The 72,089-nt window shown below is 39.4% G+C and overlaps 1 protein-coding gene, 1 long non-coding RNA gene and 1 other non-coding gene across 3 annotated transcripts; all 3 read left to right on the top strand.

The window, feature by feature from the left end:
* Positions 1-14,419: 14,419 nt before the first annotated feature.
* On the top strand, positions 14,420-44,345 carry LOC114669905 (uncharacterized). Its single transcript, XR_013397963.1, has 3 exons — positions 14,420-19,815; positions 40,172-40,304; positions 42,034-44,345. It is a non-coding gene; the product is annotated as an uncharacterized LOC114669905 (long non-coding RNA).
* On the top strand, positions 43,572-43,645 carry TRNAN-GUU (transfer RNA asparagine (anticodon GUU)). Its single transcript has one exon. It is a non-coding gene; the product is annotated as a tRNA-Asn (tRNA).
* A 19,045-nt stretch (positions 44,346-63,390) lies between the features above and the next one.
* EBLN1 (endogenous Bornavirus like nucleoprotein 1) lies at positions 63,391-64,854 on the top strand (the record flags this gene model as incomplete). The annotated part of the gene is given in 4 exon segments (XM_015146574.3): positions 63,391-64,043; positions 64,367-64,386; positions 64,389-64,459; positions 64,462-64,854. Coding segments are annotated over 4 exon segments (1,137 nt in total), but the record flags the coding sequence as incomplete, so codon positions are not given.
* Positions 64,855-72,089: the final 7,235 nt, after the last annotated feature.

Genomic DNA, 72,089 nt, shown 5'->3' with positions numbered 1-72,089 from the left:
TTATTTTATTTTATTTTATTTTTAGCAAGACTCTGTTGCCCAGGCTAGAGTGCAGTGGCACAATCTTGACTCGCTACAACCTCTGCCTCCAGGTTCAAGTGATTCGCCTGCCTCAGCCTCCCAAGTAGCTGGGATTACAGGCGTGTGCCACCATGCCCGGCTAATTTTTGTATTTTTAGTAGAGATGGGGTTTCACCATGTGGCCAGGTTGGTCTCCAACTCTTGACCTCGCCTTGGCCTCCCAAAGTGCTGGGATTACAGGCATCAGCCACCGTGCCTGGCTCTAATCTAATTTTTAAATCATTTGATTAAAGTGAAAAAGCCAATAAATGGGAACCTAGAACTTAGCAGTGAAACTAAGACTTTCCTCTCTTCTTAGCATATTAAAGCATGTGGGGGGCCAGGTACAGTGGCTCATGTCTGTAATCCCAGCACTTTGGGAGGCTGAGGCAAGAGGATCGCTTGAGCCCAGGAGTTGGAAGCTGCAGTGAGTGAGCTACGATTGAGCCACCGCACCCCAGCTTGGGTGACAGAAGGAGACCCTGTTTCAATAAAAAGAGCATGTGTGGTAGGCAACCTCTAGGATGACTCCCTGTAACCCTCATCTTCCCGTAGTCATGCCTTTGCATAATCCCCTGAGTCAGGGCAGGACTTTGTGACTCAGTTCTAACGACTGAAACAGAATAGAAGCCATGAAGCATCCCTTCAGAGACTGGTTTACAAGACTGCTGCTTCCTTCTCTTTTGGCTGCCCAGTCTCTGGCTGCCTCAAGGATCACTCAGAGGAAAACCAGCCTCCATGCTGTGAGCTGCCCTATGGAGAGGACTGTGCTGTAAGGAACTCAGGGAAGTCTTCCTCTTTGATTAGTTTGGACCCCAATCCAACATCCCATAAGGAATGGAGGCCTCCCAACATCTGCATGAGGGAGTCATTGAGCACCAGTAGACCCTTGAAATAGACTTGACCATCAGCTTGACTGTAACCTCACAGAAGATTCTGGGCCAGAACTACCCTCCTGGTTATGCGGCCCCCAGAGTCCCCAGTTTCAAAAGCTGGGAGATAAAGAATGTCGTTTTAAGCTGCTACATTTTGGAGGTAACTTGCTTTGCAGCAGTAGATAAACAATATAGAACACAATTTCTAATACTTTCATAACTAAAACCCATTGAATGGAAGCCAGAAAACCCAATTTTAGACCACGTTCTACTCAATAACTGGTAGTGTTATATAATGTACAGAGTAGGAGTTCACCAAAATTCAGACGTAGCTTTTTTTTTTTTTTTTTTTTTGGAGACAGGGTCTTACCCTGTCATCCAGGCAGGAGTGCAGTGGCACAATCAGGGTTCACTGCAGCCTCTAACTCCTGGGCTCAAGTGATCCTCCTGCCTCAGTCTCTCAAGTATTTGGGGCTACAGGAGTGTGCATACTGCCATGCTTGGCTAACGTTTTTATTTTTATTTTTGGTAAAGATGGGGTTTCGCTATGTTGCCCAGGCTGGTTTCAAACTCCTGGACTCAAACAATCCTCCCACCTTGGTCTCTCAAAGTGTTAGAATTACAGGCACTGCACCAGGCCAGCATCTTATGTTTCTTAATGTGAAATTTCATTTTCTAGAAGTCAGTAAAGATCTAAGCTCTAATGTCAGACTGCCTGGGCTTCAATCTTAAGTCTACTAGCTATTGAGTGTGCACAGGTGCATGAATCTTTTCTCCAAAACTTATTTTTTTGTCTTTAAATGAAGGTAATCGTAGTACTGTTGTAAGAACTGAATGAAGTAATTCAGTAATTTAAAGTGCTTGGTATCTAGTACACATTTAACAATGATAAATTATTATCATCATCATTATTATTACCGTCAGGTCAGATAAGAGACTGACAGCTTTGATTCTTGATATTTTTCTTCCCAGCTTGCAAAAGAGCCCTTCATTCTTTAGAAAATAAAAATACAACTAGTTTGCTTTTTTTCTTTTGAGATGGAGTCTTGCTCTGTTGCCCAGGCTGGAGTGAAGTGGTGTGAATTCAGCTCACTGCAACTTCCACCTCCCAGGTTCAAGTGATTCTCCTGCCTCCACCTCCCGAGTAGCTGGAATTACAGAAGTGTGCCACCACGCCCCACTAATTTTTGTATTTTTAGTAGAAATGGGGTTTCACCATATTGGCCAAGCTGGTCTTGAACTCCTGACCTCAAGAGATCTGGCTGCCTTGGCCTCCCAAAGTGCTGGGATTACAGTTGTGAGCCACTGCACCTGGCTAGTCTCCTATTCTACAGGAAACTATGACTAAGAGTTGTTTCAAGTTTTAACTTAATAGCGAGCTCTATTTAGAAAGTATTTTTATTCTTTAAAAGAATATTTTGATTTATACATTTCTCATTTAAGCTATGATGAAGTTTTCATAAATTTAACATGGGACAAAAATGCAAGTAGTAGGATTACCAACTTGCATGATACTTTTTAGGTACTTATTAGGAAACCTGAATATTGATAAGACATAAATTGTGTCCATAAATTAATGCTTTCTTCCCTGAATACTGCAAAACTATTCATGCAATTATAATGTTTCCTTCAGAATAATAGCTTTCATTCATTCAACAAATACGTATTTAGCACCTCCTGTGTTCCAGGGACTCTTTTGGGTGCTAGAGATGTAGTGATAAACATAACACAATCCTTGCTTTTAAGGAACTTACAGCTGGAGCCAGAAGTACACAGACAACTTTAGGACAGCTTAAGGAATACAACTGAGTATGGGATACAATGAGGTACCAAAAAAAATAGGGGTGAAAGGAGGTTCCCTGGTGGAGGTGAAGATCATGGGCCTCAGTCATCAGGCAAGAAAAGTGGACAGAGGAGTTGGGCTACAGTTCTGGGGTTACTGTGTAGATACCTAGAGGCCAAAGAGTGTGTGGCATATTTATGGAGCCACATGTAATTCAGGATGGTCCCATCTTGTAGGGCAGTGGGGAGTGACCAGAGATGCAGCTAGGGAGAAGAACAGGGTTCAGATAATAAAAAATCATGTATACCATACCAAGGGTTTTGGATTTTATTTTATTGCTATAATTTTTGAGAAGGAGTCTTGCTCTGTCGTGCAGGCTGGAGTGCAGTGGCGTGATCTCGGCTCACTGCAACCAAAACCTTCTGGGTTCAAATGACTCTCCTGTCTCAGCGTTCCAAGTAGCTGGGATTACAGGCATGCCCGGCTAATTTTTGTAGTTTTAGTAGAGATGGGGTTTCACCATGTTGGCCAGGCTGGTCTCGAACTGGCTGGTGTCGAACTCCTGACCTCGTGATCTGCCTGCCTCAGCCTCCCAAAGTGTTAGGATTACAGGCGTGAGCCACCATGCCCGGCCGGGTTTTGGAATTTATTGTGAATGCATTGGTGAAGCAAGGACTGGTTTTAAGGAGGGAAGACTCCAACAGGTTACTCCCTTATTCAATAATGTTCCTTTACTCAAAACTTAGATTTTCTCAATTTAAGAGATTGCCTCTTAAATTGCCTTCAGCTCACTCTTTTGAATGGACTCAATGCTAATAAATGCATTTGAGAGTGAGCTTGAACTGAGAGTGGAATGGGAAACAGAAACCTTGTAGAGGAACTGTGTTTAATAAACAAACTTGATGATGAAGCAGGTTAATTATTATTTGGGGTAAAAATTTTGCTCTGATTATAAAGCCATGAGGCTGAATCATTGCATCTTATTACATTTCATAAAACAGACATTTGTATGCGTCTGAATTTGTTAATTGGATGGCCAATCACGTTTTTAACTGGCTTGATAACAGCAGAATACCTCAAAACTAGAATCTCTTCTAGTATCTCTTCTAGTTTTAAGAAAATGGCAGCCTGGGAAGCTTTTGGTTGGGGCCAGGATGCTGCAGTCAGAGCAGGGCTGTGAGCAACCACTGCCTGCTTCCCACACATCGCTCCGCAATCTAGGTTGTGGTCCCACTCTCAATCATCTCAGATGTCACCACCGTCATTTGGGTGTGGGTTTCTCACCTGGCAGTGCTGTCTACCAGTGTTCGGAACATTGCTATATGCATTTGTCTTCTTTAAAGTGTTGGTACAAACACGTCCAGTTAAATTCCGTGATGTGTGGAGTCTTTCTCACTATAGTAAGATGGTTTAAGGCCAATACTGACCATCTTTTACACTCATCCTGTTCATAGTTTATGGCAAGCATATGGAGGAAAGTCTGTATTTTTTTTTTTTTTTTGAGAAACAAAGCAGAGATTCATGTTTGAGACCAACTTAAAATATTCTACTAACATTATTTTATAGCCATAAAGTGTTTATTCCCCAATTTTTACTTATGATATGTAGCATTAATGACAGTTTTTCTAATTTGGGAGATCAGATGTCTTCACTTTTTTGCGGTTTTATAACTTTATTTCATGTATTCGACAATCAGTGCTTAGTTCTCATCCATATTGATTGTAGATTATTATTATCATTTTTTCTTGAGACAGGATGTGGCTCTGTTGCCCAGGCTGGAGTGCAGTGGTGCCACCTCGGCTCACTGCAGGCTTGACTTCCCAGTCTCAAACAATTCTCTCACTTCAGAATCCAGAGTAGCTGGGACCACAGGCATGTGCCACCATGCCCAGCTAATTTGTGTGTGTGTGTCTGTGTGTTTTGTTTTGTTTTGTTTTTTTGAGATGGAGTCTTGCTCTGTCACCCAGGCTGGAGTGCAGTGGTATGATCTCGGCTCACTACAACTTCCATCTCCTGGGTTAAAGCGATTCTTCTGCCTCAGCCTTCCAAGTAGCTGGGGTTACAGATGCGTGCCACCACACCCGGCTAATTTTTGTATTTTTGGTAGAGATGGGGTTTCACCATGTTGGCCAGGCTGGTCTTGAACCGCTGACCTCAGGTGATCCACATGCCTTGGCCTCCCAAAGTGCTGGGATAACAGGCGTGAGCCACCACACCCAGCATTTTTTTTTTTCTTTTTTTTGAGATGGAGTCTCACTCTATTGCCCAGGCTGGAGTGCAGTGGCGCAATCTCGGCTCACTGCAGCCTCCGCCTCCCAGGTTCAAGCAACTCTCCTGCCTCAACCTCCCAGGTAGCTGAGATTAAAGGTGTGTACCACCACGCCCAACTAATTTTTCTGTATTTTTAGTAGAGATGGGGTTTCACCACGCCCGGCATTTTTTGTATTTTTTTTTTTTTTGTAGAGGCGCGGTTTCACCAGGTTGCCCAGGCTGGTCTCAAACTCTTGAGCTCAAGTGATCCACCTTCCTCGACCTCCCAAAGTGCCGGGATTACAGGCATGACCATCGTATCCTGCCTGTCTGTAGATTTCTGAAAGTGGCAACAGGTGCATAGGTAACCAAAGTATAGAGCTCATTTGGTGAATCCTCATCCTCATTACGTTTTCTGGATAACCACACATGGATGGGTATGGAACACCCTTATTCCTTTAGCCTAGACAGCTTTGTCAAGCCTGGTATCAACAAGCACATCTGGAGTTCCCACCTCCTTCACAGCAAATTTCCAGATCTCTTTGAATGCCCGAGGGACATACTTCTTGAAGCCTACTCCATGGATGCATTTCTGAATGCTGATGGTGTATTCTTGGGTCACCACCTTGCTGATGGCAGAACAGCCTTTCTTCTTGCCACCCTTCTTTGCAGGAGCCATTCTGCCAGGCCCAAGTTGGAAAGGAAGCCAGATGTCTTTACTTAATAGTTTTTCTCCTTTAGCAGACATAGTCTTATAATCCTATTTATTTCCAGAAAGAGTTTCTGCCAGGTGGAAAAAACATATGCAACAAAGTGAAATAAAAATAAGTAAGGAAACCAAGAAAAAGGGAAATACGAGTAGAAAAGACAGAATGAGAAGAGAGGTTATCACACAAAATATATACAAAGAAGACTATGCTTTCAGGAAGAAAGCCATGCATTTGCCTTAAAACTTCTTAAGGGTCAAGAGGGAGAAAAAAAACACCATTAGTTGTAATTCCCAGTGCCCAGGTGATTTAGAGAAATCACATACCACCACCACCATTACCATCAGCAGCAGCAACTGTGCCCTTGGAGAAGCCTGGTAATTTGTGGTTCTGAGACCAAAGAAATTTTTCTTGCTCCAGGCGCCACTCATCAACCATATATGCTATGAAGTGCTCTATTGTGGGTTACTTAATTTCACAACACTTTTTATTGAAATAGCAGGAAACAAAAGCCAAAATGTGACAAACTTAATGGAGTTGATAATGACTCAAATCATTTTACAAAGAAGAGGCAAAGAAGCACCTATTTAATTGCTCCAGTACCACTCTACCTCTGCTAATTGACATCAACAAAATAGTCAGGTGTACCCTACCTTTCTCCCCACTCCGCTCCATTCCCTAGCTGCAGGGGAGCCTGGGAAAGGTAATTTTTAGCTTCTCAGTACAGGAAGGCACAGTAGAAGAAGGCTGGGGGAGATATTGTGTAACGAGTCTACTATATCCACTTGTATTAGTCTGTTCTTATGCTGCTGATAAAGACATACCCAAGACTAGGTAATTTATAAAGGAAAGAGGTTTAATGGACTCACAGTTCAGCATGGGTGGGGAGACCTCACAATCATGGCAGAAGGCAAGGAGGAGCAAGTCACATCTTACATGGATGGCAACAGGCAAAGAGAGAGAACTTTTGCTGGGGAACTCCTCTTTATAAATAAACCATCAGATCTCAGAAGATGTATTCACTATCATGAGAACAGCATGATAAAGACCTGACCCTATGATTCAATTACCTTCCACTGGGTACCTCCGACGACATGTGGGAATTGTGGGAGCTACAATTCAAGATGAGATTTGGGTGGGGACACAGCCAAACTATGTCACCACCCCAGTAATTTTAGTCCTTTGGATATTGGTTGGTCTAAGAATTGGTTTGGACCCCACTTCTGGCTGATAAGATGTGAGGTGGTATCTTCTGGCAAGGGCTTCCCTTCCTGAATAGACAGAAAAAAACTTCTGAAGGAAATCATTCTCTGCCCTTACCCTTCTTCCTCTCTGGAGCCCAAATGCAATGCCTGGCTATGTAGCAGCCACATGGAGACAAGTATGAGAACAAAAGTCAACACATTAAGGATAATAGGAAAGATAGAGCTGGGTCCCTCATAGCATTGTTGAGCCATTGCTCCAGACCTGTATTGACTTCCCTTGGACTATTTTTATTTGAGACAAATAAACATTCATTTGTTAAAACAACCAGAGTTGAACTTTCTGTTTGCTGCTGGATGCATTCCTAATCTAGAGTCTGTTGCAGCAGCCAGGCTCGGACAGACAGCTGTGAAGATGCAGAGACATGGTCAGACTCAGGATATATTTTGGAAGTAGAACCATCAGGACTTGATGACAGGTTGGCTGAAAACAGGAGAGAAGGGGATGGAAAAAATCAAAGATGTCATCTATGTTTTTTGCTAGATATGACTGATGGAAATGTGTAATCTTGTTTTAATTCAGAAGGTGGGAAAGTTCCTACTCTCACTGCTGCAGAAATACCTAAGGAAGATAAAAACACTTTTGTTGCTCCCTTGAAACCTGTTTTCCATTGAGGCAAACAAAAAGTTGGGTTAGATTAATGTTAAATAATGCAGAAGACAGTTGGAAATTCCTAACATCTATTCTGGACACTGTAGCTGGAACATATTGCAGCCTCTCCATGCCTTCTCATCTCCCAAGCCTCTTTTCCATCAAAGTCCAGGTGTACAAAACAAAATCCTTACATCAACTATTATGTTCTGGTTTTTATTGCTTGCAGGAATAGACTATTAGAATACTAATACTTCTAAAGAATATATTAACTTCTCGAGTCAGTAAATAATGCTCCACAGCTGGATCAAATAAGCATTTCAAATCAGAGCTATTTTTTTAAAAAGAATATTTTCTTTTTTTAATGAAAAATTTTTTTTAGAGATAAGGTCTCACTTGTAGCCCAGGCTGGAGTGCAGTGGTGCAATCATAGCTCACTGCAGCCTCGACCTCCTGGGCTGAAGCACTCCTCCTGCCTCAGCCTCCTGAGTAGTTGGGACTACAGCTGTGCCTCGCCATGCTTGGTATTTTATTTTATTTTTGTAGAGATGGTGGTGGGGGCGGGGGCCTCACTGTGTTGCCCAGGATGGTCTAGAACTCCTGGCCTCAAGCAATCTTCCCTCCTTGGTCTCCCAAAGTGCTCAAATTATAGGCATGAGCCACTGCATCTAGACCATATCTTTCTTTCTTTCTTTCTTTCTATCTATCTATCTATCTATCTATCTATCTATCTATCTATCTATCATCTATCTATCATCATCTATCTATCTATATCTATATATTCTATAATCCTAGCACTTTGATATTTAAAAATTTCAAGTAAAACAGTTACATGATGTGTATATTTTGTATCTATTCTTACATTGCTAAGGCTTTACTTTTGTTGATGAGAATGAACTAGGAATGTCAAATACATTTCCTGCTATAACCACAGTTACTTTTAAAGAAGATGCATCACCCCCCTATACCTCCTGAAAGGGCAGCCTTTAGGTACACATATTGCATGACCTCGTCATCCCCTGTCCCAACCCCAGCTGGAAGGATAACACATTCATAAGTTGGCATGAGTAGGCTTGGAAGGGTAAATGGGTCATTGAAATCCCCCTCCTCACCTCCTGTCAGAAAATTGATATAAAAAACTTAAGTGAATGAAGCAGTCTTCAGCAGAAGGTGAAACTTGAAAGATATGAGGTAAGCCTGGCATGGTGGCACACACCTATAATCCCAGCTACTCAGAAGGCTGAGGCAGGCAGATCGCTTGAGCCCAGGAGTTCGAGACCAGGCTAGCAACATAGTGAGACCCTGTCTCTACAAAAAATTTAAAAAGCAGCCCAGGTGTGGTGGTGCACCTGTGGTCCCAGTGACTCAGGAGGCAGAAGTGGGAAGATAGTGTGAGCTCAGGGGATCAAGGGTGCAGTGAGCCGTGATTGCACCCCTTCACTCCAGCCTGGAGTAAAGAAATGCCATGAGAGCCTCCAGGTAGGTCCTGAGTGGGGAATGGCAAACCAAGTAACTGGCTTGAGCACAGAGAGCCAGGTCACAGTCTGTGATGGTAGAATATTCCCTCCATGTGCCTCTTCTCCTGCCTAGCACTGGGTGGCAGGAGGAGGAAGCCCGGGTTGCAGCAGTGGCAAGATGAGCCTCAATAGCCAAAACCAGTGATAGCCAGGAAGTCAGCGAATTCGTCTGAAAGACCTTCGAGGACAGACAAAGCCAACGTGGCCTCTGTCTCCTGTAAACTCATACCTCAGTGAACTGAGGGAACTAGAGCCAGGCTCTGCCTTTTACAACAAAAACAGCCCAACCAAAGCAGCCCAACCAAAACCCCAAACAGAAACAAATTCTACTATCTTTTATACTGTAAATACAAATAATTACACTTTTGTGTTCTCTCCAAGCTTATGCTACATGAGAGCAAGCCTTTGGGGCTCATGGAATACTTTCATATGAATAATCCCAGACATTACATTATGATCTAGCTTCCTTCCTTCCTTCTTTCCTTCTTTCCTTCCTTCCTTTCTTCCTTCCTTCCTTCCCTCCTTCCCTCTCTCCCTCTCTCCCTCCCTCCATCTCTCCTTCCTTCCTTTCCTCCTTCCTCCCTTCCCTCCTTCCTTTTCTCCTTCCTTCCTTCCTCCCTCCCTCCCTCCCTTCCTTTCCTTCCTTCCTTCCTTCCTTCCTTCCTTCCTTCCTTCCTTCCTTCCTTCCTTCCTTCCATCCTCCCTTCCTTCCTTCCTTCCTTCCTTCAACAGGATTTGTTCTGTTGCCCAGGCTTGAATGCAGTAGTGCAATCATGGCTCACTGCAGCCTCAACTTCCCAGGTTCAAATGATCCTCCCACCTTAACCTCCCAAGTAGCTGGGACTACAGGTGCATACCACCATTCTCAGCTAATTTTTAAAATTTTGTATAGAGATGGTGTCTCACTGTGTTGCCCAGGCTGGTCCCAAACTCCTGATCTCAAGTGATCCTCCCTCCTTGGCCTCCCAAAGTGTTGGGATTACAGGTGTGAGCCACCACCCTACACCTCAGACATTATTTTCTCTAAAGGAAAACCTAAATTGTACATGAGGCATTTCATTCAAAAATCCCACTGAAACTGAAACATTCTGTGAAACTAAAGAAGGAGTTCTAAGGAAGATACTTTTGCAGCCTTCCTCCCCAGTCACCTGGCCCATGTTGTGTGAGGTGGAGGAGAGTAAACCAGGACCCAGGACTTCCAACAGCACATCTCTCTCTCTCTCTCTCTTTTTTTTTTGAGATGGAGTCTTTGCTCTGTCACCCAGGCTGGAGTGCAGTGGCACGATCTCCGCTCACTGCAAGCTCCCTGCCTCCCGGGTTCACACCATTCTCCTGCCTCCGCCTCCCAAGTAGCTGGGACTACATGCATGCACCCACCATACCTGGCTATTTTTTAAAAAACTTTTTGTAGAGATGAGGTGTTGCTATGTTGCCCAGGCTGGTCTTGAACTCCTGGTCTCAAGCCATCCTCCCACCTTGGCCTCCCAAAGTGCTGGGATTACAGGTGTGAGCCATTGAAGCTGGTCTCTGTTTGACATCTCTTTTCTAATTCTTCCACTTTTCTTGTTAACCAAATTTAGCCAAATCAAATACCCCCACAAATTGTGTGTGTGCACAGTGGCTAAAACCTTCTTGTGACTCTTGTTTGCCAAGCTACAAAAGACACTGAACCATCCCTGATACACAGAAGCCATGTCCAATGACAGGAGGGTGGGATAAGTACATGGGATATGATGACTGTGGAAAGCTCTCTGGGGCAGTAATGTTTAAGGTGAGAATTTCAGGAGAAGAAGAAACCAGCTATGCTGGAACTAGCATTGTAGCAGAGGAAACAGCATATGCAAAGGCCCTATGTCAAGGCATTTGGCTATTTCTTGGCATATCCAAGGAATAAAAGAAGACTGAGATGCCTGTAATCCTAGCACTTTGGGAGGGCGAGGTGGGTGGATCACCTGAGGTCAGGAGTTCGAGACCAGCCTGGCCAATATGGTGAAACCCCCGTCTCTATTAAAGATACAAAAATTAGCCTGGCATGGTGGTGGGCGCCTGTAATCCCAGCTACTTGAGAGGCTGAGATAGGAGAATTGCTTGAACCCAGGAGGCGGAGGTTGCAGTGACCCGAGATCACACCATTGCACTCTAGCCTGGGCAACAGAGGGAGACAAAAAAAAAAAAAAAAAAAAAAGACCAAGTGAGCTGGAGTATATTGAGAAAATGGGAGAAATGACAGGACATGAGCCTAAGGAAGTATGTAGAGGACAGATAGTATTGGGACTACAGTAACATGTTTGCATTTTACTATCAGTGTAAAGAAAGCCTTTGAGAGGTTTAGGCAGTAAAAGTGTCATAATCTGTATTTCAAAACTGTTGACACCAGTTATACAATGTTCACAAATGGGCAAAACTGATGGCAATAGAAGGTAGAAGAGGGGTTACCTTTGGGGGTGATGACTGGGAGGGAGAAGGAGGGAGTGCTTTTGAGGTGCTGATCTATTTCTTGATCCAGGTGTTGGGTATACAGGGATGTCCAGGTTATAAAACAGCACTAAGCTGCATATTTATGATTTATGCACTTTTCTGTAAAATGTATTCTGTAATATTTTGGTAAAAATTTAGCTAAAAAATGGAATACATGCTTACAATAGTTTGAGGAAGAACAGATTTCAGGGACAAGGCAGAGGGGAGACTCCTTCAGAAAAGGATGTTGGCTTGAACTAATATGGCAGCTGTCAGGCCAGGTGCGGTGCTTCGCACCTGTAATTCCAGCATCTTGGGAGGCCGAGGTGGGAGGATCACTTGAGTCCAGGAATTCAAGATCAACCTGGGCAACATAGTGGGTCCCTGTCTCAACAAAAAATTTAAAAATTAGCCAGGCATGGTGATGCATGCCTGTAGTCCCAGCTTCTTGGGAGGCTGAGGTGGGAGGATGGCTTGAGCCCAGGAGGTCAAGGCTGCAGTGAGCTATGATCATGATCATGCCATTGCACTCCACCCTGGGCGACAGACTGAGATCCTGTCTCAAAAAAAAAAAAATCCAGTAAATTTTTTTAAAAGGTACAGTTGTTGTCAAGATAGAGAAAATTAGACAGATAGGAGATATTTTGGAATGAAATTGCTGGAACTTGCTGATGGATCAGATACTGGCATCTTAAAGAGAAGAATGACTTCTAGGTTTCTGACTTGCACAGCCAGGTGAAGGGCGATGCCATGCCATTCAGTGCATTGTAGGCAGAAGGTCAAGGATTCAGCTTTGGAGATATTATGTGATTTTTAGACACTCCCGAAGCATCTACCAGGTGGTTGTAGCTTCAGGTAGATTGTTGGATCCCTAACTGATGCTCAGAGAAGAGATCTGTGAAAGAGGCATAAGTGTTGTTATTGTAGGCATACAGATTGTCATAGAAGCTGTGAGAATGTTTGCGGTCATCCATGGAAAGAGGGTGGAGAACACAGAGAAGAAGACCAGGACTATCTTAAAGAGCTGCTTCCTTTAGAGTTGGTTAAAAAAAAAGAGAGAGAGAGAGAGACAGAAAAGAAGATCAAGGAGATAGGAAAAAAGCAAGCAATTGCGGTGTCAGTCAGAGGGTTGCCTGGTGCTAGGTGGTTAAGTAAGATCATGATAGGGAAGAATCCTTTGGATTTGACAACATGGAGACCACCAGTAACATCTCAAAGTATCTGTCACTTTATTAATGATCCCAAGCTTGTCTTCCTCTGTGAAATGCCCTAATAATTTACCTACTTCCCAGAGTTTTTGTGTTTAAAGCACTTTGCACACTTTGTGCAAGACCTGGCTAAATATGAGTTGTTAGTTTAGCTGAGAACAAATGCTTGCATTGGTATAAAATAAGGTTTGATAACACCCTCCTAATAAACTTGTTAAAGGAATACAGAAGTAATGTTACATTTTAGAAAAGTAGATTTTAAAAACAGGTATAGGAAGTAGGTCTTCCTCATACCTCCATCTGAATCGATTACAGCTGGTAAATCTGAGAATAAGAGGACCAAACCACATCTTCAAGGAAGTGGAATACTCAGCGGCAAGGTTAGGCCCTGCCACCCATTTATTTAATTAAGAATCCTTTAGAGAGGTAGTTTGAGTATTGGTAAAAACAGAGAGATCTGTGTGGCAGAAAACATGATGATAAATTAAATCACCAACATATATTTCAGTTTCTATACAAAACAGTCTAGAATCGGCTCACTATAATTGTATGGCTGGTAGAGATGCTTCAAAGACATGCTGCAATTCAGCAAAAGCTGCCACAGGGCCAAACAAAGCCAGTGGCCCAGGATTAGGGGACCTAATACTAGTAAAGATAGAGTCACAGTGCTCCCTACAGTTTTTAAGCCTGAAGGCCAAGACGAGGCCAAGGATGCTGATGCCTTTCTCCAGGTCTTTCTAGTGTTCATATTCTACCACCCAGAAATCTAGTCCTAAGAAGGGAAGTTACCAGTCATTGCCAGGGCTAGCACAGCACTGGGACAATGGGAATATGCAGGAGATAGTTCCTCTATTGCCTTTCAACTGCAGATGGACCAGGCTGGGTGCAGTGGCTTATGCCTGCAATCACAGCTCTTTTGGAGGCAGACAGAGATAGGAGGATTCCTTGAAGCCAGGAGTTCAAGACCAGCCTAGGCAACATAGCGAGACCTCCCCCCAACCCACTGCCCCCGCATCTCTACAAAAAATTTGAAACAAAAAACAATTAGCCAGGTGTGGTGGCAAGCACTGTTAGTCCCAACTATTCGGGAGGCTCATGTGGGAGGACCTCTTGAGCCCAGGAGTTCCAGACTACGGTGAGCTATGATTGCACCACTGTACTCCAGCCTGGGTGACAGAGCTGTCTCCAAAACAAAAAAGATGGACTAATTGGCCAGGTTCTCAGATAAACCTGGTGGTGGAAGGTAATCTTTGGCAACCAACAAACTGGAAAACATATTACTCATTTTTAATCTAGTTAATAAGAGAAATTGAGAGAAGTTCTAGCACAACTGTCAGGTACTGCAAAGGCACTATTTTTCCTGGTCTGTTCTGCTGGAACTCCCATTCCTAGACAGCCTGGCATCAGGCACAGCTGAGGGGGAAACCCTGTCAACAGAGGACAGGTCCCTATTCTTACTGAGGGGCAGGTGATCAGGTCGCCATGCTACCAGAAGAAATAGCATTGACTGTTGGCTGAGCCACTGGGTTTTCACGCACTGGGATCGGGAGGCTGTGATCAGAGAAACAGATGAGAATCTTTTCGAAAACAGACAAATATTAAAATGCAGGAGGTCTATTTACTTGTCAAGTCAACGTTCAGTAATAAGGGAGAACAAAGTTTACCCTGCTATCAGAAAATAAGAAATCAGAATCCAGTCATATGGGATGGGAGAAGCTCGCAAGCTACTAAAACTGAACTCAGGAAGCAGATAACCAGCTAGGAAAGAGGTACCCTTAAATGCCTGGCTGTATCTGAGAGTGTATCTCCCTTCTTCAGAGCCCAGAGAACAAGCTAAACAATTCCTTCATAAATCAGCACACATCAGCTTCTAAAATCAGCAAGATGTCTCCAAACATCTTGAACTGACATTAAGAAATGCTGCACCATTGAGAAAATGGTTTCCAAGCATTTGAACTTAAAGAATTAACTTGTTGAAACACATCTTTGATCATTGATAAGTTATTGAATTCAAAGAGAAGTAATCAATAATGAATGGTAAACCAATTAACTAGGAATCATATTTCAATTTTTTTTTGTTTTGGCAAACTTGATGATTAGTTGATATTTTTCAAATATTTAGGAACAAGGAACACATATAAATTTCACATTTGTGTCATTAGCATTTTGACCAGCAATTCATTTTTCAATTTCATGTGTGAAGCTAAACTTTCTGATGATCTGTTAATCTTCATTTGTTTGGAATTAGCCTGAAAAGTACTAAATACTGCTTTTTGGATAAAATCTTGAGTGGATCAGAACCAGTTTGTTAAGAAAAAATAAATCTGAGTCCTCTTCATGTTTGAAGTAACTGAACTATTACTTCAACTATTGCTTGGCTATCTTAACAGTTGATCTTGATTTCCACACAATGTGAAAACTTATTATTAATATAACCAAAGGGGAAAAAACCCTTAAATCTATTACAAAATGCTTTAAGAGATAGTATTTGGTCATGATATTTATTAACACAGTTCATAGTGAAGCTGAAATATGGCAATAATCTGGTTAGTTTGATTTATGTGGATAGACAAATTATCTGGTTGTCAAATACATTACAAAACTCATATTTTGCTTTCTATTTTATAGACTTGATTTTAATGATCTGTATATTTTACATTCATGTCACGTTTGTACCTGAAATCTCTAATTAATTCATGTTTTCCATTACACCTTGGAGTAATCATTGCCCAGCTATAGGGAACAGTATGAAATGAAGTGTGTTATGCATCATTAAATGTTAATGATAAAATAAGGTATTATCTAGTTAGTTAATTTAGACCAGGTAAAACTGTACACAAAAACGTTTCTCTCTGTTGCTCAGCAATTCAGCCGTTTCTCTGCACATCCTTCCCTCAAGTTCTCCTCTCCCATTCATATTAATTATTCGAGGTCCCGAAACTTTTTCTTCCAGCAACGTTTGCTCTGATACTCATTCAAAGGTATAAATAATTGATAACAACTTAGAATGTGAGTTTTCTCAGTAGCATTTGGATTTTACCGAGGTTCAAACTTTTAAGCTACAAAAATGTTGAATGCATCAGTAAATGGGTGATGGAAATATTTGGGGAGGATGCACTCTTTACAGTTGTCCTTGAAATTGTATCAAGTAGCCACTTGCCTACTCTGTCTGCTAGGAAGGCAGACAAGAATTCTGCACCTTCCTCTTCCACCCCTTAAAACTCTCCTTTGTTTTACATAACCAGAAAATGTTTATTTTAATTATCTAGATCTTCATTTCTAATTTTCCTTTTTTACTGTAAGAAATGGCATGGTAAAAGGTTCAATAAAACTATAGTATTTTATGCTCAATATTCTAAATTAAGAATTAAAGTCCTACTATCCAGATGCCATTCCAAATGATTAATTTTGTTTCACACTGTTCATAAAAATAATACATTACTTTAGCTGTTGTTTTTTCCCACCAAGTTGCTTAGTTAAAAAAAAAAAAAAAACCATTAGTAATTGCTAGTTCCTATTATGTAAGTAGATAAAATATAATTAGAAAAACAACTGGATAGTTTCACTCTATGTTGTTCTCAGTGCAATGTCCAGTTTGCAAATGCTTTATTTATTTGTTAATTTTAGAGGACAGCATTTCAGTGCAATAACTGAAAATAGCTCATAGCCTTTTCTGTGAAGAAACAAAACATTGTTTGTGTTGGTGTCAAGTAAGTTAATTATGCTTTATCATCTTCAAATGAAGCATATAATTGATTTATGAAATTCTGTTATCACTGTGTTGAGACCATTGTTAGTAATCAAGAATTCCAATAGTTTCTTCTTATTCTTCATGTACAAAATCATCTGGGTATTCCATAGGTTAAAAAACAATTCAATTTGGAACACCTGTACTATCATAAATTGAAGAATTAAAAACTAGATAAAAAGTGTGGAAACTACTGTAAAAGATTACTGACTTCTAAAATATATTGCATTTATTGTAGCAATACTCTCTTATTCAGCAATATGACTATGTAATTTTTCTCTAGTACTTTGTAGAATTTTCATTAATTCCACTTAAAATAAATGGCTTATATGCAGTTCTTTTTTGTGACATGAAAACTGTAACATTTTGGCTGATCAATATTCTTTTGCTTGTTTATTTTTAGGTCTTTACAATTACCTAAGGAATTGCCTGAGGCATTGAACATATTGCCGGATATTTAACTGAAAACAAACAAAAATGTTTTCAAACAAGGATGTAGATTAAAAAGCTATAAGATGACCTCAATATCACCCCCACTCCATCGCCTCTACCACCACCACCAGCCCTGCCACACACACTCTCAGAATGTTTGGTATCATATACAACTCGCCTAAAGCAAGAGATAATGTCAAAAATTTAAAAAGAGAATGCTACTCCTACATTTCCAGGTAACATAAAGAGTTGTAACCCTTGAACTTCCTGTATATATTAACATTTATTTTCAACACACTAATTGCTCTTGTGACCTTGGACCTCAATGAATTTTATGTATTTAATAAATGAATGCAAGTGTTCATCTTGATTTTAGATTTAAATTTATCTTTGAACCATATCAATTTCTCATAAAACAATTAAGAAACAGCATAAACAAAAAGGGAAATGAAAATATTTCATTTAATTATTTAAGTGTTTGATAATGCTTGGTATCAAGTAGACATAATCAGAAGAGTATTAAATAAAGCAATGGGTTAGGAAGGGGCTGTTAGAGAACATAGACGGTATTACTCTTTAATAATTAGGTACAAAAATAAGGTCTTAATAAATTGGAAATTTATGTTTTCCATTGAATGTTCTTAAAGTGCCAATAGAATTATAGTGAAATTATTTTCTTTGCTGATTCCTATGATAGTATCATACATACCTTATTTTAGATATTCACATTTTCATTCTATTAGAATGAAATACCTGTATGTATTCCATGTGCTGACATATAACAAAATCTGGGATTTAAGAAAATGTACTTCAAAAATGTAAAAATTGCAGATAATTGAAATTTGAGGTATTTATAACACAAATAAGGACCATTTAAAATAGACCAACAGGTAATATTAAAAACAAGTATATACTTCTGTAAAGATTGTGTGTGTTATATATTGTCTATCAAATACTGGACATTTGTGAATTAACTTCTTCCTAATCCTAAGTATTATCTTTCCAAAAACTTGCTGTGAAGGTCATTTATATTTCCTTTCTAAATGGATTTTGAATAAAACATAAGAGCTGTATTTAACATTCTGCATCTTAATTCCAAGACTCTGATTGTATGCCTTCTTTTACATTATAAACATCAAATAGAGATGATTTTCTTTTTGAATTCCATATTACCTAGCAATATTTAACACATGAAATGCTAGAAGTGGCACTCATTGATCTTTGCTCTGCATTGAAAGTTGATCAGTACATGGCCTCATGAAAAGAAACGTGTTCTTTCTAGGGTTTAATAAATGTTTCACAATGATTTTTTTTAAAGTAGGCCTTAATATCCAATCACTTGCATTCAATGGCTAGATTTGAGTGGATAACAACACCTACCAAATTACAACTCCCAATTTTTATTTCAGAAGGAAGCAATCCTTGATAGATGAGAAAATAACTTACTTTAAGCTTTATTCATTTTTCTTTTTGGCTACCATAAAATATCTTTTTCTAAGTAGCTTTAGGGTTTTTTAAAAAAATCTAATCCAGATTAAATGTTTAAAAAAACCTGGCAAGTTAATTGTAAGTTTTCCCATAAAAGAGAGAAGCACAAAATGCCATGGAGTATATCCAAGAAACATAACATAAACATAAGACTTACAATGCACAATTTAAAATTTCATATATTGTCAAATGATAAATGTCTGTTCCAGCCATGAATACTTTAACTTCAAAAATCTTTCATAGCCTTAAAAAAGAACTCTCACAGAAACAGAAGCTGGAATGCTATTTGTGAACTAGGCCTTGCACCTTGTCAATATTTTTAGTTCTTAAATTTCTGGAATTTCTAGAGCCGTAGAACAGCTGTTTCATTTTGAAATTTTGATTTTAACATTTCACTAACACACTGGGAAAGGATCATCTTAACTAAAGGTGTCAAGACTAACGTTTGAGCTTAGTCGTTGAATTTTCTCTTACGGGAAACAGTTTAATCCCCAAGTACTATGAGATAGGCATTTTAAGGCAACTTTTAAAAAAGGAAAATAAAAGAAATCTGCTTTTTGCCGTCTAGGAAAGATACATTTTTCCTTGTGGAAATCTGCAGTCTGAAAAGACAGATACAAAAAGCATGAACTGTTGAAAATAACCTAAATGTTCTTTAAATGTTTAAAGGCCAGCTCATCCTGCAGTGGTGATAGAATAGTCGGCTTACAACACGCAAAGCCGAGCCGCGGGTGGGCAGGCGCCGTCCGTGGCTCGCGGAGTGGATGAACTCGAGGGCGCGGCTGCTGCGCTTGGGGAGCTTCCAGGGCGCCAAGTTCGGGTAGCGCTTCTGATGGATTCCCGGGTCTGGGAGGATCCGATTATCCCGGGACCCGGTGACACGCACAAAGCTGAGGTTAGAGTTGGCCAGGAAGGGAGGACCTAGTGAGCCGGTGGAACACAAGCGGGAAGGCCTTTCCTTCTAGGAGCAAAACCAGCCACGCGCCCGGGACGCCCGGGGACCCCTTTGGGGCTCGGTTTCCTTCGCTGTGATCCTGAGTCTACCCTGACATGTTCCCCTCCACCGGCCCGAAGAAATCGTCGCTTCCAGCCTCCAGCTACCGTCACCTTTGCGGGGCTGAGAGCGGAGGACCGGGACAGAGAAGGAGCCGGTGGTCCTGGTCAGCTGCGCAAAACCCGACGGCGCGGGGACTCCGGGCCTGGGGCCTCCATGGCCGCGGCCTCCTTGTCTCCCGGGCCGGCTGCTCCCTACGCTGCGAGACTGAGGGCACTGGGGACCCAGGGACTTCTCTGGCACTAGCGAGGTCCTAACCTTGAGTGAAGAACGCTGTCGAGTGCAAGTGAAGAATAACGGGGGTGGACGCAAGGAGAATGGTCTCGGGGCGCGCTTGCGCCTCTACCCGAGGACCGAGGTGGGGATTCGACAGACGCCAGCGGTAGGGACCCGGGACGAGAAGCCCCGACTTTCTGAGTCGTGAGCCGCCTCCAATCGCCCCAGGACGTAACCCCGAGGAGCTTTCAGACACGGGCCGCGCCTAAAGTCGCTGGGAACCGCGAACACCGGAGTCCCAGCCACCTCCCGGACTGGCGCCCCGAGGCCAGGGGACCCGCCTGGGGCTCCCGGCCGAGCCCCGACCTCGGACGTTTTTCCGGGAGCTGCGAGAGGCCTCGCGGCCTGGGCCAGGCGCAGCGGCAGGCATCGATCGCTGGCTCCCAGCGAGTGGCCCCGCGCAGGTGGAGGTGGCCCCGTCACCTCCAGGAGCGCCCCCAAGCCCCGGTGCCCCCAGCGTGCGCCCTCTCCTCCTCCCCGAAAGTTAAGTTCGTGTTTTTCGGTTCTCGGTTACGCATCCCCTTGGCACGCGTGCCCAGCCACACCCTGGGCGAAACTAGAGGGCCTGCGTCCCCTGGGGGCTGCCGCGAGACCCCGAGTGAGGTGTCCCCTCCGGGCCGGGCCCGAGCCGGAGGCCCCCTTTGCAACCTAGAGGAGTGCGGGGCGGGTGCGGCGCAGGAACCGCCAGGCCGGGGAGGGGGCCACGCCCGGGCCCGGGCCAAGAGCGCGCGTCCCCCGCCCGGGCCCTGCGGCCCTCCCCAGGTGTCTGAGCAGAGCTGCTGAAGCTGTAGAAATGTGCTGGCGCCTGTCCACCGCTGCACACAAAACCCAGCCAAAAGCGGCGAGAGGAAAAGCGAATATGGCGCTGCTGAAAATGGAGCCTCGGCATCTAGAAAGTCTTGCTTTCCTTTCCTCTTCTGGCTCTTAATTCGTCGATCTTTTCCCCCTTGCCCTCTCACGAGGGCCTCCTGCGCTTTCCTTCGGGTGTTCTCTACCCCTCGGCCCCTTTCCTGTTCTTATGAATAATCTCCTTTACTCGGTTTTCCTTCTTCCTTTCCACTCTCGGTTCCTCTTTCTCCATTTTGTGTTACAGGCGCCTTGCTTCTTGTTCCCTTTCTGGGCGCGCACTCCCCCGCCCGGCTCTCTTTATTTTGTGTGTGGGTGTCGGAGCAGGGGAGGGGGTGGCAAGGATCGTCAGGCTGAGTATCGAGTTTGTTTGTTTTTTTTTCTTTCCTTCTTATTTTTTTAAAGGTATTATCTTAGGAGCCAAGCATCTCCTTTGGTGGTGCGCTCCTCGCCTCGCGCCTGGTGCCCCCCACCCGGCTGCACCCGCGGCTTGCGCGGCCGGGTCCCACCAGCCGAGCGTCGCCCGCGCAGGAGGAGCCTCGGGTTCTCCGCAGAAGCGAATACTTTGTTTTTGTTTTAAGCTAGAGCCTTGCTTTTGCAGTGATTCGTGGCTGTGGCGTGATTTTAAATAGGTGAGGAATCGGAGTCTCATTTCCCCAGGGGGCTTCCAACGAGGATTTTAAGAGAAGTGTGCAAAGAAGACAGCAATGTCCTTTTTTTTTTTTTTCTTGTTTTCTTTTGAACAGAGGGAACCCCCCCGCCCCACGCTCTACGCGCTGAGATAGTTACGTCTTTAAGGCTAAACTTTTTTAAAATTAGTTTTTCTTTTACACTTATGGCTGACTTTTGATCCTTTTAAAAAAAGGATGAAGTCAAAACAGACTGATGCTTTTGAATACACAACGTCCCCACTTCCCCACGTCCCCAAATTGTGATGCTGGGATAGTTCCTCTAAGATGCGTTCTGATTTTGAAATTCAAGGTCTCTAAGCTCTGTTAAGCGGAACCATGAAAAATATATTGCTACATTAAAAATAGACGGTGATACTGACTGCTACTGCTGAATCGTAGTAGAAAATTTTTTTTTTTGAGTCTGTGCAGGATTTGCCTTGGTTTTATTAGGGAACCTGCTAATAGAAGCAATTTCAAGTGATGGGCTTCCCTCATTAAAAAGCTGGCAGCAATGACATCTTTTCTGAGTGCCTCTGAGTGCCTCTGAGTGCCTCTCCTTAGTCGTGGTAAAAAAAAAATTAAAATAAAATAAAATTAGTTTACATGCAGTGTTTGAAAAGAAAATGATTTTGCTTCCCAAGTTTGTATGTATTTTCTTTTTTTTTTTTTACCAACTATATTTCACTTTATTTACAATTGTCAGTTTATTCTCACACCTGGTCAGTTTCATCTTCTCACCATCGTCTGTTAGAACCACATCCTCCGGCAAAAAAAAAAAAAACCCCAAAACAACCCCCCCCAAAATAAACAAACAAACAAACAGGTGTTCATCCCTATGAGATGCTAATGCCCCTGGAATTGTTTGAAAAGAGCAAAATTTTGTAAGGAGTTTCTTTTTAAAAAAATGAGTTATAGAAGTATTCTTAAAAAAAAAAATCTTAGAATGTTTCCTTTAAAAATTACCTTTGTTGGTTTTTCATTAATTGTCATTGATTAAAATTAGGTTATAAACCTATCTTAATTTCAGACTGTTTCTTTATGAAAGAAAGGAGAAAGTAAATAGGTGTTGGCAAGAACTAAACCAATGCAACTAGGCCCTATTGAGAGCCTAAATCTGTAAATTGGTATCCTTAAAAAACATTAATCAAATTGAGGTTGGTACAGGTAGTTCTCTGCCTCGAACAGCTGATTTTTAAAAGTCTTATAAAACAGGTTAAAATGTGTTTTTAGTCTAGGTTCCTACTTCTTTCTTATGCATTTCTCCTGGTAGATAAATAAATGAATCTAACTTGATGAGTAGGTAGATATTTCTCCAGATGAACTTTCTAAAAATGGGCAAAGTTAGGGAAGTGATTAATACCCTTCAGTTTAATTGGAATGATTCAGTGCTTATACCCAGTTAATCCTATTAAGATGCTATTTCCTGCTCAGGGGGATAAATTAAGCACAACTCAGATTGTTTTAGATGGACAACTTGGTATATATTCTAAGCAATGGGGGCTAGAAAAAAATATCACTTCTCCGAAAAATATACATTGTGTACCAGTAATGTTCAAAGTACTTTGAGGAAATGTATTGATGAGATGGGTATAAATCATAGTGAATGTTGTTAAGGAGTTTACAGATTATAAAAAGCAATTGATCTTTCTTTATTTTCTCTTATTTAGAAAACAAACATTCATAAGAAAAAAATAAAATTAGATCCCTTCTTTTTCCCACACACAAATTCAGTTTCAGATCAATTACAAAGTTAAATAAGAAAAACAGAATTAAAAAAATATTGAAAGGCCAGGCGCAGTAGCTCATGTCTGTAATCCCAGCACTTTGGGAGGCCAAGGCGGGCAGATCACGAGGTCAGGAGATTGAGACCATCTTGACCAACATGGTGAAACCCCGTCTCTACTAAAAATACAAAAATTAACTGGGTGTGGTGGTGCATGCCTGTAATCCCAGTTACTCGGGAGGCTGAGGCAGAAGAATCGCTTGAACCCGGGAGGCAGAGATTGCAGTGAGCTGAGATCACGCCACTGCACTCTAGCCTGGCGACAGAGTTATCTCTGTAACTCTCCATCTCAAAAAACAAAAATAAAAAAAATTGAAAGGAAATAAAGAATGTGTAGTATGAAAGGATTTCTTAAAACATTGAAATGCACAATCCATTAAGGAAATGGTAAATTGGATGATAGTCATGCTCCAAATAATGATATGTCAGTCAATAAATAGTAGTCCCATAAGATTACAATATTGTATATTTACTGTACCTTTTCTGCGTTTAGCTGTGTCTAATTATACAAATACTATTGTGTTATAATTGCCTACAGTATTCAATACAGTCACATACTGTACAGGTTTGCAGCCTAGGAGCAATAGGTTTGTACCATATACAAACCATCTAGGTTTGTATAATTACACTCTATGATGTTAGCATGACAAAATTGCCTATGGACCTATTTCTCAGAATATGTCCCTATAGTTGAGTGCCATGTGACTGTATATAAAATTTTTTAAAAATACTTTTTATATGACAAAAGATATCATAAAATGTTACAAGATAAACTGAGAAGATATTTTCAAGGCATGTACTTGGTGAAGGATTAATATTCAAAGTGTATAAATAACTTATATAGAAATAATTTACTAATTCATGTATAAAGAATTTCATAAATAAAAGATGTGGGCCAGGATATATACATTTGAAGTGAAAGTATAGTACTATTAATAGGATGAATACATATCAACTTCAAAAAATGTAATTTCCTTTGGGATAGAAAGAAAGAAGGAGGGAGAATAGGAAGAGGCCCCAGGGGGCAACAATCTTATTTTTTTTGTTTTTTTATACAGAGTCTTGCTTTTGTCCCCCAGGCTTGAGTGCAATGACTTGATCTCGGCTCACTGCAACCTCCGCCTCCGGGGTTCAAACGATTCTCCTGCCTCTGCCTCCCAAGTAGCTAATTAAGGCGCCTGCCACCATGCCCGGCTAATTTTTGTATTTTTTAGTAGAGACGGAGTTTCACCATGTTAGCCAGGCTGGTCTCGAACTCTTGACCTCAGTTGATCCTCCCGCCTCGGCCTCCAAAAGTGCTGGGATTATAGGCATGAGCCACTGTGCCTGGCCCACCACAATTGTTTATAAAAAGATCAGAGGCAACTATGGGAAGATGTTAACACATTTTGTTCTTTGTAGATTTTTAAAAGCTTGTTATACTTTATTTAAAAATCTCTAACATCAATTCCTAGTCAAAAGAATGAACAAATGACACATTTCTTTTCCTTCGTCAGTAATAATCTTGTAAGATAGTGTTCACATGCTTTTCTTTGATGGCAAAGAAAACACCATTCCCCAATGTTTTTCCTGGGCAGTGTTTGAATATTATGTGATACTTACAGCAGAGATTTTCCTAGTTTGGCGTCTCTCTGGTGTAAGCTTGTTTTCTGAGTAGATTTAAATGAGAAGAACAGAAACATATTTGAAACTATGACTAGGTATGAGAGCATTTATTCTCTTATAATGAAATCGTGATATATGTTTTTAAAAAGTGAGCAAACAAAAACCTCCACACCATTATAGAAACACTGTTAAAAAAAAACTATTGAATAATTTGAGGCCTAGTGTGTAATAATTATTATTCAAGTGTATCTAATTTGTTGTGCTAAGTGTCAGGAATTGGTGTTGTGGAAGGATATATGAGATCTCATTTTCTCCTTTTATATGGCAGGAGTTTATACAGTATTTACATCTGTCATTGATACTTTTTATGAACAGAAGTTTTGTTTGCTTATTACTTCCACAGGGATTATTCATATGGAGCACTGGAAAGATGTAACATTTCGTTTACTTTGATACCTTGTGTTTATTTTAGGTCCACAAGCATCATGAAGCCAAGTGGTTACTGTTTTGCTTATTTGGTGTGAACTGAGTGAGCCAAGTTTGCATACCAAGTGATTCTCATGGTGGACAATACCAATGTGATTATGCCAAATGCATCGCTTCTGATGCATCACTCTTTGGGCATGTATAGACCCTGCTGATTTCTGCCAAAGCACTCTTCTTAAAGTTCCAAAACATTACCCAAAAACCTCTATGGCCCCCTATTGCCAACAAAATTAAAACCTTTCTCTTCATTGGCATTAGAAGCCCCTGTAACCTCATTGCTTTTCCATTTCCAGCCTCTTTCCAATACTACCAAACAAACTCTGTATCCTGCAGCCACCAAACTGTACTAGTTGTAATATGTTCACTAAGAACAGCGGTCTCTCATTTGTCTCTCTTTTCTCTCTTCTTATATCAATTAGAATATAACAGACAACCCAGCTAACACAGAGGCTCATTTTTCTTATGTGACAAGAAGTCTGTAGATAAAGAGATGCTAGTGTTTTCTTGGGGGTTCAGTGATATCAGCTCTGTGATTCAATAGACCTTCATATCATAGTTGCAAAATGGCTGCCATAGTAAGTACAAATACCACACTGACTTCTGAGTGGGAAGGCAGCAGAAAAAAAATGTGTTATTGGTGAGTCTTACTCACCTCAAGGAAGTATAATATTTTCCAAAATGCCCCACCAAAGGATTTCCTCTTACATCATATTAGCCAGAACTGGGACATATTATCACCCTTTATCTGGGGTACAGGCCCACATTTCCACATCAAAGGGAATTTGCTCAATGCCTAAATAAAACTGGAATTCAGTTAAGCAAAGAAGAAAGAGAGGAATGGTTTTTGGGGTAGGCAGTAAACACTGTCAGCTACATCTCCCTGAAAGCCATCACTCCCTTAAAATATCTTTGAGTAATGTCATCAGTGACTTCTGAACTTTTTCATCCAATGGACAGTGTTTATTTTCTAACTGACTTGAACTTTTTGTGGGGCTTAGCCACACTCTTTTTGAAATTTATGTGTTCATCAAGTACCCACTCATCACTTACTATGTATTAGTCACTCTGCTGGGCAAAGAGAATGAAAAAATGAATCATGCATGGTCCTGAACCTTCACAAGTTTATAGCCTAGTGGGGTGGACAGGTGAATATATAAGTGCAAAAAAATGTTATAGATACTGTGATAAAATTATGTGGGCCGGGCGCAGTGGCTCATGCCTGTAATCCCAGCACTTTGTGAGGCTGAAGTGGGTGGATCACCTGGGGTCAGTATTTTGAGACTAGTCTGGCCAACATGGTGAAACCTCATCTGTACTGAAAAATAACAAAAATTAGCTGGGTGTCATGGCAGGCACCTGTAATCCCAGCTAATGGGGATTATCGCTTGAACCCAGGAGGTGGAGATTGTAGTGAGCTGAGATCGCGCCATTGCACTCCAGCCTGGGCAACAAGAGCGAAACTTTTTCTCTAAATAAATAAGTAAATAAATACTATGTTTTGTGGGTCTTTTTTTTTTTTTTTTTTTTTTTTTGACAGGGTCTTACTCTGTCACCCAGGCTGGAGTGCAGTGGCACAATTATAGCTCACTATAACCTTGGCCTCTCTGGCTCAAGCAATCCTCCTGCCTCAGCCTCCTGAGCAGCTGGGACTATGCAGGCTAATTATTTTATCATTTATAGAAATGGTGTCTTGCTAAGTTGGCCAGGCTTGTCTTGAATTCCTGAGCTCAAGCGACCTTCCCAAACTGACTTCCCAAAGTGCTGGGATTACAGGCATGAGCCACCATGCCAGGCTTAGAATGATGAATGAGATAAAATGGGGCACAAAGAAAGGAGCAGCCATTTCTGGATCTCAGGTGCGATCTCTCTTTTCAGGGAAGGACAGGGGTGATACAGCCATTAACAAAAGCAATCTCACTTTCCTGGTTGGTTGTCTCTTTGCCTCCTCCCCTGGAATAATACAGACCTCTATAGAAAATCACAAGCAGGGTAGGGATAAGGGAGCTGGCCTCCTCCCTTCCCTTGGCCTGACAAATATGCATGGAATTCCTAGGAATGTTCAACCTTTTTTTTTTTTTTAACTTCATATTAGAATCCAGCTCATATGGAATCCATGTAGAATCCAACTCAAACAGAATCCACCAGGCATGAGAATTCTGGAATGCCCTTCCTGATTTATTTACTTCATCTGTGTTCCATGAAGGGCACCAGGTCTCACACCTAGACTTGGGAGCTCCAGGTCTTTACTGTCTTAAGTTTCAGGTCCTAACCACTCAGGATGGCAAGAAGGGCGTATTTGGGGAGATCCAAGCCTGTCTGCTTGGCTGTAGTGTAGGACTGGGGGGAAAAGAAAGGCACAGTAAGGATCAAAACAAGGCTGTAGCAGTAGGTAAAGATGAGTTCATGCCAATGTAGGAGGCTTGAAGATATTTGGTAGGTCATAGGTTCCCAAACTTTCCAGCTCACTGCATCTGTATCATCTCCGTAATTTGTTCATGGTGCCCTCAGCCAGAAGAAATAATTCAATTCCATTCATTAAGTAGGTAAGTCTAAACAACACATTAGTGGTCATTTGTGTGGTGTTTGATAGATGGGGCTGTATTGCTCTCAAACATTTAAAATATCCCATGGCAACCTTGTGAGTTTGTTCCCTGTGCTGTCCCAGGGTGACTTGATGTGCAATTTGAGAACCATGGTATAGGTCATGAAAGATTTTTCATCTGCTGAATTAAATATTTGATTTTGTATTTGAGAAAGCTCCACCTTTCTGTAGATTGGAGTAAAGGCATGGTGGGAGGTAAGGAGACCATGAGTTAATGGTAGTCATTTAGGAGAGAAGTGATGGGGATATAAAATGAGACATACTAATGAGCATGCTGCTGGATCTAAAATGTGTTACTGAGGTAGAATGGAGAGGAGGATTTCCTTATCAATTGGTTTTTGTAGAGAAAGAGATAGGATGATTCCTAGACTGTAGGCTTGGGTTAAAGGGTATATGATAGCAGACACGTAGAAAAAATACATCTTTGGGAGAAAGAGTAACATTTTTTGGCATGCTGAATTTGAGATATGTGTAAGGATGAGATGGATATAGGGCATTGGAGCTCAGGAGCAGATCTGAAAAATAAATATAAGTTAATAAATTATGAATATATAGATTGGGCTGACAACATAAGAGTAGATGAAATGGCTCAGGATGAGTGTGGAATAGAAAGAAGCCTGCCCATATGTGATGGTCAATTTTATGTGTCAACTTGACTGAGCCACATGCTGCCCAGGTATATGGTTGGACATTATTTCTGGGTGTGTTTGTGAGGGTGTTTCTAGAAGACGTTTACATTTGGATTGGTGAACTGAACAAAGCAAATGACCCTCCCTAGTGTGAGTGGGCACCAACCAATCCTTTGAGGGCCTGAATTGAACAAAAATGGGGAGGGACATTGAATTCACTATTGGTGTGATTGAGCTGGGACGTTAGTCTTCTTCTATCCTTGACAGTCTTGGTTCCCAGTTCTTCAGCCGAGACTGGGAACCACACCATTAGCTTTCTGGCTCTCAGGCCTTCCAAGTACATCATTGGCTTTCCTGGGTCTCCAGCTTGAAGACAGCAGACTGTGGGACTTTTTCCTTATAATAATATTTTCTTTCAATTTTAATTTTAATTTTTGTAGAGATGAGGTCTCACTATGTTGCCCAGGCTGATCTTGAGCTCCTGGCCTCAAGCAATCCTCCTGCCTTAGCCTTCCAGAGCACTGGGATTACAGGCATGAGACACCATGATTGCTCTGGATTCCTTATATATTATAATGAATACATCATGTTTAGAGAGCCAACAAAGGGCAGGGTCCTGCCTAGGAGACAGAGCCAGGACACGTATCATGAAGCTTGTGTAAGGTGATATATTTTGGGTGGAGCCAAGACTCTTCCCCTACTGTTGTTCTGTTCAACAGAGACCCTGGGTCTTTCTTCTTCTTTTGTGGTGGCACCCCCTGGATAGAACCTCAGAGAGGCAGCATCACAAAGAGCTATGCAAGGAATTGGTTCTGCAGTGGAGACAGTGCAGGGCAAAGTGTGGGGGATTGCGGGGAGAAGGAGCGGGTAGGCGAGAGGTGGTAGCACACAGTGCGAGGATTCTGTGCCATGCCAGTTCAGCCTGTGTTCAAAGCAGCTGTTCTTTCTGGGCTTCCAAGAGAGGAGCACCATTTTTATGCCCATGTTGTAAGAAACAATGAAGTATGTACTGGTTAACAGTATCAAATGCAATGCAGTGATTAAATAAGGAGTGGAGAAGATCTGTGGAATCTTACAATTTGAAGGGCCCTGGTGACTTATGTAAATACCTTTTTTTTTGCAATAGAGCAAGTCAGAACCCTAAGGATCTCAGGGTATAACAAGGGAGACAGCCATGTAAAAACAAAACAAAACAAAACAATGCACTGTGATAAGGTGTAAGGTTTAATATAAGGTGGGATAACTTTCTCCCACCTCTCTTATTCACTAGCCACTTCCTATCAGCAACTGTCACTGGTAGGGTGGTTTCTGATGCTCTGAAATGTCCAGGTGCACTGGCTTCCAGCCTAGCTCCTCTCCTTCCTCTGCATGTTCTTCCTGAGCAATTTCATCCAATTTAGGATTCTAACTAGCACCTGTAGACCAGTGATTTCTCAATCTGTATTTCTAGTTTACTGACTTACTGAGCTTGAGTTCGGCATTTCGAACAATGGGCATAGTACCGGGCACAAGGAGGTCCTCAGTAAATGTCTACTAATTCATTTAAAAGTTGATCCTAACAACATAAACTGGTGATGTGGGAGTAAATTTGGATATCAAGTAAACTGAAGTTTACACAGTGAGTAAGTAAGGAAATACTTCCCAATAGATTTGACATAAAATTTCAATACTTTTTTTTTTTTTTTTTTTGAGACAGGGTCTTTCTGTGTCACCCAGGCTAGAGTGCACTGATGTAATCAAGGCTCCCTGCTGCAGCCTCTAACCCCTGGGCTCAAGGGATCCTCCTGCCTCAGCTTCCTGAGCAGCTGGGACTACAAGTGCAGTCCATTATACCCAGCTAATTTTTTTTTTTTTTTTTTTTGAGATAGGGTCTCCCACTGTTGCCCAGACTGGAGTGCAGTGGTGTGATCTTGGCTCACTGCAGCCTTGATCCCCCGGGCTCAAGTGATCCTCTCACCTCAGCCCCCTCGAATAGCTGAGGCTACATGCACACACCACCATAGGTGGCTAATTTTTGTATTTTTTAGTAGAGATGGGATTTCACCATGTTGCCCAGGCTAGTCTTGAACTCCTGGACTCAAGCAGTCTGCCCATGTAGGCCTTCCAAAGTGCTAGGATAATAGGCATGAGCCACCATGCCCAGCCTGCCCATCTAATTTTTAAATTTTTTGTAGAGATGGAGTTCTGCTATGCTGCCCAGGCTGGTCTTGAACTTCTAGCCTCAAGTGATCCTTCTGCCTTGGCCTCCCAAAGTGCTGAGATGACAGTCATGAGCTACTGTGCTGGGCCTAAAACCTCAGTAATTAACTGGAAAGCAGATGAGAGTTTCACTATGGAAATTGGGTTAGGTGCAGCTAATCACAGTGAAGAATGGATTAAACACGGATTTACAAATCAGAATCCAGGTTCTGCTGTTAACTTTGGGAAATTCAGCTAATTCTCTGTGTCTTTGTTTCCATGCTAGTAATGCTTTCTTTTAAAATGTGTTTATGGTTATTAAGATGTAATTCACATACCATAAAATTTATCCATTTAAAGTGTATAAGTCAGTATATTTACAGACTCATATAACCATCATCATGAATTCCAGCATGTTTTCATCACCCTAAAAAACACCCTCATGCCCTAATTCCCCATTCCCCATTACCCCAGTTTCTGGCTACTGCTTTCTATCTCTATGTATTTACTATACTGTACATTTCATATTAGTGGCATCATATAATATATGGTCTTTTGTGTCTGGCTGCTTTCTCTTAAGCATAATGTTTAACCATAAAAAAAGTTAGCATAATGTTTTCAAGATTCATCCATCTTATAGTGTGTGTCAATACTTCATTCCTTTTTACGGCTAAATAATATTCCATTAATTGGATCTATCAAATTTTGTTTATTCATCCATTGATGGACATTTGCATTGTTTCCACTTTTTTGTTATTATGAATTATGCTGCTATGGACAGTACTGTATGTCCTGCATGGACATTACAGAAATTTTTCTGTGTGGCCATATGATGACTCAATGTTTGACATCTTGAGGAGCTACCAATTGGTTTTTTGAGTGGTTGCATCACTCTGTATTCCCACCAGCAATGTATAAGAGTTCCAATTTATCCATGTCCTGGCCAACACTAGTTATTGTCCATCTTTTTCATAATTGCCATCCTCATTGGTATGAAGAGATACCTCATTGTGATTTGATTTACATTTCCCTAGTGACTAATGATATTGAGCTTTTTTTTTTTATGTGCTTATTTGCCATTTATATATCTTCCTTAGAGGAATGTCTACAAATCCTTTTCCCATTTAAAAATTGATTATTTTTCTTTTTATTGTTGCATTTTAAGAGTATGTATTCTGGATGTTAGAACCATATCAGATATATGATTTGCAAATATTTTCTTCAATTCTGTTGGTTTGTATTTTCATTTTCTTGTTAGTATATTTTGAAGCATAAAAGTTTTTAATTTTGGTGATGTTCATGTCCAATTTATTTTTTCTTTTGTTGGTTGTGTTTTTGGTGTCATATCTAAAAGAATCCATTACTCAATCCAAGATCACAAAAATTAAGGTCTGTATTTTTTCTAAGAGTTTTATGGCTTTAGGTTTTACATTTGGGTTTTTGATCCATTTTGAATTAATTTTTGTATATGATGTGAGTTAGGGATCCAATTTCATTCTTTGCATGTGGACATGTAGTTGTCCCAGCACCATTTGTTGAAAAGACTCCTCTTTTCCTCTTGAATTGTCTTAGTGCCCTTGTTGAACTAGATTAGCCATAGATGTAGTGACTCCCAATTCTATTCCATTGAACAATATGTTCATGCTTATTCTAGTACCACAACTATAATCCCAGAATGAAAAGGTGAATTGCATAGTAGAAATATCTATTCTCAAATTACTTCATAACTCAAAAGACTTGTGGGCAATTCAGTTCTGGGTTTTCTTTCACATCTCTTTAGAAAAAAAAAAGTCTCTGCCTCAACCCCATCTAAAATAACTAAATTGTATGCATAAACCTAAATTTAAATACTCACCTGCAGGGCTCTTTTATAGAATTCTACTTATGTTGATGATGTGGACTTTGGCAATCTCTTTTTCACTGTATTCTATGAAATAGCTTAAAAAGTCAATTATGAATTGAAGCATTCAATTATTAGAATGCATAATACTAGTCTAATTTAAAAGTTAGTCTTCAATTTCATGCAAAAGCCTTCAAATTATTAATTTTAGAAAAAATATGTATTTGTTATATCTTGTAGACTTAGACAAAGGATTTAAAATTCCTCTACTTTAAATGCAAGGATTCCCATAATGAAAAATCTCTTGACTCTAGGGCCATGGCATCTCGTAATTCAATTTATTATCTTTGTGTTTTGGTTACTGACACTCTTAATTTTACAAATGTTTTAAAAATATTATCTAGATAAGGAGATATGGTAGCATGATGAAGCTCTCATGAAGGGGAAAAGTGGTTCTCTTGGAAATGCCATAGACAGTTGTATTTGATTCTTTAGCTCATAAAAAAATATTTTTTCTCTAAGTAAACAGTCACAAACTCTTTTCTGGTTTTGCCAAAGGGAAGCCTGTGGCACAATGTTTCTATTGAAGTCACTTGCTGAATTATACCCTCTGTCAACTCTGAAAGGATTTTTGATCTTTGTGATTATTTAGACAGTGCTAAATTTATGAAAATTTTCTGTTTCCTATGTCTTATTGGTCATGCTTAGGAACTGTTTTGTGAGAGGCAACCCAGGATAAGAGAAGGAACACTTGGCTAAAGGTTGATATACCCCAGTGGCTTCCTGTGAGTCTCAGTTTTGCATATTCAGAAATACAGGTTTATCAGCTTACCAAGAGGTAAATAGGTATGAAAAACCTGGGTTTTCATAACCAAATGTAAAAGTAGTTGGTTTTCAAACCACAAAACTCAATGACCGTTCATTGAGGGCTCCTTCTCACCAAAGAATAAGAACCAGTTTTATACAATAGTTGTTCTCCTTTCTGATGGGTATTTCTCAGGAGATGAAACAGCAGATTAGAAATATCTGGTGAATATGTACCTGGAATATGAGAGAGAGAGAAAGAGATACAGTTAGGGAATTTTAAAATAAAACATTTAATATTATTTCAAGAATATTACTATTTCAATAATTGGGACTATTCTTACTGTATGAAGTTGAGTAGTACTGAGAAGTTCTGCTTCTGTCAAACTCATGATCAGCATCACACACCTCTTTGTGGTTGTTGTAGCCTCCTTTTTCATTTTGCCATTGTTTCAGGTTGACGTTGCAGTATCCAGTTTGCTAAATGTGTTCAATAGAGGTAGCAAAAGTGCCTAACCTGAATTTAATCATGAGAGAACACCAGACAACCTGACGTTTAGGGACATTCTATAGGCATTCTACTGGCCTGTGCTCCTCAGAAATGTCAACATCATGATAATAAATAAGAGAGATACAGAGAGAAAGAGATACCCAGGAATTGTTATAGATTAAAGAAGACCGAAGGACATGACAACTAAATGCAAATCATGGTCCCGGATTTTTTTTATTTTTATTTTTTTAACAAAGGAACTCATGGGAACAACTAGTGAAATCTGAAGGTCTATAGTTGGGACTGGGACCTCATTCTAATAGTGTATCCATGTCAAGATCCTAACTTTAGGCCAGGCACGGTGGCTCACACCTATAATCCCAGCACTTTGGGAGGCTGAGGCAGGTGGATCACTTGAGGTCAGGAGTTCAAGACCAACCCCATCTCTACTAAAAATACAAAAACATTAGGTAGGCATGGTGGTGCACACCTGGAATCCCAGCTACTTGGGAGGATGAGACAGAAGAATCACTTGAACCCAGGAGGCGGAGTTTGCAGTGAGCCAAGATCATGCCATTGCATTCCAGCTTGGGCAACAAAGCAAGACTTTGTCTCAAAAAAAAAAAAAAAAGATCCTTACTTCGATAATTGTACTGTGGTTATGTAAAATAATACATTAATTTAGAAAACACACTGAAGTATTCAGAGGATATCATGTCTGCAATTTACTCTCAAACAGATCATGAAAAAAGCACCCAAATATATAAAGCAGATACTATGAGACTTAAAGGGAGAGACAGATTGCAATACAGTAATAATAGGGGATTTCAACACCCAACTTTCAGTGATGGACACATTATCAGACAAAAACAATCAACAAAGAAACATCAGGCTTAAACTGCACCAAAGACCAAATGAACCTAACAGACATTTGTAGAACATGTCATCCGACAGCTACAGATTACACATTCTTCTTATCAATACATGGAGCTTTCTCCAGGATAGTTCATATGTTTGTCCATAAAACAAATCTGAACAAATTTCTAAGAATTGAAATTATATCAAGTATCTTTTCTGGCTACAATGAAATAAAACTAGAAGTCAAAAACAGGAAGAAGTTTGAAAACTCTACAAATACATGAAAATGAACGTGCTCCTGAATAACCAATGAGTCAACGAAGAAGTTAAAAAGGAAATTAAAAAACTTTTTGAGACAAATGAAAATGGAATCACAATATACCAGAGCCTATAGAAAACAGCAAAAGCAGTTCTGAATGTATTTATAATATAAACACCTTCATCAAAAAAACTGAAAGATCTCAAACAAACAATCTAACCTTGCATTTCAGGGAATTAGAAAAACAAGAACAAACTAAACATAAAATTAGTAGAAGGAAAAAGGTAACAAAGATTAGATCAGAAATAAACAAGATAGAGATTAAAAAACACAATACAAAGGATCATTGAAATAAAGTTGCTTTTTTGAAAAGATAAACAAAATCAACAAACCTTTATCTAGACTAGGAAAAAAAAGAGGAGACGCAAATAAATAAAATCAGAGATGAAAAAGGAGATATTACAACTGATACCACAGAAATACAAAAGGATCATGAGACTTATAAACAACTGTAAAGCAAAAATGGGAAAATCTAAAAGAAATGGATAAATTCCTGGACACATACAACCTATCAAGATTGAATCATGAAGAAACAGAAAATCTGAATGGACCAATAGATCTAAACATTTCTATTTCTTCCTGAATACATTTGAAGAATAATGATTGAATCATTGAATCTACCAAGATTGAACCATGAAGATCCAATAGCACGTTGGTCTCGTTATTAGACCAGCAAGTAACAAGATTGAATCAGTAATAAAAAGTCTCTTATCAAAAAGTCTCCCTCAGAGCCCAGGACCTGATGCCTTCACTGCTGAATTCTACCAAATACTTAAGAAACTAATACCATGCCGGGTATGGTGGCTCACGCCTGTAATCCCAGAACTTTGGGAGGCTGAGGCCGGCGGATTACTTGAGATCAGGAGTTCCAGACCAGCCTGACCAACATGGTGAAACCGTGTCTCTACTAAAAATACAAAAACTTAGCTGGGCATGGTGATGGGTGCCTTTAATCCCAGCTACTCGAGAGACTGAGGCAGGAGAATCGTTTGAACCCGGGAGGCGGAAGTTGCAATGAATCGAGATCATGCCGTTGCACTCCTGCCTGGGAGACAGAGTGAAACTCCTGCTAAAAAAAAAAAAAGAAAAGAAACAGAAACTAATACCAATCTTTTCAAACTGTTCCAAAAATTGAAGAGGTTGGAATTCTCCCAAACTTATTTTGTGAGAACAACATTACCTGACACCAAAACCAGAAAAGGACAGACACAAATAAAGGAAACTACAAGCCAATCTCCCTGAAGAACATAGATGCAGAAATCCTCAACAAAATATTAGCTAACCAAATCCAACAGTTCACTAAAAAGATCAGAACAGATCAGAAAAAAAAGATCGTACATATTGAGAAAGAAAGACAAAAGAGTAAAGACAGCGTTTAGGGAATTTGGTTGAATTCTTTGTACTAGTCTTACAACTTTTAAGCCTGAAATTTTGTCAAAATTAACACATTTGAAATGAATGGAAGATTTTTAAAGTTTCAAAATTGTTTAAAAATATTTAACTATACAGTACATGAGAGTTATTCTGTAATTAAAAAAAAATAGAAACAGTATGGGCCCGTGGTTTAGAGAGAAGTCTAGAGAAGGATGCCTGGGTTTGATTCCTTGCTCTGTCACTAGCTGTGTGATCATGAGTAAGTTACTTTAACTTCTAAATTTCCTTACCTGTAAAAGAGGGATAATAATACTGAAACCTACCTCATAAGGTTGTTATGAAATTTAAATGAGTAAATATTTGAAAATGACTTTCAACAGTGTCTAACATAAAGTGTTGTATAAAGTGTTTGTTAAAGTTTTTGTTTTTGTTTTTACAAATAACTGATTTGGATTTTTATTAGTCTTTTCTTTGGCCAACTTGGGATTCTTGAAGTTTTCCTTGATAAACTTTTGTGCTAATTTTTTGATCTCCTTCATATTAGGAACCTGTAAACTGTTTTCTTTTCTTTTCTTTTCTTTTTCTTTTTTTTTTTTTTTGAGACGGAGTCTTGGTTTGTTGCCGAGGCTGGAGTGCAGTGGCACGATCTTGGCTCACTGCAACCTCCGCCTCCCAGATTCAAGTGATTCTCCTGCCTCAACCTCCTGAGTAGCTGGGGTTCCAGGCATGCCCTACTATACCTGGCTAATTTTTGTATCTTTAGTAGAGACGGGGTTTCGCCATGTTGGCCAGGCTGCTCTCAAACTCCTGACCTCAGGTGATCAGCCCGCCTTGCCTCCCAAAGTGCTGGGATTACAGGCATGAGCCACCATGCCTGGCTGACTGCAATGGTTTTTCATAAAAAATATTTAATATAGTTCTTTTATTTTCACTTATCAATTTTCAATTATCCAACATATTTATGATTGACTAAGTCAAATGCTACAGTAAATTTAAAGATGGATAATGTTTCTAACCTCAAGGAGTACACAAATTAGAAGGGGAAATTAAGCACAGAAATGGTTATAATGTGAGATTTGGAGAAGTAAAAAGTGGGAGAGGGTTTACAAGAACGAAAGATTACATCTAGATGGTGAGAGCAGGAAAGGTTTCATAGAGGATGAGGATAAAGTTGAAGGAGGAATAAGATTTTAGTAGGTGAGATAGATGGGCAGGTGTTCCAAGTAGCAGGATGAACAAAAAAGCAAGACAGAGCAGGTGGTACCTTGGGCTACTTATTTGAAGTTTAAACTAATTTAAAGTTAAAATGTAAACCATTGTAAGCTGTCGTTTCCTTATCCATAAAACAGACATAACATAGTGCCTGTCTTACAGAGTAGATGGGAGAAAAATGATGCCTGTGTCGTATTTAGCACAGGGTCTAACAGTAAATGTGCATTATACATGCTATCTATCATGCTGTAGTATTTTTGGTACACATTTGTTGGAATTTAGGTTATGGCAGGAAAACAGGTACATGGAATGTATTGGATTAATATTGAGTGGTGTGAATGGGGGTGAGAAAGAGAGGACAAAGTTAAAGTTGAGAGACATTGCAAAGGTCGAATCCATGCGACTGACCACAGATAAGAAATAAAAGAAGAGGAAACTTGGGCTGCTAGATGAGTAATCATGACCTGAAAGAGCCACAGGGAAAATAAACGAACTTTTTCTATACCCCATAAATTCCGGGCACTGGGCGAGTACTTGATTCCTGTGATTTCATATTTTAAAATCATCCTTTTGGTGGAATCATACTGTAAATACACAGGGCACTCGCTATTTACACTATTCTAAGGTGAATCATTCCATAATTCTACAAAAATTTTTTTTTCAAATATGGGTTTTATATCAAGTTTGCTTAAAATCTAGATCAGCACCTATATCTATAAATCCCAAAGATAATGTTTCTGTGTTTTCAGAATTATAATGATGCAACAACTATTTGTTGAATGAACAATACGCTGAGTACCAACATTTTACTAGGAACAACTGTCTTCATGAGTTAGTTGCCTTTAATTCAAGGTAGCGAGGAGGGAGCCATTTCTGGGGCATTTGGTCTATACCCCCCATACCTGAAATTTTACTGGAATTGTGGAAGCGGAGAACAGTGTTTTCATCTTTTTTTTTTTTTTCTCTGAGATGAGGTCTCGCTCTGTCACCTAGGCTGGAGTGCAGTGGCACAATCTTGTCTCACTGCAACCCCCATCTCCCTGGGCTCAAGGGATCCTCCCACCTCAGCCTCCGGCGTAGCTGGGACTACAAGCATGCACCACCACACCCGGCTAACTTTTTGCATTTTTGGTAAAGAAGGGGTTTCACCATGTTGTCCAGGATGGTTTCATCCTTATGTCATGCCCTCTATGCCACTGCCGGGAACACCTGGAGACCACTAGGAAGTGTGTGATGCTGCCTGGTGACTTTTCCTGAATAACTCATCTTTACGTCAATGCAAGAGGCTTAGATTCTTTACTTTAATCAAAATTGTACCTTGTGATTGAAGTAGGATTTTTTTTCTTTCATTTATTTTAAACAGAACTATTCATCTTTAACTTTGTTTTAGAGACAGGGGCTTTTTCTGTTGCCCAGGCTGGAGTGCAGTGGTATGGTCATAGCTCACTGTAACCTCAAACTTCTGGGCTCAAGCCAATATTTTGCCTCAGCCTCCCAAGTAGCTAAGACTACAGGCACATGCCACCAAACCAAGCTAATTTTATTATTATTATTATTATTATTATTATTATTATTTAGTACAGACAGGGTCTTGCTGTGTTGTCCAGGTTGGTCTTGAACCCCTGGCCTCAAGCAATCTTCCCACCTTGGCCTCCCAAAACCCTGGATTATAAGTGTGAGTTACCATGTCTGGCCTGAGTTTAAAAATTTTAAATGGCATAGTTGTCTAACATTTTAGAGGTGAAAAAACATAAATCCACATGTTATTTTCTAATAGGCCTATTAATTAGGTAGGGCAAATATTATTAATTTTATAGAGGAGGAGATAAAGGAGCACTTACCCTGAATCATGCAATATTTAGTACTCTTCCTCCTCCGTCTGCCTACCTTGTTGAATTCATTCCATACTGTTTTCTTCTCCCCTGTGTCTGAGTTCCTCAGTGGATTGTTTGACCAGCCTATTCCCTACCCACAGTCCCTGGCAGTCACAGCTGAGGAGTCAAGTCTTCCTTGGGCACCTACTTACTTTATTATTTTGAAGCAAATGGCAAGAGGATATTTGTATCTATTCTAAAATTTTTAATGTTGATTTTTAATAGATGAGTTCAGAAAGATAGGTGAGACTGCCAATTTATCAGCATTTTTACTGTATAGATTGAATAGCAAAGAACTGTTGCCTCAAGTTGCTTCTGTAAACACATCATGGAAAATTGAAGACCATGGCTCCCTTGCTAATAGCACTGCAGTCAGGAGATGGAAAATGTGATACAACTTAGCCAACTTACTGAGATAACCATAAGGTCTTTCAGCAGAAGTTTCCCCAGTATACCGAAGAAAGTTAAAGTTCTTCTCCTTCTCACCCCTCCACCCCTCAACCATTTCTAGCTAGATCCAAGATTCTATTGGTCTGGACCCAGATGAAATCATTGATACTGTTTGCAAATAACACTTTTCTACTAAGAGATCTGCAGTGAATTAAAATTTTAGCTCTGCATTATTAAAGCTATAAAAATGGTTTGAAAGTATTTCCATATACAAAAGAGAGGTTCATGAAGGAAAAAAACAAAAAAAAATTAAATTTTCGTTAGAACCCACCAGGCAGAATATTGGTGCATTATTTTGCCCCATTTAAGAGATAATTATCTGAATAATTTCACAAGATTTTCCAACTAAGTGATACAACTTTAAAAAATAATAAAAAAGAAATATGCTAATATACCTTAATACTGATTGCCTTTTTTTTTTTTTTTTTTTTTTTTTTTGAGATAAGGTATTGCTCTGTCTGTCACCCAGGCTGGAGTGCAGTGGCATAATCACAGCTGACTGCAGCTGCAACCTCAACTTCCCTGGCCTCAAGTGATCCTCCTGCCTCGGCCTCTCAGGTAGCTAGGACTACAGGTACGCACCACCACACCCAGCTAATTTTTGGATTTTTTCTAAAGATGGGGTCTTCCTATGTTGCCCCAGCTGGTCTTCAAGTCCTGATCTCAAGCTATCCTCCCGCCTCAGCCTCTCAAAGTGCTGGAATTACAGTTGTGAGCTACCATGCCCAGTTGAATGCTAGTTTCTGTGATGCTGCTTTTGGCTTGTTAAACATAACTGACCTTAGTCCTCCAGTTTTGTATGAGAAGAATACTTTTGGTGAGTAGAAAACGTTTTAAGCTTGAGGCTGGTTGGAAGGGTTCGATTTACTTTTACTTATAAATCAGTTGTAAAATATGACTTGCATTTGTTTTGAGAATTAATTTCATAGTTCTCCTCTTGCTCTTAGTAACATCTGTGTAGTGTTGTCTTTTAACTTATTTCTTGGTGCCACCATCTTCCATTTATTGGGGTGACTTCTGTAACTCACTTGATAAAAAAAAAAATTCCAAACTTTTTTTTTTTCTTTTTTTTGAGATGGAGTTTTGCTCTTGTCGCCCAGACTGGAGTGCAATGGTGCGATCTTGGCTCACTGCAACCCCTACTTTCTGGGTTCAAGCGATTCTCCTGCCTCAGCCTCTCGAGTAGCTGGGATTGCAGGCGCCTGTCACCACGCCTGGCTAATTTTGTATTTTTAGTAGAGACGGAGCTTCACCATGTTGTCCAGGCTGGTCTCGAACTCCAGACCTCGGGTGATCCTCCAGCCTCAGCCTCCCAAAGTGCTGGGATTACAGGCGTGAACCACTGTACCTGGCTATTAAAAAAAAAAAAAATTCTAACTGGATTTTTTGTTTTTAACAATTCTGTCACCATACTTCTGAAATACAGAAACGAAGAAGAATTCAGGTCATGCACAATCATGCTAATGGCAATCCTGTGAGTTGCCTATGCTGTTGGGATGAAGCTGGAAGAATATTATCTGAAAGCCTTGGATTCATGATATCTGGAAGGTCTATAGATCAGTGTGGTCCATTGTGGCTTGCCTGTTAAGACAGGTGAATCCTATTTGCACAGATGTTCTTGCTTTTCTCTCTTCCTCTCCGGGAAGAAAATAAAATATATATGCCCATTAATCTGCACAGATGAGCCCCATGGATAGAGCATATTCTTGGGAAAAGTAAATTTGCAATTCAGTTGTGTATAATATACAAAAAAGGGGACAAAATGCCCTGTCCATTTTACTTTTAGCAATTATAAAGACCCAAGCGCTAATGAAGCTATAGGACTCATTTATCTTGGGTTATCTTAAAATTAAGAAAAGATAATGTATGTTTCTAAAATTAATCCAGTGGGCTTAGTTTGGCTTTAAAAACTGAACATAAATATTATGGCCTCAGATGAGATAATCACAAAGATTTAAATGACACTGTGTTCTTCTCTCTTATTTTTGTTAGTGGTCATTCTGCATAAAAGCTGTGTTTGATATATACCATTGGAATAAAATGTTCAGAGTCCATTCAATATTTTAAATATTTATATGCTCCTTTGAAGTAGTTTCAAGTGGAGAGGGAAAAAAAGGCAGAGCTAAGTAACCGTGGAAACAGCCATTTTATGTAAAATGTTAAAAACTACACAAGCAAGCTTGAAGACAGTTTTAAAACCAATAGTGGTACTTATATAGACAATTTTTTAGCCTAGAATGAGTTAATATTCCTTTCTGAGTTCGTTTTCCTTATCACCTGTCTCTCATAATCTCTCTTTTTAGAAGTCAAATGCTAGTATGATGACTGAAGTGAGGAAAAGATATTGGAGCTGAAGAGATTTACATGAGTAGAACCGTTCCTAATACTACTTTAAACAGAAGAATAAACATTGAATGAAAGGGCAGTGAGGTACACCAGTTGCAGTCTGTTCTAACTGGATAGTCACAAAAACAATAAAGGAAAGGACACTCAGTTTGGTGTTGGGAGAAGAAAAGCCAGTACCTGATAGTTTTAGCAGGTACATAAAATACTACCAAGTAGAAAGCAGCATCGTCTGATGAAATGAGACTTCTCATACGCTCTGTAGAAGCATTTCCTAGATTGTTTTTTCAAATTCAAAAATTTCAAGTGCACTTCCAAAAGTTTGTTGAAAGTGGCGTGGTGCAGCTTGGCGTGAATTCACAGCTGTTTAACATCTCAACGCTTTCAGAGAACTCGGCTTCTAATTGGTTCCAAAGCCAATTTAAGTTGTCTTATCACGCAACGGGAACTCAAAATGCTGATTGGACTAAGACGCGTCGCTTACAACGTCTATAAATCATGATAGCGATTGTTCTTGGAGGGATTCTGTACAGAGCAGTTTACTGACTGTTAAAAATTTAAACATCACGTTCTCAAGTGGAAACTCGCAATTATTTGAGGAGAGAAAAAGGGAGAAAAAGAGCGTTCGGAACTTAGAAGAGTACGTTAAAAGGCACCAGGAAACATTCACACAAAGGGAACGATTTTCGTTTAAGTATTTATAGGAATGGAACATGTTTGCCTGCAGTGTTTCTGTGCTAAAAATTTTCAGGAGTTAGTTATAGATCATTCCCTTTTCTTCTTTAACTTCTCTTTCCTCAAATCGGGTTTTAATTATCCTTCGAGATGTGTGTTTTAAGTGGTATGTCTTCGATGTGGGTGTGTAAGCTAATTCCAGGGAGGAGGGCAGAGTTAGCAATAAACTACAACGCACTGGAACTAAGGAATGTTCCTGTACCTTTTCTCCCCTGATGTTTCTTTCCAGTAACAAAATGTTAGTGTGAAATCATTGTACTGTATTTAGTACCAAACAAATAGGGATTTCATTTATGCCTTTAATAATACCTGAAAATAAAAATAAAGCAGGCAAATAAATACATTTCAGATGACCTTGGGAGTACTACACAAGTAAATCACGAGAGATTAGCGAGCGAAGCACTGGACAAATTGTTTGAAACAAAGGGAAAGTTTCTCAGCTCACAAGATGAAAGCTTTGATTTCCTCATAAAAGAAAACTGTTAAGAAATAATTATTTTCCTGAAATACAACGTTCCAAATGGGAATTGGCGAGGGGAAGCAACAGTATTTTAACACATTTTGCAATCTGCAGTGCTGTTTGATTTTGTTGTATAATTTTTCGATATGCTTAAAAGGTGGAAAATAGAATTAAGAGGGTTGGAAACATGAAATGAAACATTTTGGTTCTGATAGTACCAATCAGAAAGCAGAAAGGAACAGCCGCACACTGCCTTTATTATTCTTCATAAAGGCTGTGGCAGAAGAGACACGCAGCATGGGAGTCTCTGTGGCGCAATCGGTTAGCGCGTTCGGCTGTTAACCGAAAGGTTGGTGGTTCGAGCCCACCCAGGGACGCGCCCTCGTTTTACGAGGTGGTCGCGGGTAGTTTTGTAGAAATGGAGTTCAGGCCTCGGGCTAAGCTGGGGTGGATTTCCAGGGACCAAGCGGAGAAACCACCGACCCTTACACTGCGCGGCCAGCCGGCGAGCCCTTCGGTTTCGCCCCGTCCTGAGCTACCTCCTCTACCCCGCTGTCCTCCCCCGGCTGCAGGTGAGCGCGGCCAGCCCTTCCCCGGGGTCGTCGCAGGGATCTAGGCCTCGCCAGGGTCCCGGAGCGGGGACGCGCAGAGGCCGCGCGGGCCCGTTTGCCGCGCGCGACCGCCTCTCCAGTTGTGCGCGTTCCCGGAGGCCCGAGCGTACACAGGGAACGCGGCCCGGGCTGGTCTTGTTGGGCTTCGGGACGCCTGAAATGTCACGGGGCCACCGCAATGCATGCATTTCAACAGTGTCAAGTTCGAGCTGCAAACTGAAAACTCACATTTTGTTGAAGCATGGCCGCCCTTTTGTCTGTTCCCTGTCAGCGTAAACATCTTCGTCTGCGACTTAAACATTAATTGTTCCTGGTGTTAATGCCTACAGAAATAATTTTTGTTGCAGTAAATCTTTCGTGTGGACAATATTGTAAGAATATATATTATATTCACTTTTTCTACTAAAACGCTTGAATTTATTAGAGAATGGAATAAGCCTGCAACACTTCCCATCGATGCAGAAAAGGAGAAAAACCTCTTTTAAAATAGTATGATTGTTAAACCTAAAAAAAAGGATGAGAAAGATTAAAAGTGAAGCTGCTACATAATTCGCTTCAACTTTCTACTTTCAACGTCCCCTACTTTTATTTCCCCAAATGCAAAGCCCTCTCAAAATAGTTTCCTTTTATTTTATTACTTTGAGAAATAATCCTAGTTTCATCATAACAATTATTGTCTTGGTTTGGACTACAGAAAGTTGAAAGAGAATTCTGAAGAAAAGTGTAAGAACTAGTACAAATGATTCCTGTGGATATATTGTTTTATATTCTTCGTTATATTTCAGCTCAGTTGACATATTAATAAAGGCTAATTTTATTGAGCGCTTTCATGGAGAAAGGTATATAATCTTCATAAGCCTTCCAGGTCCTATTACTGCCATTGTACAGATGAGGCAACTGAGGCACAGTGCGACTGAGTAATCAGCTGAGTAATTTGCTTGAAGTCACAGTGAGTTTGGAACCTGGGTAGTCAGGCCCATGCCCAAGCTCCTCCCTGCTGTACTGCCTGCTTGGAAGTTCCTTCCTCTAAAATACAGCTACCTAATTAGTTAATTTAAAACCAAAATGATACTTGAATTGGTTTTTATGAAGTTTCGTTAATATTTTGCTCCAAATCTCGTAAAGGGAGTAAAATAAAAACCAACACAACATTTATGGCGTGCTAAAGGGTATTGTTAAATTATGCATTCATTGGGCTGGTCAATTTTATTCAAATGAAGGCTGTGTGTGAACATGAAGTCTTCCTGGGGAATGTGTCTTAGGGAAACAGTTTGTTAGCATTTAGGTACAGAAGGCAAGATGAGAGAGAGAGACAGGCAAAATCTGGAAGGAGACAGATTCAGGCCATGGAGTCTAGAAACTAAGGATTCTTTGACCCCAAGCTGATGTTTGGGAATTGGGACATCCACGGAGACCCCTGTTTCGGGACACTTTTGTGAGATAGTACCAGAATTTGTACTTGACTAGGGGCCTAGGTGGCAGTTTAAAATTCAATCTTCAATTTCTAAGTACATTCTATTTCATCCTATTTTGGGTATTAATATGATTTAGAGACCAGAAAATGAAGGAGAATTAAATGGGAATGGAGGTTCCCCGCTGAGTGCAAAACTCCCCTCTAATGTAAGCAGAAGCAGTTGCTGTTATTATGTGGACAAGTGCTTAGGCCATTTCCTTGGCTCTTGCAGGCAGGTAAGATAGGTAGGCCCCAGTGTGGGTGGCTGACACCGGTAGTCTCAGTACTTTTTTGAGGCCAAGGCAGGAGGATTACTTGAGCCCAGGAGTTAGAGACCAGACTGGGCAACAGAATGAGATTCCATGTCTACACAAAATAAAACATTAACCCAGCATGGTGATCACTTCATTGCACTCCAGCATGGGTCACAGAGCAAGACCCTATCTCAGGAAACAAAAAAAGGTAGGTGGGCAACAATTTGGAAGAATTGCATAAATATTTATAATTGCATTGGCTTTATAAAATTTCAATGTGTCATGGTTGTAGATGTTGCAATAAATGCTATTTCTGAGGAACGTCTTTCTGTCCTTAATTTCTTGGCTGTGTAATACCAGCCAAACCCAGATATATGTCAAGATCATTTAAAGCTTTAATTAAAGGCTGAATAGCATTTAAAACGCTATATTGTATATTTGAGTATGTAAATATGTTCCTAATATTGCTAATAGAGTTGTACACTTAAACTGCATATACAAAATCAGAGGGAAATTCACTGAAGTAACATAATAAAAGGTGAACCAATTGCTATGATTTAAATATAAAAACTCATTAGAGAATGTACTATTCATCTAATTTAGGAAAGGACAAAACAGATGATAGATAAAAATTAAAGATCTGTCACAAAAATCATAGAAATCATTCATTTAAAGTATTTTTATAATGCAAGTGTTTCTTTAGAACATAATGCAGGCTAGGAGGAAGCCACATGGTTTAACATGTCTCTGCTTTCATTTCTAACACTTATGTCTGATGTCATGCAATGCAAAGTTTAGGAAAAAAAAGCCTGAAGAAACCGAACTGCTCCGTTTCTGCATGCATAATACATGATAATGAATAATGCAAATATGAACTTTTATTTCTCTGAATTTTGATGGACACAGGGCCTAAAATGTTCTTCAATTTATAGCTACAATTGAAAACAGCAATGAATTGAGGGTAGAATAAGCTATAATACATTTAACCAGAAAATAGTTAAAGCACTTGAAACATTTTAAATAAGTAAGAATGTTAATTTTATCAACTGTATTATTTCATTTTAAGTCCTCGGTGTTGATCCCTTTTGGTAATGTCAGTGTATTCTGTGTTTTTACATGTTGAAAATAAGCTTTGAGCTTACAGGAATAGGGTGAGAATAAACTATGTTTATAGATCACACCAAATACTTAAATCTTAAGTTATTTTTAAAGCCTACATTTTTAAGAAAAATCTCAATATTTTAATTGTCTGAAATACGAATGAAAAGGAAACTTTTTGATTAAGCATAAATACATATAGAAATGTACAAGAATTATTGAGTATAACTGAATACATTTTTATAAAGTTAACACATCTTTGTAAACAGCTCTCAACATCCCAGAACTCCGCTTTATGTTTTTTTTTTTTACCAGTCACCAAAATATAAGTTTTAAACTATAAACATACAGATTATTAGGTTAAAATGTGAATTTTTAAGTTGTCATTGAACAGTATTGAAAAATAAATTTACGACTAAATCCTGTGTCTTAGTCTGCTCTGCTCAGCCTACAATAAAAAAACACCACAGACTGGGTGGGTTAAACAACAGATAAAATTTATTTCTCACAGTTCTAAAGGCTGAAAAGTCTGAGATCAAAGTGCCAGCAAGGTAGGTTTTATTCTGCTGACTCTTCTCTTGGCCTGTGGGAAGCTGCCATCTTGCTGTGTGCTCATGTGACCCCTTTTTTGTGCATGTACCTAGGAGAGGAATTTCTAGCTCTCTGATATTCTATTCATAAGGACACTAATCCAATCATGAGAGCCACAGCCTCATCACCTTATGTAACACTAATTACTTCTCCAAAGCCCCATCTCCAGCTTCTGTCACATTGGTAATTAGGGCTTCAGAATATATGTTTTGGGGGGGACAGAAACATTCAATCCTTAACACCATATCAGAGGAATACTTACAGATGAAGATTAGAAAAAATAATAGAAACTAGAAATCAATTTTCCATGCCTACTCACTTATGACCTAACCATCTATGATAGACTTGGTAAGAAAAAAATTGTGGTATTAAGGCGAATATGAGAAATTTGCTATTTACTTGAAGGGTTTAATTTTGTCTATAAACAAATAAAAAGTGCTCTTATCCCTTTCCATCAAAGATACAAAACAAAAACAACCTTTTAGAAATGATTATGGCATTTAAATTCATTCAATTTTATTTTTGGAAATAAAGTGTAAATTTTAAAACCAAGATGAGACTTGATCTTCAGAGTTGCCGTAAGATAAGATAACTCAATAATTTCCCAGATAATATAACCAAAAATCTTAAGGATTTTAACCTAGAGTTCTATATTGGAGGAAAAAAATTAGTTGTCCTGTCATTTTGAAACTATAAAAAAAAAGAGGAAAATCTAGAGCTATATGAAAAAAGCTATATTTAAAGTTGTGGAAAGTCCAAAAATACCACTGAGGAAATGCATTCAAGAAAGGATCAGTGTACAAGAATCTCAAGAAAAGTTTTACTTTGTTTAAACAAAATTATTCATTGTTATTATTAAAGTGGTATATGCCTAAGGTTATAATAATAAATATCTATAAAAATTTCAGTATAATTATGTTTATTGCAACTTTACTTAAAATAGTGAGAAACTATAAACAAGAGAAAATATCAAACACTAATGGAAATAGTGAAATAAATTGTGGTATATTCTTTAGACATGAGAATACATAAAAAGCATTTATACAGATGTTTAGTGTTCTTCAGAAATAATGCCTTTGTGCAATGTTAAAATGTGGCATTAGGCACAAAACACTGGATACAAAACTGTCCAAAAAGTATAATCCCTATTTTGCAATAAGACTGAATTACTTACATAGGTGATCTATAATTATTTCTTGCTAGTGAGTTAAATACATCAAAATGAGAGGATCTGATTTTTTTTTCTTTTTTATGCTTTACCTCCCAAGTTGTCTACAACAAATATATATTACTTTAATTTGTTAACTTTTTTCTAATATAAAAATACCTGAACTCATACTCTATATGCAATTTTGAATGCTGTTTTTCTATCTTAAAATTTATGTATTTGTTTGAGTTCCCCAAAGAAACAGGAACAGTATATATTTCCTGTAAGGAATTGGCTCATGTGATTAGAAAGGCTGAGAAGTCCAAGATCTACAGTTGGAAAACTGAAGACCCAGGAGAGCCAATGGTTTAGTTCTAGTTTGAATCTGAGCTGATTGGACAAGGCCTGTCCACATTGGGGAGGGCAATCTGTTTACTCAATCTACCAGTTCACATGGTAAACTCATCCAGAAACACCTTCACAGACACACCCAGGAACAGTGTTTTACCAAATACCTGGGCACCCTGTGGTTCAGTTAAGCTGATACATAAAATTAACCATCACAAATTATATTGATGAAGACCAGAGAGCCCAGAAATAAATCCCTAAATATACAATATAACAACTTTCAACAAAAGTGCTGGGATTTTTCAATAGGGAAAGGATATTCTTTTCAACAAATGGTGTAGGAAAACTGAACATCCCATGCAAAAGAATGAAGATGGACCATTATTTTATACCATATGCAAAAATTAACTCAAAATGGATTACAGACCTCAATATAAGACCTACAACTATAAAACTCTTAAAAGAAAACATAGGGGGAAGGCTTCATGGCATTGGATTTGACAATGATTTATGTATTTGTTTGAGTAGATATGACACCAAAAGCACAAGCAATAAAAGAAAACGTGGATAATAGACTACATCAAACTTTAAAATTTCTGTGCATGAAAGGATCCTATCAAAAGAGTGGAAAGGTAATTCTCAAGATGAGAGAAAATACTCACAAACTATGTATCTGATAAAGAGGTAATATCTAGAATATGGAAGGAGCTCCTAAAATTCAACAACCAATAGAAAACTAAACAGCCAAAAAATGGCCAAAGGGCTGGAGTTGACATTTCCATAAGAAGATGTACAAATGGCCAATAAGCACATGAAAAATGCTCAACATCATTAGCGCTAGGGAAATGCAAATCAAAACTACAGTGAGAACCACCTCACATACATTAGGATGGTTGTTATCCAAAAAAACATAAAATAACAGGTGTTGGTGACGATGTGGGGAAATTGGAACCTTTGTGCCCTGTTGATGGGAACTTAAAATTACATGGCTATCGTGGGAAAGCAGCAGGCGATTCCTCAAAAAATTGAAAATAGAATTATCACATGATTCAGTAATTCCACTTTTGAGCATATACCCAAAGAAATTGAAGACAGAATCTTGAAGAGCTATTTGTACACTCATGTTCATAGCAGTGTTATTCACAATACCCACAAAGTAGAAGCAACCCAGGTGCCCATAGAAACTTGGTAAATGATGAATGAATAAACAAAATGTGATAAACACACACACACACAATGGAACATTATTCAGCCTTAATAGGAGGGAAATTCTGACACATGCTACAACATGGAGGAACCTCGAAGATGTTATGCTTAAGTGAAATATATCACTCACAAAAGACAAATTGATGATTTGTATGAATTGTATAATTCTACTTGTATCAGGTACATAGACTAGTTAAATTCGTAGAGATAGAAAGTAGAATGGTGGTTGCCAGTGACTGGGGGAAGGGAGAAATGGAGAGTTGTTTTTAAATGAGTATAGAGTTTCAGTTTTGTAATATCAAAAGAGTTTTAGGGACTGGTTGTACAACAACATGAATGTACTAATTCTACTGAACTCTACCCTTTAAAATGGCTAAGATGGGACATTTTATGTTATGTACATTTTAATCACAATTAAAAATGAAAATATAAATTATTTTGCGGGGATTTTTCCCCCTTATTATGTAAGACAGTGTGATATTGAAGCAAGGATAGATAAGCAGACCAGTGGAAACAATTCAGAACCCAGAAACAGATTTAAGCACATTTAATTAAAAAAGCAAGTTGAAGGCCAGGCCCAGTGGCTCACACCTGTAGTTCCAGCACTTTGGGAGGCCAAGGCAGGAGGATCAGTTGACGCCAGGAGTTCAAGACTGGCCTGGGCAACATAGAGAGACCCTGTCTCTACACATTAAAAAAAAAAAAAAAGAAAGGGGAAGGGAAGGGAGAGGAGGGGAGGGGAGGGGAGGGGAGGGGAGGGAAGGGAGAAGGGAAGCCCTCAAGGAAGAGGAGCACAACTCCTGACTCCTTAAGTGACTTCCTTCCAAATAGTTCAGTATGGAAAGGAGAAAAGAGTAACTTTAAGTGAAGAAATCTGACAAGTACTACCTCAGCCAGGTGATCACGATCAATACCAACAGTGTTAAGTCATGTTGATGGTATGTACCCTTGATAGGATGTAGCTCTTCACCTCTGTGGTCTTCCTTCCAAAAATTTATATTCCCACTCTATTCACAATGAAAACAAATTTCAATAGAGGGTCATCCCACAAAGGGGTACCAAACCAAATCCTGATTCCTTTATATTTCCCCTAAATTTCGCTTTAAAACTGTACATTTATCTTGTTTTTCTATTCTACTCCTCATGTACTTTTCATAGGCAGCTAAAAACAAAAACAAAGCAAAATAAAAACAATTAGTACTTTCAACAGTGTGCCTATAAATATCCTCAGCCAGACCTATGAGAATTCCTTATGTACGTTTTCTGTTTTCCATGTTCCTGCAGAAGACATTTCACCACTGTCTTCTGTGGAGTTTGTACCTCCTGTTAATAAATTATAATATGTCCCCTTTCCTTCAGCCTCCAATAGCTATTTCATTACTGTCTTTTAAGCCTTCAATAATGGGCTCTTTAAGGACTTCCATCTCCTGCCTACCACCTGGTCCCAAAGGTAAGACTGCAAGTTTTTCTTTTTTTTTCTTTTTTTTTTTTTTTTTGAGACGGAGTCTCGCTCAGTTGCCCAGGCTGGAGTGCAGTGGCGCGATCTCGGCTCACTGCAAGCTCCGCCTCCCGGGTTTACGCCATTCTCCTGCCTCAACCTCCCGAGTAGCTGGGACTACAGGCGCCCGCCGCCACGCCCGGCTAATTTTTTGCATTTTTTAGTAGAGACGGGGTTTCACCGTGTTAGCCAGGATGGTCTCGATCTCCTGACCTCCTGATCCGCCCGCCTCGGCCTCCCAAAGTGCTGGGATTACAGGCGTGAGCCACCGCGCCCGGCTGCAAGTTTTTCTTAAGGCAGATACCACTTCCAAATATCAGGTTCTGTCTTAGTTATCTGCTGTTGCATAATAAACCACCATAAAACTCAGTGAGTAAAAACAACAACCTTTTTTTTTTTTTTTTTTATCATATGTCTTGGTTTTTAAATTTTTTAAAATTTTTTATTATTTGGTTTGAGATTGGGTCTTGCTCTGTTGCCCAGGCTGGAGTGCAGTGGCGTGATCCTAATTCACTGCAGCCTTGGCCTCCTGAGCTCAAGCCATCTTCCCACCTCAGCCTCCTAAGTAGCTGGGACCACAGGTGTGTGCCATCATGCCCAGCTATTTTTTAAAGTTTTTGTAGAGTCAAGGTCTCCCTACATTGCCCAAGCTGGCGTGGAACCCAGGACTGCATTTATTACCTGGCTTGTGAATGTGCCCACTCTAACTATGGCGAGTGGGGACGTGGTAACACTTTGGATCTTTTAGTATCAATGTGAATTCAAACCCTTGAAATGTCAGGAATTCCTCTTCCCCCAGTTCACCCACACAAATGGCTATATGTCCCTTTGGAAAAAGGACTGGGGACTCTATCATATATACTTGCTGTGGGTGATAGAATTCTTCCTGGGACCTGGTCTATCCTTCAGTCAGTGAGTTCCTAGCCTGAGTAGTGGCTCGGATCCAGAATTGAGGCAGAATATGGTCATTTTTATTGGGGTGATTGGTCTCAGTCTCCTGAAGATTCATGGTTGATTTCTTTTCTTTTCTTTTTGGAGATGGGGGTCTCACTCTGTTGCCCAGGCTGAAGTTCAGTGACATGTGTCGTCATGGCTCGTGGCAGTCTCAAACTCCTGGGCTCAAGGGATCTTCCTACCTCAGCCTCCCAAGTGGCTTGGAGTACAGATGCATGCCACCATGCCTGGCTAATTTTTAAATTTTCTATAGGGATGTGGGGGTCTTCCTACATTTCCTGGGCTGATCTTGAAACAATTCTCTTGCCTCAGCCTCCCAAAGTGTTGGGATTACAGGCGCGAGCCACCACTCTTGGTCTCGATTTATCCTGATTGTATAATTTGAGTAATACGCTTATTGGCTGCTCATCCAAGATGTCCCTACAGATGCTATGTTCCATTAACCAACTTCACATCTCTGTGAGTCAGACACCTCTCCCTCTTTCAGTCCAAACTTGCCAGCCATTAGAATAATAGCCCACAATCTGCCCTTATCACTGCAGGACACTATCATCCCCATTATTATCAGGGAGCCCAGTTCTGTACCAGTATCCCCAATCTCAGCCCAAGCCACAGGGGACAGCCACACTGACCTTCACAGAGCTGCTGGTGCCCCTCATCCCGATGGCTTCATTGCTTTATTAAACAGTGTCCTCTGGCCCCTCCCACAGTCTATCATTGGTGAGTGGGTTTTCCAGCACTCAACAGGGTATATTCACTCTAGACCATTTTCCTAACCTTTCGATCCTTTATTTTCCTGTCTGTCATGGAAGTGCCAGCACTTTCTCTCACATAATGTGGCCATGTTTTCTACAAGCTTCTGAAATCTTGTAGTGTGTTGTCACCAACTCCTAGGTTGCTTGTCAGGGTTAAATCCTGTTTCACAGGACAATGCTCTGTCTTGGTTGGCCCTCCTTTATTCAGCCTTATCTTGTACTCTCTTGGTTTGTGATGGTATATGTCAGCTTGGTCCTACATTTCCTTTTGAGAGCATCTCTTCCCTCTATCAGGAGGCTGGCTCATGTTATGACTCAACCCTACTCATTTATCTGATGGCCAAAAGAGAAAGTAGAAGTGGATCTGAAAGGAGTGCTTGTGGCCTTGCAAGGCAGATGACTGCATCATCTTCAAGCAAGCAGGCTGTGCTGGCCTTTGACAGGATGAAGTGGGCCACTTCTGTAGGCCCAGAGTCTGGGCGGAACATGGGAATTCAAGATGCCCCCATGCCATGCCTTAAGGTCAACTTCTTCCCAACAGGCCCTCTCCTTATTCAACCTCTTCCGAAGCTCTGTTACTCTTATTGTTGAGGCTCGGGCTTGATTCTTAGCCTTTTTTGGTGTTGGCTCATAGATGAGAATCTCTTTATATGGTGTGGAAGAGGCCATCTGACTTTCCTGCTTACGCTTAATTGGTGATTAATTAACCTCAGCCTTTCATTGTCTTCCTCTAGGGCATCCACTGTTGTCAGCAGCAGCCAATTCCCTAATCCTTGTAATTACCACTTTTTCTATCTCTCAAAATCCTAAAATACTTCAACTGCCAGTACATTCCCTTTTGCTGGTATCCAATGACTGCTCACACCGGGAACGTTTTAATACTTGTACCACTGTCTCATGCCAGAGGCATCCATGCTCCATCTATCCCCAGTGATGGGTCTTCAGTACCTGCCCGCCAGTGGGTGATCTGGCTGTGCCTGCAATCTCTCTCTTTCTTTCTTTTTTTTTTGAGACAGTCTCGCTCTGTCGCCCAGGCTGGAGTGCAGTGGTGCAATCTCGGCTCACTGCAAGCTCTGCCTCCCGGGTTCACGCCATTCTCCTGCCTCAGCCTCCAGAGAAGCTGGGACTACAGGCGCCCGCCACCACGCCCGGCTAGTTTTTTGTATTTTTAGTGGAGACGGGTTTCACCGTGTTAGCCAGGATGGTCTCGATCTCCTGACCTCGTGATCCACCCACCTCGGCCTCCGAAAGTGCTGGGATTACAGGCGCCTGCAATCTCATTTTAAAGCCACTTTCCTAGGATCACTTCCAGCACTAGCTGCTGCAGGTCAGATGCCCTGAGACTCTGAGATTTGCATGTAGGAGTTTATTGAAGAGTGCTCTCAGAAGCAACTCCTTTGAGGAAACCAGGGAGAAAATAGTAGTGAGCAGAGGAAAAAGCCGAACTGAGATGCAGCTGCATCAGTAGCCTCAGCTGGTTCCAGGGGGAGCATCGAGGCTGAAAGAGCATTCAGAGATGTATCAATCCAAGGCACCAGGGCTGGGTCTTTGAATCCCTGCATTGAATCCAGTCATTGGATTGTGGGCTGCCCTTGAAGAAGAGACATAAATGTATTGAGGCAACTTCCTTTAACCAAGGTCAATGCCAGAAAATGGATTCAGCTGTGAGCAATCAACAGCCAATAATTACTCCCAGCAACAGCCTTGAACCTGAAGGGGACCTGGGTGAGGGGCCATAGTATCCATGGGACAAGTCTCCTAGGAGTGGTTAGTTTTCTTATTATTTTTCCTTATATATATATATATATTATTTCTTCCTGTCTTTTTAGGTCATTGCTGTTTTTTTTTTCTTTTTTGTTACACATTTGGTTTGTATACTTTAATTTTTTAAAACACGGCAAAGTCATTAAGATTTATATTTAAAAGACAGAGATTTTGCCATGCAGTTATATGGTTTGGCTGTGTCCACCTAAATCTCATGTTGAATTGTATTCCCGACTGTTGAGGCAGGGACCTGGTAGGAGGTGATTGGATCATGGGGGTGGATTTCCCTCATGCAGTTCTCGTGATAGTGAGTGAGTTCTCACGAGATCTGATGGTTTAAAAGCGTCTGGCAGTTCCCTCAACCCTTGCTTTTTCTCTAGCTCCTGCTGCCTTGAGAGGAAGCTGCTTGTTTCTCCTTCGGCCATGATTGTAGTTTCCTGAGGCCTTCCCAGCCATGCGGAACTGTGAGTCAATTAAACCTCCTTTCCTTATAAATTACTCAGTCTCAGGTAGTATATTTATAGCAGTGTGAGAACGGACTAATACACGTAGTTATTCCTCTTTACATTATTTTCTAAATAGTATTTGTTGCTTGCTTTTTGACTTAGAAGTTATTTAGGAGAGACTTAATAACCTTTTTCAAGTGGTTGTTTTTTGCAAAGTTAATTTTACGAATTTATGGTTATGTCATGGTGTAGTCAGAGAATGTAGCCAATATAGTATCTACTTTTGTCATTTATTAAAGTTTTCTGTTTTCCATTAAAAGTTTTGTTTCCATTTTTCTTGCATATACCAAGGAAGATACAAAATAACAATGCAGTTGAATCTGACAAACACATTGGTGTGTAATGAAATGCATAGTGTGCGGGATATATAGAAAAAGCAAAGGATATGTTTTTTCCTGTTTGTCTGTCTTTCTTTATATTACCAAAGTTCTTGGCACATAAAAAAAATGAATATGAGAACAGTATGAAAGTGAAACGGTTCTCTTTATTCCTTTGTGCCTTTGCATACTGATCAGGGAAAAGCAACCAGGATAATAAGTTTTTGCATTGCTTTTCCTGAAATGTTGACTATTTACCAATAGATTTTAAAAATAATTTCTGAGGCCAGGCGTAGTGGCTCACACCTAAAATCCCAGCACTTTGGGAGGCTGAGGCTGGGGGATCACCTGAGTTTGGGACCAGCCTGGCCAACATGGTAAAACCTTGTCTCCACTAAAAATAGAAAAACTAGCTGGGCGTGGTGGCACGTGCCTGTAATCTCAGATACTCAGGAGGCTGAGGCAGGAGAATCACTTGAACCCAGGAGGCGAAGGTTGCAATGACAGAGCGAGACTGCCTCAAAAAAAAGAAAAAAAAAAAATATATATATATTTTTTTATAAGTATGTATTTATTGCTTTAAAAATCAAGCAACAGAATTGTTTTTTATGAGTATGTATTTATTGCTTTAAAAATCAAACAACAGAATTGTTATTGTAATAAGCGTGAGAGGGTTTCCCAGGCAACACTGGATTCTGATTGGCTAAGTTAAGGTAAAATGAAGCAGCGCACAAGTTTTGTGTTTTAGACTTGAGGCTCAAGTGTACTTACTTAGTTTTTGATCTCAATAAAATAGTCTTAAGAAAAATCATACAACATTTTGATTATGTGGATTTTGGCAAAAAGGAGATGGAGTGGACATAGGGCAAGAAGTACTTCATGATTCTTGATTAAACTTCCAGTGTTTTGAAAATCAAGTTAAAATTTCTGAAATCTTATACTCTAATTGTATTAGCACAATTTATAAATTACTGCAACTTTTCACTAAAATCCTGTCCTTCCTCAGTCTTCGTTGTATTATATATGTAACCTATATTTTCAGGAGAGTTTCGTGTGCCAAACTACCAATGATGAGAGTTACATATTTCAAAGAAATATTCTAAGTTTTTCAAATAAAACCACAAGTAAATTACCCATTGTACATAGAATGTTGCCACCTAGGTATTTTTTCAAAAGAATAGAAAGTATTCTCATTTTGATGCAGTAGCTTGTTTTCCTTAAAGAAATTGTTGCCCTGTTTAAGTCTGTTGGTGATAATTCAAAGTAGGTTATATATTATCTTTAGTTTTAAAATACTTAACAAATCTAGATTGAAGCAGTTTGAAGACTAAGTGTTTACTGTAAATATAGTTGTAAAATAGAGTGAAGGAAAAATACATCACATATATGGATTGAGGTATATGTTATCACTAATTTTTTTTTTTTTTTTTTGGTAATTAGTTAGTACATGCCAGATGAGGTGTCCCTAAATTGGGTTTCACTGAATGACTTTTATTGGGGTAAAAAAAATCATAGAAGTACAGTCACCTGCAGATAAAATATTGAAACACTGAGTTTGAAACTCTTCTCTGAGTATCTTGTTCTCATTATGGCATAAACCACACATCATATTGTGTTTTACACTGTTGTTACTATTTTATTTTTCTTAGATATTAAGAAAAATTTAAGTGTAGTTTATTAAAGATAATTTGAAAATATAAAAAAGAAAATAGTTAAATGTAGTTCTAACAATATTATGCATATAATTTTGTACTATCATTTTCTCTTGATATCTTGTACTAATTTTCCCATATTAATATGTAAAATATTTTTCACTGCTGTGTAATATTTCATCTAGTATGTATACCACAGCACACTTAACTATTCCACTATCACTAAACATTTAAGATGTTTCATTTCTTCATGGTCATATATAATGCTGAAATGAGGGTCTTTGTATATAATGATTTTTTTCTTTCATATTTGGGAAGAATTTCTTGTGTGATGTTTTTATAAGCTACACCACTGAGGCAGAGTATTAATATATTTAGAGTTCTTGATATCTGTTGCTAAACTGCCTTCAAAAAAGGCAGTATCAATTTGCACTCCCAATGACAATATATGAGAATGTCTGTTTTGCCATACTTGTAGCAGCAGTGAGAATTGTCAAAACTATTTTCTAGTTACTTTGATAAAAATATTAATACTGTCTCCTTATTGCTTTAATTTGTATTTCTTTGGTTATTAGCAATGCTGATAATTTCCTCAAGTTTGTTAACTTGCTTTCTTCTGTGATTTGGCTGGACACACTTTAAAAAAGCATCTTTATAATAAAGCTACTTATAATGTACAGTGATATCATATAGATAGTATTGTGATAATATATTATACATTGTGTATTGATATAACACACACCATACAATTCACCCATTTAAAGCAAACAGTTAAATGATTTTTTAATATATTCATAGGGTTGTGCAACCATCACCACAATTAATTTTACAACATTTTCATCACTCCAACAAGGAATCATGTACCTATTATCAGTCACTCCTTATTTCCCCCCAAACCCCTTTACAGACCTAGGCAACCACTTATCTCTACTTTCTGTCTCTATATGTCTACTTATTCTGGATATTTTATATAAATGAAGTCACACAATATATGATCTTTTGTGACTGCCTTCTTTCATGTAGCGTAAGTTTTCAAGAGGTAACCATGTTGTAGCTTGAAACAGTGCTTTCTTCTTGATTGCCTAATAACATTTTGTTGTACAGATGTAAGTCATTTATCAATTTATCAGTTGATGGATATTGGAGTTGTTTCTGCTTTCTGACTGTTATAAATAATGCTTCTACGAACATTTATGTACAAGTTTTGGGGTGGACACATATTTTCATTTGTCTTGGGCCTACAACTAGGAGTGTAGTTGGTGGGTCCTATGGTAACTCCATGCTGAGTATTTTGAGGAATTGCCGGAGTGTTCATACATGCTTTTATGCATGTTAATCTATTGGTGTCTTGGTGCTGTTCTTATAGATTTGCATGAACTCTTTATATAAGGTCAGTGTTAACCTTGTATACTTGCAGAAAGTATTTTAATCCCCATATTGCTTGCCTTTAATTTGGGTAATGAATTTTGTGTGCAAATATTTTTCAGTTCTACATTGTCAGTTCAGTCAATATTTTATTTTGTAACTGGTTTCATTGTTACTAAGCTTTTTAAAAAACCATTCCTTGGCTGGGCAAGGTGATACATGCCTGCAGTCCCAGCTACTCAGGAGGCTGAGGAGGAAGGATTGATTGAGCCCAGGAGGTTGCAGCTACAGTGAGCCATGATGGTGCCACTACACTCCAGCCTGGGCGACAGAGCGAGTCCCTGTCTCAAGAAACAAAAAACAAAAAACAAAAACCCTATTCCTCTGAGGAGTTTGAGCCATATTAATATTTATTTTCTTGTAATTTTCTATATTCTTTAAAAATATTTCATTACTTTATTTAGGTTATTTGGGTGGATGGTGTCAGATTAACATTAAAATGGATTTTTACTCCCAATTATCTAACCAGTTGTACCATTACTATTTTTCTTAACACTTCCTCTCTTCCCTGCTGAATTTGTCTTGATACTGCCTTTTTATTGATTATTAATTTTTTTTTACATGTTCTAATGTCTGTTTTGGTCAGCATGCCTATTCCTGCACCAGGACCACATTGTTTAAATTATTGAAGGTTTAGAATATGTTTTGTACCCAGGAAAACAGCAATATTTCCTTCAACCCAGCACCTCATATTTAATAATCGTTTTCAAAAATTTCTTAGTGACTCTTATTTTTTTCCAGATGGTTCCCAGCTTTTTCCAAAGTTTTGTTATGTTTTCTAAATACCGCTGGAATACTTATTGTGCTTGCATGAAACGCTCAGTTAAACTTTAAGAGACTTGACATTTTAATAGCAGCAAATTTTGTCATCCAGGAACCTGGTATATCTCTCTGGTTATAGTTTTTTGAAAAAGCTCAGCCAAGTCTTATACTCATTTTATGCAAATCACATATGGTTTACTCCCCACTGGAGCAGATCCAGGTTCTGAGGGGCCCAAAGCTTATATGATTTTGGGGGGTTTTCTTAAAGAAAATGAATACAAAATTACAAATACAAAATTAGGTACCTAATCTTGGAAGGAGCCTGGGCAAGCAGTGGGCTCTGGGGCTGCCTTTATTTTCTAGGCAGTTGGCCTCTTTTCACAGGTATGTCTTTGCTGATCTTGTTATTATATATTTGTAATATATTATCTTGTGTTCCCATAGGAATTAAAGAATCTATGAACTAAACTTAGAAAATACTTTGAAAAAATCTGTTTTCTACTTTTCCATTTTGGAATTTCTATACAAATAATCTTACTGTATGTGACTAGCAATAACTTTATATCATCTTCTATAATATTTTTTCTACATCTTAAACTTGTTGAGAAAAGGATCCATATATTGAAGATCATTAATAAATGTTTTTAGTGATGACTACTAACCTAAATAAAGGAGTGTATTTACTGAGGCCATAGCTAGATGAATTTGCTCCTCACCAAGTTTCATGCTTCAGATGCAACATAATTTTGCCCATAATGCAGAGTGTAGGCTACAGACCTGTATATATAGAATAATATAACTTGCATCATAGACTGGGTTTTTAATACAACCTTTTTTTTTTTCTTTTAGAGACAGGATCTCACTCTGTTGCCCAGGCTGGAGTGTAGTGGTACGATCATAGCTCACTGTACCTTTGAGCTCCTGGAGTTAAGCAATCCTCCTACCTCAGCCTCCAAAGTAGCTAGGACTGCAGGTGTGTGCCACTATGCCCAGCTAATTAAAAAAAAAAAAAAGTATTTATTTATTTTTCTTTTAAGAGACATGGTGTCTTGCTATGTTGCCCAGGCTGGTCTCGAACTCTTGCACTTAAGGAATCCTCCCACCTTAGCTTCCTGAATCACTTAAGATTACACGCACAAGGCACCACATCCAACTTTACTATAGTTTTAATGCTGTGAACTCAGAGTATATGTATAAAGACTTCAACAGTTTTCATTCTAGAAATTATTCAAGTAACTATGTATTTGACCTGGTTTCTTGGATCAAAAATAGCCAAATGAGAAGAAAAGCTTCCTAATTAAATAGTCCTGAACATAAGTTAATGACTAGATTTAAAGAGTCTCGCTAGAGATTTATTCTATTTACAAAACAAAAAATATTAGAAAGGTTATTTAGTATATGTATCCTACTACTACTACAGCATTTTATAAGATAAGGGATCTAATTTTCACAGGTCATTTGAAAATTGCATATTTTAGAAATTTCAGAAGATACATCATTTATCATTTCTGTTTTACTCTTCGATGTTTTTGAATTCTAATATAGAGATTGTAGGACAACAGAAGAATGGACAGTTCAACTTATTAGTTAAATTAACTGTCACCTTTGTAGCTGATACATATTTTGGAAAACTCACAAAATCCTGTAGTACCCAAAGCATCCCACCAAGTGCTTTAGAGGTATGCAACACATTGTGGTTTATGGCACTGAGAACACCAACCCTAGTCCCTAATTATCCAAATAATCAAGAATACGGGGACGTTTTTAGTTAAGACCTTTGGTTTTAATAACCGAAGATACCTATTCACAATAAAGAATTCTCAGATAATTGTGATTATAACTGCTAGTTAAGTTTAGTTGCATATTAACTAAATGTTTGAGACATGGGATTAAGAAGGGACGTGGTAAAACACAAGCAGCTTTAAGTGATTTAATTAGCACACCAAAAAGGTGGAGGGAAAAGCTCACAGGCTCACCTTAAATTGTTTTCAGGCCAGGTGCGGTGGCTCATACCTGTAATCCCAGCACTTTGGGAGGCGGTGGCGATGGGGTGGGATGAGGCCGGATTACTTGAGGTCAGGGGTTAGAGACCATCCTGGGCAAAGTGACAAAACTCCGCCTCTACAGAAAACAAACAAAAATTAGATGGGCATAGTGGCAAGTACCTGTAGTCTCAGCTACTTTGTGGGGTGGGGCAGGAGGATCACTTGAACAGGGAGGTCGAGGCTGCTGTGAGCAGAGATTGCGCCACTGCACTCCAGCCTGGGTGATAAAATGAGACCCTGTCTAAAAAAAAAATTGGTTTTTGTTAACATGATTTAATACCTATTAGATTTTGTCTTTGTCTAAACATAAGGAAATAACAAAAACCCTATACTTTATATGTGCTTTCGGAATTGGGAACCACAGAAAAATCCATGAAGGTTTAGGATGTTTTCAAGTGTGTGGAGGTTTTGAACATTTCTTTTCATAAATCTCACCTTTTTCCACCTCCAAATGGACTTTTGAGGAATAAAAATGGATTACTCTGAATTAATGCAAAGAAAAATATTTATTGAGATGCACAACATACCACCCAGATCAAAAGCCTATAGTTGGAACAAGACAGTTAAAAACATGACAAAACATAATAACCTTTCATTGCATTAAGAGGCGAGAAAAGAAAGAAATGAATGACCGTGTAATGTTCTATCCCTTCCAGTGGAGAACTTCTGCATGGAATATTGTGATTAGCATGGTGATTGTGTCAGCTTTAAGCTTTTATCACTGTCTAGGTTTTAAAGCAGGGCATGCAATATTGTATCTTAAAAGCACTTTAATTTTTAAAAACCCCAGAGAGCCTTTAAGTGAGACTTAATTAAAATTCAAATCAACCTTAGATGTATGTCCAAGACAGTTTTCAAAAGACCTGTACAACCTATGTTCCTTTGATTCCATTCCCTTTCCAGTGTTATCTCCAGTTGCTCTGGGCAGCACGCACTTGGCCAGCGAGTTTGGAAATTCATGAGGGCATTCTGGGGTTGACACAATGATTTGATATAGGGTATCACTGACACTTAGAGGAGGGGACCAGGTTTGCCTGATGGCCCCAAAGCTTGATTTGGTTCTGCACAATGAAAAATGTTCCGGCCCTGCTAGTTTCAAAAGATGCCCTGAACAATATCCTATGACAAATATGGCAGTAGTACTTTTAATACAGATCTAAGTCAGCAGCAGCCTTCCATGTGAAGGAATATCGAAAAGTTTTAAAAGAAGCTACACAAAAGGGCTCCTTACTTAGGAAAAAGTCCTTATGTAGAGGAAAGCTTAAACGACATAAAGATATTGCATAAGAATCATCAAACAACTTACTCTTTCTGTGGATCCTGGCTTTGTTAGAAGTTTTGTTTTGTTCATTATAGGGGGTTTTATTGGCATTAATTTGATGTTTTAAAGGTTGACATTACAATATTACTGATCTTGATGATTGAGTTTAAATTTAAGGAACCCTTAAATTTTGTGCTCGAAATCAGTGGTTGACTCGTCTCTCTGTTGGCATAGCTCTGGTGTTCACAGTTTACAGGGGAAAGGATTTTAATGCAGCTGCACATTTATTGCAAAAGCAAGAACAATCAAAATTATGTTGTGTAATTGAGGAGATTTGGAAATTACTAGACTAAAAAACTGAATATTACTAAGAAGTAAATGAAATACAGAAGTCACAATACATTAATAAATGTTATTTTAAAAATATTTTGTATTATTGCCATTCTCTGTATTTTTTTAATGCAATACAAAATTGTGTGAAAATCACAAACAATCACCCACAATATCCCGCCCAAGAAAGAACCCATAGACCAGCAGCCCACAAGACAATACAATGGATGGGAGCAGCTTCCATTACTTTCAAGGGAGATTTGAGCTCTCTGGGAAGAGCAAACAGTATCCAGCAGATGCATTGGAGCCCCAACCTGGCATTGGAGATGTCAAGGACATTGAAAAAGCAAGAAAGTCTATGCTAGACCCAGCACACAGATCTCATTTTCACCTTACAACCCCAAGCTTAGTATTTTTGTGTTTTATATTCGATGGATTACGCAAGGCACTACTCAGTGTTGGTGTGAGCAAAAGGTCTAATATTGTGATTGGGAATGAGAACAAGGAAACAGATACTCTTTATTCTAGCAAATTCGAAGATGTTATGCCTAACTTCACCGCCCTTGAGATGTCATCAATTCTCCGTCACTGCTGTGATCTTCTGATAGGCGTTGCTGCTGGATCGAGTGACCCGATATGCACCAACAGCCTCCAAGTACAGAGACAATTCAAGGCAATGATGATATCCATTGGAAGACATTTGCATGGTAAAAGTGCTGATTTATTAATTAACTATAATGCAGGGCCAGCTATATATTGGATCAACTCAAGACCATGGGTTGGAGGATTAATGTTCACATTTCTTTTTTTTTTTTTTTTTTTTTTTGGGACGGAGTCTCGCTCTGCCGCCCAGGCTGGAGTGCAGTGGCCGGATCTCAGCTCACTGCAGGCTCCGCCTCCCGGGTTCACGCAATTCTCCTGCCTCAGCCTCCCCAGTAGCTGGGACTACAGGCGCCCGCCACCTCGCCCGGCTAATTTTTTTTTGTATTTTTTAGTAGAGACGGGGTTTCACCGTGTTAGCCAGGATGGTCTCGATCTCCTGACCTCGTGATCCGCCCGCCTCGGCCTCCCAAAGTGCTGGGATTACAGGCTTGAGCCACCGCGCCCGGCCTAATGTTCACATTTCTATTCGGAGAATTTGAATCCCTGCATGTGAGCTACTTGATCAAGTTAAAGTAGTTGCCAACAAAGCACAGATGACGACACTACACTGTGCTACTACACTGTGGGAATGTTCCTGGATCAGTGCATGGATGGTTCCATTGCTTTACCTGCTGTTGTGTCTGAGATTCCAGTTTTTGAGCAGAAGAAAGCACTGGTTAAAAGGGCACTTGGAGATTTCTTTGAATTTGGGGGTGTACTTCGCCACCCTGTTATTGGGGAACTATCACCACGAATGTTCCCAAACCTAGCAACAGCAGCAAACTACTGGGCCAAAAGAAGGAATCCCACATTTTCTGGATTTGAAGCCCTTGACTTTATACCAGGATCAACTATTACACTCCGTCTAGTTTGAATGACATCTGCTCGGAAAATCTCCAGAGGAAGTGACATGGATCCATATACACTTAACATCCTTCGCGGGTACGGGAGTTTGGGATTTGACTAACAAATACGTGAACTAATCCTTGTATTTACATATAAAAAGAAATTATGTGAAAATCACATTCTAAAATTACCTGAGTGTTACCTATTGTTTTCAATCTTGGTCTGATATGTCTCTGACATCTATTGTAACTTCTCTATAATCTTTTATTTACTTCTTTAAAAGAATCCATCCAATATTCTCTGGCCACTGAAAGATGTGATCTCCAAAGTCTTTTTAAGTACTGGAGGCTAAGAATATGCTTTGACATGTGGTAGAATTTTGAAATAATTGAAATGTTTTCTGTAGTCACATGCGTTTTTAAATTTTATTCTTTATAGATAAGGCCCAGATCGTTTTTAAGATTATTGTATTTCTTCTCTAATTTGTCTTGATGATTTTTTATAATTATGTTGAAATAAATCTGATGCATTATTTATCCTAGCACAATTTTTTGTTATGGTTCTGGTGTTCTCCTGTACCTCTGTTCATTTCAGGAGATCTCTTTTATGGAATGACTTATTATCTTTTCTTAAATCAAAATGTAATCATTAAGTCAGTGCAAGGATCTGGCTATTTTAATGGATCTTGTAGTGTAGTCATATCTGAGCATTTACATATTGAAATACATGGTATGAATTATTTTCCTTTTAGTTCTCTGTTAAACTGTTGAGATGCTATTTTCATTTCTAAAACATTGTTTATGTAGTTAGATTATATCACCCAGGAATTTCATTCCCAAATATGTAATGGATTATGTTTCCAAAGGTGGCCATAGCAATATCTCCCATTCCACATCTATTTTCTTTCTGCAGACCAAGCCAGGTGTGCGGTGGCGCAATCTCTGCTCACTGCAACTTCCGCCTCCCAGACTCAAGCGATTCTCGCGCTTCAGTCTCCCAAAAAGCTGGGACTACAGGCGCACGCCCAGCTAATTTTTTGTATTGCCCAGGTTGGTCTCGAAGTCCTCGGCCTCCCAAAGTGCTGGGATTACAGGTGTGATCCACCGCGCCCGCCCCACATGTACATCGAATATAACCGCCATTTCAACATCAAGAGGTGGGATCTGTTTTCCCTTTCCTTGAATGTGGGCTGGTCCTGTGACCTGTTTTGGCAATAGAATGCAGTGAAATAATGTTGTGTAAGTTTGGGGCTTGGCCTTAAGAGGCTTGCAGCTTCCACCTTTGCTTCCAGGAATGCTCTTTCTTTGAACCTTGCTGCCATGCTACCAGGAAGCCCGAGAAGCCACATGAGAGGTTGACCTGGAAGAAAAGGGTGGTCCTAGGCCAGCAGCCCCAGCTGAGCTCCGGATTAGCAGCCAGTGCCAGCTCAGTTATGTGAGTGAGGCCACTTTGACTTCTTAGAGGCCCAGAGCCCCAGCTGCCGTTACTTTGTCAAGCAGAACTGCCCAGTCAACCCACAGAATCATGAGAAGTCATATATTGCTGTTTAGGATGGTTTATTTCACTCGGTAGATAAAATAGGCTATCAAAGGGAGTCATTACAGCATAATCCTTATAAAAAAGAGTTGTTAAATCAGACATTGTTGAGAACCACTGTCACAGACAGTAAACACGTTCCCCTTATGACTTTTAAAAGGTTCAGCAACTTGCCAAGATTTTTTTTCCCTAACAATAGATCACTTGGATTAAAAACCAGTCAGTTCCCAGATTTAAAAAGACAACCAATAAGGCAGAAACTTGCTACATCAATTTCTGAATTTTTATTATTCTCTCTCATTTTAAGAGGGAAATTCATTATTTTCTATCGGAAGGTAAAAAACGTGGCTAGAGTTAGCTGTGAGACAGTGGTTGCCATCGTATGAGTCAAAAACTGGTGAAATTTCTCCAACTCTATGCTTACCAATCATTGTGTGCTAATTCTCAAATGTATACAGATGTCGTTATGATTAGAAAAATACAAATTCACTCAAAAGCACCACTAATTTTATAGTTTCTTTTTTGGTCATTATATAATTTTCAGTTGTGGAGGGATCTGAACATTAAAACAGAGTTCTCATACTTGAAATATTGGGAAACCCACTGCTGGAGGTCCCTAAATCCAGCCGCTAATGGATTTGTAGCTGCTAGTATTCCTTCAGATGAATCACTCTCTTCTCTCTATTTGGTTTCTGGATCTTGAAATCATTTGGTTTCTCACAGTAAACTGAACAATGGACTAGGAAAAGAAATTCCATAGAAAAGTTAGATTAGAACTTTTAGTGGCATTTTGTAGGGTAACATAGACTTTCATTAACCATCATGAAGGAATTGCCTCATGGAGCCATTTTTAGAAAGCACAGACTTTTGTCTGTGGTTTCTGGGTTGGTGGAGGTCACTGTGTTGGTGGAGATACAAGTAACTGGGAGTAAATGGAAAAGCTAGTGGTTGTACACGAATGAATAAAAATTCATAGTAATTTATGGTATTTGAATTGAATGCTGTACACAAATAAGGATATATTCTGGAAGTCCTAAGTCAGGAAATGATGTTTATTGAATCTGAGCATACCTTTAAGTATTTTAAATAACCTTTTAAACATTTTATGCTTCATATTTTTCAAAGAATTTTCCTGACTGTTATCTACCTCACGAGTGTCTTGAGGATCTACTGAGATATTATTCTCCCTACTTATAGACCAGGAGGCTGAGGGCACAAAGAGGTGAAGTTATTTGGCAACAGTCCAAGGTGAATTGCAGATCCCGGAGAGCGGCTCAAGTCTGTGAGCCCTCATTTAGTACTTTTAGAGGAAATGTGATCTTTAAGATCAAAGATTTATAAAACGCCTGTTCTTATCAAGCACGGACACTAGATCTACCAACCCTTATGGAGATTAGCTTGATGTCATTAGCCAGGGAGAACTTGCTCCAATACCAGAGAGTGGGTGGGGGAGGGGGACACACACACATGAAACAAAGTGAAAGCATCACTATATTCACTTGCATATTAAAGTGATTTCATATACTTATTGTTCTTCTTTGTTACAGGTGATTGACATTTTCTTATAATCGAATAGAGTGAATGAATAAAAATGTCTTTAGAGATCTATTACTGCTATCGTCATTAATCTGTAACAGACAATTTAAGCAAAGTGTGCTTACTGTGTAATTCATTTTAAAGGCAATTCCTGTAGCTTTCCTCTCAACTAGTCTGCCATCACCAAGCATCTAGGTGGACCCTAGAACTACCAATGTTGACCTTCAATTGAGTATTTGATGCATTTTAAATGGTTTTTACCCATAATTTAAACATAGACCAACATAGAAGTTTAACAGTGTAAGAGAAAGACTGAGGTTTAAAATAACTATGTTGAGATTCTCTGGTGTAAAAAAACTGGAGGACTGTTTTGAGTTAATTTGCATAAATATTGGCAGAAACTTTAGCTATCATTGATCAGCAGGTGTTTGCATTTTTAAAATCTTATAAATGTTGGTGTTCAATGCAAATCCTTTAAGTTTTAAATTTTGCTAACCAAGATTTAACAGTAGGGAGAGGAGAAGGAGGAAGTAAAGAAAAACTGCTGTCCATTTTCATCACTCTTTCATAAAAGGTGGGACTCAATTTCAAAATAGAGGACGGTTGTTTAAATTGAGAAAAGTTGGCTTCATGGACAGCTGTTACACAGCCCTTCTTTCCTTGCTATGCTGTGGACTGGTGGAAATTTAATAACAGAGGGAAGTCGCTTAACATGCCTGCACTGGGAACCACAAACCTAAGCCAATCTCTTTGTTTTATGGATGAACAAATTAGAATTCCTGTCCATGGATATCTAAACATACTTTAAGAAGCTCAGTAAGGCTGATGCATGAGTGTTTCTTTTTCTTTTTTTTTTTTTCTGAAGACAGCTTCATTCTCTGCTTGTGCTGGCCAAAGCCCCTTAGAGATCATGTACCTAGAAAGGCCCAGTCATCATTTCCAGTAGCCATTAGAGTTCCTTGATTGTCATGTCAAAAAACGATGCTATTTTTTCTGGTAAATAATGGCTTCTTTTCCTTTATATTGTTGCTGGAGTAGTCAAAAAAATTTAATTTCTCTGATCTGAAATCTGAGTGTTCTGGCTACTAATGTCATTCATCAGAAAAGTGAGGCCACTAATTAATATTAGGTAGGAGCATAAATGGAATTTGGGACACATTTTTATAATTTGTTCACCAGGCATGTAAGAAATTTTATGATATTTACATTTTCCCAGTGCCATATCTCTTGTTATAACTTCTGAAGTCCATAGAACTTTGTTTTCTTAATGTTTTTACCCTGGAATTTTCAAGATTTGCATGTATAGGAAGGAAAAAAATCTCTTGAAATCGGACATTATCGCCAATCTCTTGTCTCTGATTTTTCATTGCCGTTTCATTTTCTTTGTCCCTTCTTGCTCATTTTCCTCTACTTCACTCCTCCCAACACATTCCTACTCCCAGAGAAAGTTTCTAAAACACATCTTTGGAAATTCCAGTTTACCTTAATTTCAGCTGAGGAGTTGCATTGTTTTTGTATGCTGGGAAGTACCATTATACAAATACCATTATAATGCTGTCAATCATTTACATTCTAGTATGAATAAGTTCCCAGGCACATTTGTTCCGCACACCCCACTACCCCATCTAGTTTCTGGAGGGACCATGAAGATAATGGATATTGGAAAAGGGTGCCATCAAGTGGGGAAAATGGCAAAAGAATGGGCAAGCTAAAAGCATTCGATGTGAATCTCATCAGCTTTACAGTTTTGCTTAGGACTAGGTGTTGTCCCCACTTAAAAAAATCCATTCTAATTAGTTAATCAGACTTACCTGCAGATAACTTTGAATAGACAAAAGAGAATGGGTGTGATGATATTTTTTTAAAAAATACCCAATCATGCTTTACAAACAATCAGCACAAAGGCTTCCGGTTAAACATGGTGGATTGAACAGATGCATTTATATATGTTCCCTCTGTAAACCGCACTAAAATGATATTAAAGGATTAAAAAAGAACAAAGAGAATGGCAGAAGAAATGACAACAGACGAAAGATGTCAACGGAGATGGAAGATCAGGAAAGCAAAATGAGGGATAACTAATTTAGTGGCATGAATATGATGCCCAAGACCTTGGGTGAGGAGCCAGCCAAAAAAGCCACTTCTCTCTGCAGAACCCCAGAAAGCCACAGGAATTTGTAGGAAGCAGAAACCTCTAAAACAGGGAGTACAAAGTGGCACTGACATTCAAAGAATAATTTGAAAGGCTTTGGGCTTCCAGATTACCTCCTTCCCCTTTCAGGGCTTGGCGGCTACCTTTCCTCAACCCCTCAGAAGGTTGGAGGTTTGCTTTGGAGAGTGTGTGAATCAATTCAAGATAGAGACAGAAAAAAACCAAGCAAAATAAAATATCTGGGAAAACTTATAGAACCCTATGTGACTTCGCTGTGCAGATTTATGGTTGTAATTATGAATCATAGAAAGTTGATTCATTATGCTGTAACTATAATTGGGGGGAAGTAAAGTGGTTTGCTTGTTTGGTAGGGGTGGGTAGGTAAGAAATCTTGACTTTCCATAGGAAAAAGTCAAAAGACAATATTAAGAACAAGAACAACAACAAAAACCCCCACAAGAAATAGAATAGCTGGGTGCCATGGCTTATGCCTGTAATCCCAATACTTTGGGAGGTCAAGGCAGGAGGATTGCTTGAGCCCAGGAGTTCAAGACCAGCTTGGGCAATGTAGTGAGACCTCATCTCTACAAGAAAAATTTAAAAATTAGTTTGGTATGGTGGCTCATGCCTGTAGTCCCAGCTACTTAGGAAGCTGAGGCAGGAAGATTGCTTCAGCCCAGGAGTTCCAGGCTGCAGTGAGCTATGATCTTGCCACTGTACTTCTGCTGGGGTGATGGAAACCCTGTCCCTTAAACGAAACAGGAAGGGAGAGGGGGAGGGGAGAGGAGGGAAGGGAGGTAGGAAGGCAGGAGAAAGGGTTATTTTGAAATACAGTAATATAAATTAGAAGAAACAGCCACTTCTATGGAGTGAGATTCCAGAATGGGAAGGAGTACTCCTTATGAAGTTTCAACTGTAACTGAAATGTTAAAAGAAGTGTTTTAGGAACTATTTTTCCCTTGTCCATGTTTTATTCTCTGCTTTTCCATAAAACATGTCATTGTATATAAATAAGAAAAACTGTTGTTTAAAAAAAGTTATATTGTTCTGAACTTTGACAACTTTCTTTTTCTTTTTTTTTTTTTTTGGAGACGGAGTCTCACTCTGTTGCCCAGGCTGGAGTGCAGTGGCGTGACCTTGGCTTACTGCATCCTCTGCCTCCTGGGCTCAAGTGATTCTCCTGCCTCAGCCTCCTGAGTAGCTGGGATTACAGGCACACACCACCACGCTGGCTAGTTTTTGTATTTTTAGTAGAGACAGGGTTTCACCATGTTGGCCAGACTGGTCTCAAACTCCTGACCTCAGGTGATCCACCCACCTCAGCCTCCCAAAGCGCTGGGATTACAGGTGTGGCCAACTTTGACAACTTTCTCAAGAGAAGTGAAGAAAAATACTCCAGAGTGAATCTTCTTTGGAAATTATAGACTCTGTTGCTTGTATTTAGTTCTTTCTTGATCTTACTAGTTTGATTTTGTGGTTTTATTTTTAACCCTGCTTTGTTCTGTTTTCTTCCTAGTAAGAACCAAGATAGTAGCCTTTCTATATTTTGTATTTCTTTTGAAAAATACAATGACATGAAACAGAAATTTAGAAAAGCTGAAGTTTATTTCTTTTTGCACCTGGAAATTGAAGGAGATAATAGATAATCTTGGTTATGGTAGATGTTTTTATAACGGCCTATTCTTTTCTTTTAAGCTTAGATAGATTCGCTGATGTTTTCCATTTGCAAAAGTAAACATTTAAAGGGGTGGGGTGGGGAATGGGGCAAAGAAACAAACAAGAACAAGAAAAGTCCTAATATGGAGGCTTCTGCCCTGAACTGGATACATTTTAGAGTCTACTCAAAGAAGCAACAGGACCCAAGGCTGACAAACTCCTTCAGCAAGGGAGCCTGGTTGCCCAGGCAGACAACTTAAAGGAATTCTTATCACTTGCATATAACAAGAATTGGAGAAGATACAAATAAAACTGATAATATTAGAAATCATGTTGTCCCTAGAATGACATTGAATTTTCTAGCCAGTTTGTGAAACTGGAGTTTATCTCAAACTGATAAGCTTATCAAATTCCAGGCTGGAAAAAAAATCTCTTATCAAAACCTTTCTCCAAATGTAAATTTACTTTAGGAAAAG

The sequence above is a fragment of the Macaca mulatta genome, chromosome 9 (assembly GCF_049350105.2).
Source record: "Macaca mulatta isolate MMU2019108-1 chromosome 9, T2T-MMU8v2.0, whole genome shotgun sequence".
NCBI lineage: Eukaryota > Metazoa > Chordata > Mammalia > Primates > Cercopithecidae > Macaca > Macaca mulatta.
Note: the sequence above shows the minus strand (reverse complement) of the source record. Positions and strands in the feature narration are given on the sequence as shown.